General features: G+C 38.0%; 1 protein-coding gene across 3 annotated transcripts; it reads right to left on the bottom strand.

Annotated features, from left to right (window-relative positions):
- Positions 1-16951: 16951 nt before the first annotated feature.
- LOC129731862 (circadian clock-controlled protein daywake-like) lies at positions 16952-54926 on the bottom strand. 3 transcript variants are annotated; one of them, XM_055692218.1, is made up of 5 exons: positions 54777-54926; positions 46075-46280; positions 17770-18144; positions 17559-17708; positions 16952-17495 (listed from the first exon to the last, which is right to left on the bottom strand). In XM_055692218.1, the coding sequence occupies exons 2-5, from the start codon at positions 46157-46159 to the stop codon at positions 17341-17343; spliced, it is 765 nt and encodes a 254-aa protein (XP_055548193.1). In that variant the 5' UTR covers positions 46160-46280; positions 54777-54926; the 3' UTR covers positions 16952-17340. The 3 variants fall into 3 exon arrangements, with proteins under 3 accessions (XP_055548193.1, XP_055548194.1, XP_055548195.1); XM_055692219.1 differs by having other exon boundaries at positions 54715-54807; XM_055692220.1 differs by lacking the exon at positions 54777-54926 and adding an exon at positions 54393-54642.
- Between the last annotated feature and the right edge of the window lie 12148 nt (positions 54927-67074).

Below are 67074 nucleotides of genomic sequence, written 5' to 3'. Positions count from 1 at the left end.
AATCCTGTAATTAGACAGTATGAGTTTAATTCGACAACGTTTAGAACAGTAAAATAAAAGAAAGACGAAAGATCTTTTTAAACAATTGTTCGTTATTCGATTGCGTAAACATTCCGAGATATCTTACGCTTGAAATAGAAAACGAACATCAAACTGGTATAAAATTCGGAACATTATAAAGTTCATAAAATATGTGTAAATGAAAAAAAAAAATTATGAATAATGCGAAGAATCTTGGTGAACTTGTTCAAAATTTTTCTACTTAACCGAAAAAATTTTTACAAGACTATTTGGAAAATAGAGCAGAAAAATGTAAATAAAAGCAGATAATAATCAGCTAAAACAGTCTAAGGTTAATTCTTGTTTTGTAAGTCTCCCAAAGATTCAACTGATATGAGAAACAGGAGTTGTGCATATGAGTTCAGCTTAGACTGCAAGTTATAAAACACACTATTTTCAAAACCAACCTTCTCCTCTCTAATCTTGTGGATAATGCGGAAGAAACCGGCTCGAATCCAGTTACAACTGCCAGGCTAAAATTAGTTCCACTACCGAAGGTATTTGATAGTGAAAGCAGTACAAAACTATTTGTATTCCTTCAGATTTCTCCGCGTTGCGCATATGGAACAACACAAATGGCGGCGAATTTATAAATAACTCAGAGTCTTATCAAATCATGATTCGACTAGTCACTATGCATCCAGAGATAGTTCCAGAACTCAGCATCGAGAAGAGTGCACATTGTACAACCACTATCTACGTGTATTGAACGATGCAAAGATCCATTCAATCGTTTCGTGGACCATTTGAATCGAATCTGCTTGTTGTGCTCAATTGCAGAAGCGACGATCTATCCGATGCAGTTTACACAGTGAAGCGTTCGGTGGCGTCCACCAGATGGACGACAGACTGCCGGCCTACGTGGGATTTTTGCCCCTGCTTATCAGTCCAACTGACCAAAAAAACGATTAGAGTGCACTTTTTATGTTTAATGGCGTCGGACGGATGTGCCGCTAATTAATTACTTTGGTTTTATTACGACGGGTGTGCATCGAATAGAATTTTTTATTTTTTTATCGTTCAATATACGTTTTCCATAATGTATTTATAGTTAATAAGTCATGAATGATTAACTTAATTACCATTCTCCAATTTTTCGCCAAGTATGAAACGCAGGATTCTACGCTCGGCCTCCTTCATAGACCAACACTCGTAGCCGTAGAGTACCACCGGGAGGATCAGCGTCCTGTAGAGCGCAAATTTTGTGCGGACATGCATGCTGCGGGACCTCAACTGGCTACGTAAACCGTACAAGACCTGTTTGCGGCTGCTATCCGTCTCTTCACTTCGCGGCTAACATCGTTGTCGCACATCACGAGAGTACCAGGGTACACTAATTCGTCGACTACTTCATAAATGCCCCCATCTATCACAATCTCAGTTCCAAGACTCGACAAACTTCCACGCTCTCTGTCAACCACCATGTACTTTTTTTTGGCAGAGTTGATGATAAGTCCAAATCTAGCTGCTTCCCATTTAAAAGGTATGAATGCCTCTTCCACTACTCTGCGGTTAATACCGCCGATATCAATATCATCTGCAAAACCAAGGAGCATATGAGACTTCGAAATAATGGTTGCACGCTAGATCTCCGTACTGCACCCTCCAAGGCAACATTGAACAACAGATTCGAAAGCCTGTCACCTTGCTTCAGACCGTCCAACGTCACGAACGGGTTCGAGATTACGCCCGCTATCCTGACGCATGATGAAAAACCGTTAAAGGCAACACGAATAAGCTTAATCAGTTTAGTTGGGAAACGGTGTTTGAGCATAATCTGCCATAACTCGTGGCGCCTAACTGAATCGTACGCCGCCTTGAAGTCTATTAACAGATGGTGAGTCTGCAAGTTTACTTCTCTGAACTTGTCAAGGGTTTGACGCAAGGTGAGCATTTGATCCGTTGTAGATCGCCCTTCCCGCACTCGTAATCTTCAAGAAAGGCTTCCTGCAACGGCCTCAGTCTATGAAACAGGATACGGGAGAGAATCTTATACGCTGTTCCTGCAGTCGAGTCGATGGCTCTTTTAGTAGACTATCATTTGCCCATCCAACCAGTCCGCTGGTAGTTCGTCTTCAACCTTGGATTTTTGCTCTTTACAAGCTTCCCTCACCTCGTCTAAGCGTGGCAGATCCACAGCTTGTCCATCCTTCTCTAGTTCTCTCCTGTTTCTGTCGACTGCTCCATCTTCTTCGCAGTTCAATAAATTGATGCTGACATCCGCCTTCCTCATCGTTCAATAAATTGCTGCTGACATCCGCCTTCCTCATCGTCCCGGTCCTGTGTTCGGAGATGGGGACGGGGTCTTCCAGCCTGCATCATCAGGCGAGTATAACTGTATTATCGACCTTTCGGCACCTCATGCTTTCCCACGTTCCAGTGTTTTGGCGCATGGATCCGTTTCGTATTCACATCAGTTGCGGATTTACTACCAAAATGTGCGTGGGTTGCCCACCAAAATAGATTAATTCTTTTTGGCAGTCTCCGAAGGTGATTACGATATCATTGTTTTTACTGAAACATGGCTCGACGGTCACATTCTCTCAACACAATTATTTGGAAATCGCTATACTGTGTACCGGACCGACCGTTCTGATTTGAATAGCAAAAAGTCGCATGGCGGAGGTGTGCTGATAGCTGTTTCGGTGAGACTGAGCTGCCGTATTGATGCTGCACCTATTCATAATACCCTTGAGCAAGTGTGGGTAATTGTAAAAAACATCTTGCAGTGACGTCAGCGTGGGTGTTGTCTATTTGCTCCCTGACCGAAAATCGGATTCACAGCTAATTCAGCAACACATCGATTCGATAGAAATGGTTCTGTCACGTTTAAAGCCGAGCATTAGTTTTCGGCGACTATAATCAGTCTGGTTTGCGATGGTTTATTTCGCCTAATGGACTACCGTTAGTGAACACTCTGCGTTCCCACATGCCGGCCGGCTGCTGCTCTCTTCTTGATGGTTTTTGTCTACACGGGCTGACCCAAATTAACACTGCTTTAATTGATGACGAACGCATGCTAGATCTCATACTTGCAAACGACCAAGCAATGCGAAATTGTTCTGTGTCTGTTCCCCACGAGCCACTGGTAAATCTTGAAGCTGTGCATCCTGCGGTCGTTATATCAGTGAGCCTTTCTCAACCAATGGTTTTCGATCAACCCTCAGAAAGCAGGTCGTTGAATTTTCGTCGGGCTGACTATTCTGCACTTCGCGCAGCACTGTCGGAAGTAGACTGGGATGCTTTATTGGATCGGTGTTCCTGTATCGACGATGCGGTTGACTTTTTCAACAGTGCAATTGATGGCGTAATCATCTAGACAGTGCCAGCTTGTCATCCACCTCGAAAACCAGTATGGTCGAATCTTTACCTCCGTTCGCTCCAACGTTTGCGGTCTGCTGCGCTCCGGAAATACTGTTCACATCGCTCGTCATACAATAAAAATCAATTGAACATCGCTAGCCGCCAGTAGCGCAACTACAACCGATGTTTGTATAACCGTTACGTGAAACGCATTCAAAGTAATCTTCGCACACACCCAAAACAGTTCTGGTCGTTCGTGAATACTAAACGGAAAGAAGCCGGATTACCCTCTTCCATGTTTCTGGGCGATTCCGTTGCGAAATGCGATCTATTTTCCCAGCAGTTCCAGCAAGTTTTCAACGGTTTTGTCGCCTCCGCCGAACAAGTCAGTATAGCCGGCAATGCAGCTCCCCGAGACGTGTTTTCATTTCGACTGCCGCTTATTAATACAGAGGTTGTTGTCGTTGCACTGAGTAAGCTGGAAGCTTCGTATACCGCTGGACCTGATGGTATTCCTTCAGCGGTTCTCAAGCGATGTGCAGAAGTTCTCTGTTCGCCAAATGCTAAGCTATTTAATTTATCTGTGCAGCAATGTAAATTACCTGACCGTTGTAAATTCTCGTATTTGTTTCCAATTCACAAAAAAGGTGATAAACGCAACATCACTAACTATCGTGGCATCACATCCTTGTGCGCTTGCTCTAAGTTGTTTGAGATAATTATTAACGACGCTTTATTCACTAGCTGTAAACATTATATTGATACCGAGCAGCACGGTTTTTTTCCTTCTCTATCTTTATCAACGATGCTGCTCTTCTGTTGCCTCCAGGCTGCCGGCTGTTTTATACTGACGACACAAAACTGTTTAAAAAAATTAAGTGTTTGCGTGATTGCATGGAGAGACAGAACTACCTGGACACGTTTGTGAGTTGGTGTGAAACGAACTGCTTAACGCTAAGCATAGATAAATGCAACACAATCTTTTTTAATAGGAAGCGTACGCAAATCGAATTTACATATTCTTTAGAAAATCAGCATCTTCTCTGTGTGGAGTGTGTAAAAGATCACGGAGTAATTTTGGACCACGAACTGACATTTAAAACCCGTTATGACAGCATTATCGCTAAGGCAAACCGACAACTTGGGTTTATATTCAACATTGCTGATGAATTTCGTGATCCATTATGCTTCAAATTATTGTACTGTTCCCTCGTCCCTCGTGAGATCGATTCTTGAAACCAGTTCTGTGGTATGGAGTCCTTTCCATGCAAATTGGTCACATAGAATGGAAGTTTCTGAAGGGATGAGCGCGAATAGTGAGTAGCCAGGCTATTGTGGTGGTTCTCGTGAAGTTTTTGACGTGGGACACGTCTTTGTTTACTATACTGGGATTTATTCTGTAAAATTGGAAATGAAACGGGCAAATGTTGCGTCAGATTTCAAACGCTAATAACAGCATAACCACATGATGGATAACAATAACCAATATGTTGTTGGATAGATAAAATGTATAACAATTTTGTAATGTGTTAATTATCACTCTAATTTCATTGCTAAGCGGTAAAGTTGATAATAATTTCAATAACAAATTTACGCGAATAATGAACCAATTACATGCGAGCATTCCTAGCACAGACGACGTGAATGGACACCATCCGTTCCCTGTGATATTCCCTGTATCAATTTCGAAATAAAAATTGACAGAGTCTCCCCGTCCCAATAGGTCAATTTATTTTTGCTTCCATGAACTTAGACTAATATGATGTCTCGAAGGTAAAAGTTTTCCTAAAAGTTTGAAACAACACCCATCCTTGAACAATCTCTAAACCTGCGTGTTAGGAACTGTAGAACCTAATAAAAACTGATGTCTTGAAAGAAAACATGCCAGTAAAAGCAACAGTACCAGTGGAGTATAGAACCGCAGGTCTCTCGTCGTCTATGATTGCATTGGTACTCTTCTATTCGTACTGCAGCAGTACTATTCGTATTGCAGTGGTACACTTTTGTTCGTACATTTCTATTCGTATGCAATTGAGGAAAAACTACAATGCTGTTGATGGTGATTGAAAGTTTATTTCATAAATATGATTGCCATGAATTACTCAACAAGAATTGTAAGTTTTTGCAACGGATATTTTTTAAATTTTATCTTCGATATTCACTAAATAATCGTGACCGGATAGTATCGAAAGAGTAAATTCCTAAATATATACATTTATAGAAGAGTAAGAACCTGCGAATGCTTGTGATTTTTTAGTTTATTTAGTAAGATTCGTACAGAATCTCTTTTTATATTTCAAAATTGTTAGATGATATATTATTATTCTAAGCTTTACCATAATAAACGTATATTTCCTGTCTTCGTAATACAGCGAATGTAGTTGCAACAAATGAAAAAATTGTCAAGCAAAAAATAAAAAGGTAATTGTGGATTTCTACGATTTTTTGCTGGAACTTGTTAGGAATTTTGTTCAAAATATTTTCTTATGTTTTCCAATTGATAAACCTTTGTAAGGGCTTCCATATTATTTTGAAAGTAATATCCATACTATAGATTTGATTTAGTTAGAGTTAAATAAGACAAAACCATCCATTATGATAACGTAAGCATTATTGGATTTGGTTTTTGAGGATATAGAGATAATTCTGACTTTGACGCATTATGAGAAATTCTTGGTGCTTCTTCAACAAGCACGATATGCTTGTGCCTTGTTAAATACATGTTTTTTTTGCAAAAAAAAAATACTAAAGGCATAATATCGCCAAATGTAAATGATATTTCTTCGAGTGTTGTTGAATATATTCCAAAAATTGATTTCCAGGGGAGGCTGAAAATAAACACATTGATTCTGTCTGCGGACTCTGTATATTTTGTAACAAAAAATCCCCTAATTACAGTGTTTAGTCCCACGTCACCATTTCATACAACCCTAGGGCTGTATACCTTGTAGTATTTACCTGTATTTTGACTCGACACGAATTTATTAGACGATAAGCATCTTAGTCAAGCACCATTAGACACCTGAAATATGGATTTCTACTCATTGGAGAAATTGAAACACCGCATTTAGACGTTGATTACTTGGAAAAATCTGATAGTGCTACAGCGAAACAGCCATTGTCTTGATTGGATCTCATCTTCGGTTTACGTTGTGTCAAACATCTCCGCTCACGACGTGTTCATTCGTTTGATACTACTGCCACTCACGTTTAGCTCGGTTAAGTTCTCATCATGGTCAAGACCAAAACAAACTTGGCTGTGCCGTCATCTAAAGGCACTGATGGGAATGCAAGTAAACGATCACGAGAGGACTTGGACCAAACGGGTAAAACTGATGATCAAGTCGAAAGTTTACCTGATCTTCTAGCTCGAATACAGGATATGTTCGAAAACACAAACGCCAACATTGAGACATGTAAGCAGGCTCTACGTTCGGAAATTTCGACTTTGCGAAACGACGTCCAGCTGTTCAAATCGGAGTGCACTAGAGAAATCAATAAGCTGTCTTCCTCTCTTATAAAAATACGTTCTGAGGTTCAGCAAAATCACGATAGAGTTCGAGCTGTTGAAAAATGTAACGATCTGTTGTTGGTTGGTGTTCCTTATGCTGCCGATGAGAACCTGATTGAAATTTCACAGCGAGTGGCTGTTGCTCTTGGCTACAACGAGCAAAATCTTCCAATGATTCATGCCAAACGCTTAACTAGAGGACAAATCGTCATTGGAGCTACTCCTCCAATTGCGCTTCAATTTGCTTTCAAGATGGCTCGAGATGATTTCTTTCGTCGGTACTTTTCTCTACGAAATCTTTCGTTGAAGCACATTGGGTTCAGTGTTGATCGACGAATTTACCTCAACGAAAATTTAGCAGAAGAGACTCGGAAAATCAAAGGTAAAGCGATCAGCTTGCGACGTTCAGGAAAGTTACATACCGTTTTCACCAAAGATGGGAGCGTTTTCGTCAAGTTGACAGCGGATGATGATGCAGTTTTGGTGCAAACATTGGCGGATCTGTTGAAGCTGGAAAACTAAAATTCCCTTCCTTTGAAGTTCTTGTACAATCCTTCCCAAAACATCCATGGTTCCCTTTCTTTTTTTCCCATGTTTTCTTCCTTCCTGGAAGTAAGAGGGTGAGGGGTTATGAATTGCTGCTGCTGTTCCTGATGTTGTTGCTGACTGCTGTTGTTGCTACTACCTTCGTGATGGATACTCTTCATGTGAACCACTATAGTTGATAATGTATAAAATGATTGATCTATTAATAAGTTGTAGTTTGAACAGATACTCAATGCTCTATTTAATTGTTGATTCCTGTTGTTTTTGCTGTGAGACGCATTTCAGGTGGGATTCACTCGCAATGTTCTCTTGGGATGTTGGATAATAACCCTTACAATGCTCCCGCAAATACTTGTATTCCTCGAGTTGTGATGAATTGTGCCCTTAGGACAAATAATCAAAATGTTTGTCACATCTATATTCAAAGCCTTTGCGCGCGCCAAATGAGTAAGTTTGATGAGTTTAAAATGTGTTCCAATGACAGTAAAATTGATCTGATTTGTTTGAGCGAAACGTGGCTTACGGAGGATGTGCCTGATTCTCTAATAGAAATTGATGGTTACAATATTGTTAGAAATGATCGTAAGTACAGTCGCGGTGGAGGTCTATGTGTTTACTATAAAAGTTTTTTAAAATGTAAAATATTGTCCGGTTCGGAGATTTTTGCTGGTGTTGGTAACATGTGCCGCACTGAATTCATGTTTCTTGAAATTGCACATAATTCGAATAAGTTTCTTATGGGAGTTTGTTATAATCCACCACAATCTGATTGTTCTCAAATCTTATTCGAGCAATTTATCGATGAATTACCAAAACGTATTACTTTTGGGTGATTTTAACACAAACTTCAATAATTCTGATGGTAAAACTGGAAGACTTAAAAGCTGCTTTGATTTTTACGGATTAAGATGCATGAATTCAATGAACACTCATTTTTATTCTGGTGGTAGTTCGTTAATTGATTTGTTTTTAACGAACAATCCAGATTTTGTTGAAAATCTTAACCAAGTCCCTGCACCCGGATTTTCGAAACATGATATACTTTTCTCATCTATTAAAATCTGTCGTTCCAAAATTGAGCCTACCCGTTCATTCCGTGATTATCGTAACTTGGCTTTGCCGTCTCTTTTGGATGCATTTAGTAATATTGACTGGAATCTTCTCCTTGGCATAACTGATACTGATTTGGCTGTAAATGTCTTAAATGAACATTTATTGAATTTATTCAATTCTTTTGTTCCAATCAAAGAAATAAAACCACATTAAAATCCCTGGTTTACTGATCAAATTGCACACGCCATTTTGGAAAGGAACATTGCTTACCGGTTATGGATTTCAGACAGATCTCTTAATAATCACAACCAATTCAAGCGTCTTAGAAACCGGGTTACTCACTTAGTAAACACAGCAAAAACTAATTACCTCTCTAATGATCTGACTTCCACCAATTCTAACAAAGATTTGTGAAAAAAATTGAAAAATATTGATGTGGTTAAAAATCCACAACGAACTGAGAATTTCGATAATAGTAATAATGAAATCAACGAGTACTTTAGCTCCAATTTTACTACTGACACAGAATTGCCCCCAATCTTGTCAGGAAATGAACATGGTTTCAAATTCATCGAAATAAATGATAATGATATTATTATAGCTATAAATTCCACCAAATCGAACGCGGTTGGTTTAGACGAAATACCATTAAAATTTATAAAGTTATTATTTCTCGAAGTTAGTCCCGTGTTGCGTTATATTTTTAATCTAATTATTTCTACCTCCAAATTTCCTCAAGCATGGAAATACTCTAAAATAATCCCGATCCGGAAGAAAGGAAATAACAACCATTCAAATAATTTGAGGCCGATAAGCATTCTCTGTGCCTTATCTAAGATATTCGAACGATTACTGAAAAACCAAATTCAACGTCATATGGAAGATTTTAATCTTTTGCATCAATTTCAATCTGGTTTTCGCCGTGGACATAGCACAACTACTGCTTTCTTGAAAGTTCACGATGATATTCATTCGGTAGTTGATAGAAAAGGTGTTGCTTTTTTACTGCTAATCCATTTCTCGAAAGCTTTTGACAAAGTTTCTCACACCAAGCTTTTGAAAAAATTATATTCTGAATTTTTATCCTCTAGTCCAGCAGTTAACTTAATTCACTCATATTTATCAGGGCGTTCCCAAGTTGTTTTTGCAAATGGATCATATTCAAATGTAATACCAATTTTATTCGGTGTTCCTCAGGGGTCAATTTTAGGGCCCTTGTTATTCTCTTGTTTCATCAACGATCTGCCATCCGTCTTAAAGAATTGTAAAATCCACATGTTCGCTGATGATGTGCAACTTTACTTAGCTGTTGAAGGTTTAGCTGTGTCAGTAATGGCTGAAAATATAAATTCCGATTTGTGCAGAATTTATCGATGGTCTAATACTAATCTGTTACCAGTGAATGCGTCTAAAACTAAAGCCATGTTCATATCCAAGAATTTCCAAAATGACATCCTACCTGACCTATTTTTAGAAACCGAGAAATTAGAATACATTGAAACGGCGTCTAATCTGGGTTTTGTCATTCAAAATAATCTTGAATAGGATAAACATATAAATAGTCAGTGCGGAAAAATTTTTGCCGGCTTACGTCTTCTTAAGCTTACATCTAGTATGCTTCCAGTGAAACTGCAGCTTTTTAGGTCATTACTCCTTCCTCACTTCATGTATGGCGATGTTTTTCTGTTGAATGCATCAGCTTTGGCAATTAATAGGCTGCGAATCGCGTTAAATTGTTGTGTTCGTTTTGTGTATGAATTATCGAACTTTTCTAGCGTATCGCATCTTCAACATATGAGTTCATCAAATTACGATCATGTTTGACACTGTTCAAAATCATACATTTTCGCTGTCCATCATATTTGTTTCAAAAATTGACTGCTTTTCAGAGTACTCGTAATAGAAACTTCGTAATACCAAGGTACAATTCATCGCATTATGCGAACACGCTGTTTGTGAGGGGCATTGGACATTGGAATCAATTACCTAACGAAATTAAAACTATTACTAATGTGGGTGGGTTCCAGCGAGAATGCGTTAAGTGGTTTAACAGGAGTAATCAACAAAATTAGAAAACTTTTGATGTAGGTTATAAGTTAAAATATTAAATTCAATGAGCTATAACTAATGTAGCAACCAAAAAAGAAGAGGTTCTTACGCTACAATGATTTGTATCAAGAAATAAATAAATAAAAAATAAAAATGGTGCAGAAAAAATTCATCCGCTATGCTCTTCGCTTTCTTCCTTGGCGGGATCCACAGAACCTACCACCATACGAAAACCGCTGCCAACTTCTTGGTATTCAACCATTAGAACATCGACGACAAATCGCACAGGCCGTCTTTGCCGCAAAACTATTGACTGGCCGCATCGACTGCCCAAGTATTTTAACCCAGCTCAATTTATACGCTCCTGAAAGACCGCTGCGTCACAGAAACTTTCTTTATTTGGAGCCGCGCAGTCGACTTTATGGTTCCCACGATCCGATTCGCGCCCTATCTCGCCGCTTTAATGAGTTTTATGAGTTATTTGACTTCAATATGTCGATCAACGCTTTTCGTCAGCGAATTATTGATTTTTTACGAACAACCTGACTATATTTTTAATTTCATAATTCATTACGACTCATCATTGTCAGATGAATATAGATTGTGAAATAAATAAATAAATAAAAAAATAAATAAATAAATAAATAAAAAAATAAAAAAATAAATAAATGAATAAATAAATAAATAAATAAACAAATAAATAAATAAATAAATAAATAAAGCCACCAATGTCTCAATGACAATCTCTGGATGTCCAACCGTATCCTCCTCGAAGTGCTCGATTTGTATACGTTGGCCAGCCGAGCGCGAATTGTTTCTACCACGAGATGGTGGTCTGAGTCGACGTTTGAGCCTCGTAAGGACCGCACATCGATGACATCTGAGAAATGTCGACCGTCAACCAGGATGTGTTCGATTTGCGAGCAAGCTTCGCCATTAGGGTGTTGCCATGTGTGTTTCCGGATCTCCTTCTTGCGAAGTACGTGCTACATATAGCCATGTTTCTGACTGCGGCGAAGTTCACCTACCTTAGGCTATTCTCTTTACTTTACTAGTAGCATAGAGGCTGTGCTTACCAATAATAGGACGAAAGAACTGCTCCCGTCCGACCTGTGCGTTTGCATCCCCGATGACGATCTTGACATCATGCTTTGGGCACTCTCCATATGTTTTATCGAGGAGCTCATATAACTTCTCCTTCATGTGATCAGGCTGTAATTGAAGAATCTGCCCTTGATTCTCAATACGCATATCCGGCCACCGATGGGCCTCCACCTAATGATTCGCTTGACTTGTGTTCTTGTATGACGAAACCGACGCCTCGTTCACCTCTGTCGCTGCCACTGTAGTAGATGTGGTATTTGTAAGCCGTTCCCAAGATAAGATCTACCGCTCGGAACTCACGTTCAGCCGTCTTCGGCCACCGCACTTCCTGGATGGCTGCGACTCCCACCTTAACTTTTCGCAGCTCTCTGACTAGGATGCCCACACGTGCCGGTTCGAGTAGAGTTCTGACGACCCAAGTACCGAGCTACCAATCATTGTCCCTTTTTGTTCGCCTGGCTCGATACCGATTGTTCCAATTCGTAAGTATTTCTGGATTGTTCGTAGTAGAATTGTTTGGAAATGCTGCCTTACTAGGACTGCGATGCCTAGTCTCGCGACGGGGCTGCCGTCTTGGGTGTAGCTTGCGGGACACCGCATTTCATAACTCAGCCGTCCGTTTCGGATCAGACGCTGTTTGAGCCGCCTCTAACATAGAGAATAGACGCTCAGGCAAGCTGCCCTCCTAGGAGAACAGCTCCCCCTTCCCTGTCAGCATACGACTAAGTTCCCACCGGTTCACCAATCTTCCCTTGGTTGCTCGTATCCCAGTCGGTACCACGTGAAGGTTGGGATAGAAGTTGCTGGGCAGTATGCTTTGGACCACACTGGGGTCTATATTATACCAACTAGAACGGGTTGTACTACTGGTACGCTCTGTCCAGCTGTTTACCAACCACGGGTAGAATAATAATAACTTCAAAAGGTAAGCAATCAATTTTACTAGATAACACTTAAAATTTTGAAACAAAAAATTGTGGTCCAATTAAGGGTGAAAAAGTACTGTTTTCCATATTTCGACATCGTTCATTTCGAACAAAAGCTATCAGCACGCTGTCTCGCTGAATATCCAAATCTAGATAAACATTTCAAAAGGTCCTATCTGATTTCATCGTTTTTCCGGAGCGTCTTCTCATTTTGGTAATGGTTCAGCTTAAGTAACTCTCCCAAGCGTGGTTTTCGTTCAGAAGACTAGAGTGATCCCTCCGCTATCAACCTGAGCAAAGAATGTGTCATAAAAGGTTCTAAATAAGTTGTGGTGATTGCATGAAACTGAACGATTAAAAAATCGATCAAAGCAGATAGGACCTTTTTAAACGTTTCTCTAGAAACAGATTTTTGTTTACATCGAAGTAACACAGCGAATCATAGGTAGTTTTCATAGATGTGTTATGATCGGGATATTGTCAAAAATCGCTGCTAGAGTGGGAAAAACGCCGAAATTGGTGAAAAACATACTGAAGCAGCTAGGCGGGGGCCTAGCGTGGTTGGTAGCATCTCCTCCAACCACGCTCGACGCCTGGGTTCGAATACCACCGCCGACACAGGTATCGATGGTTGTGAGGTGGCGTGATCCACTCACAACCAACCAAACGGGTCTAGATTCAATCTGAGGCGAAAAATCTCCGGGATCACGCCTTCCATCGCATGAGGAAGTAAAGCCGTTGGCGCCGGTCCGTTAATCAACGGGTCGTGAGTTAGGGTCCCGCTGGTGTCGCCTCCCGGGCGTCGGTGATTGGCACAACTACAGTGGAACTAGACCGACGGAAAACAAGCGAGAATAATAAAAAAAATAATACTGAAGCAGCTGTCACTGAGTGTCTCCAAGTAATGAGAAGTGGTGTTTCGACTAGAGAAGCCTGCAGGCGCTACAATGTTACACGATAATGTTCCGTTCTGTTTCCGTTCACGAGAAGGCAAACCAGCTGCATTAACTGCCGCGGAAAACGATTCAATTGTTCGCTGGCTAACCCGGATAACGGATAACATTATAAATCCTCATCATTCAAGGTCCATACGAAATATTCAGAATGACTTTGGAGGATTGACTACGAAACAAGTGAAACATAGCCACATGGTCTATGGATGGTCCTTTGTACTTCAAAGTAATCTGCGGCATGGTGCAATTGTTAATAACTGAAATACTTGTTTCACAGTGGATTAGAAAATTATTCAAGTAGGTCTGACCCAAATTAGAAAATTGTGGTGGTCCGAATTAGAAACGGTAGCCCCTTGAATGACATTTTCACTAATTGTCACAGAGATTTAGGAAATAGAAGAAAACAAGAAGGATTTAAAGCCCGTCTCGTCAGCTCGGCCCCCAAGATAAATTTGAAACTTCATTCGAGATTGTCTCGAACTTCGCTATGTATACGGTTGCCGAAAAACTAGAGATGTCCGATTTTTTCATCTAATCGATTATTACCTAATCGATTATTTTTACGGCGGCAGGTAATCGACGTCGAATCATTGAAACAAAGTAATCGATTAATCGGATTAATCGATTGAGCGGGCGTTCCAAAATTGGAGAACTTCGGAGTATTTAGGAATTCATCGTAACACGACGTGCACTTTTAATGCACTTTTAAATACTTTCTGTCAAATTAACGTCAACGCAACGCAAACGTATCCATTGTGTTTGGGCCTTGAGTGTCATTCTGTTTCCGGCATTTGGTCATTTCGGCTGTTTTCCAGTAACCTTAAGCTTTCATCTTGGATTTAAAAACGGCGTCTGGAGTCGATTCTTGGCTGCATCATTCAGTTCATTTTAGGCTGTAGTTCGGTCAAATTGGATGAAATATCTGTTTCATTTGTAGTTTTATTTCCAATGTTGGATATTCGTTAAGTTTATAAATATATCTAAATTTTCTAAATATAAATATGAATATAAGCCTCAGGATAAGACCGAGAAAAAATAAATCAGTGATAGTAAATTTAAAAAATGTTTAATTTTAAATCAGATCAATAAGGTAAAATGCTTTTCAAACATCAAATATTTTCTGAGTGTTCTGAATCCCTGGCTTTTCTATTTAAAAACAAGTTTTCAGATAACTTCAAGATTTTCCAAGCGTTAGACGTCCTGACAATTTTTTACTTGGTTTTCACCTTGCTTCACAAATGGAGAACATTTCTTCTAGTGCTAGTTGTGAGCAAACTCAGCTCCTCATCTGTTTTTTTAAGTGTTTAGCAAGGTTCATGGAAACTTTTTACATGTGAAGTTTTCGTTTGTGGATATTAAAAGACATTCATGATTCTAGATTGTATGCTATTTTCAAAATCTATGTAGGCTTCGGAATTTTTGTGGGTTCACGTCAATTTTGTGGCTTACACGGTTTCCACGGTTTCTCTCAGTAAATTGTATTTAAGTATAGGTTGATGAAACGTTTGAGTCAATGAAATCAAAAAGTAGCATTAAAACTACCTGGTACATTCACGACTTTCGCACATGTGTCGCATGTATGTTTGTGTCGAAAAAACAAAAAGTCGTATTCAGGATTGGAATATAGTACCTGGGCTTCCTTTGTCTCTTATTGTTTTACTAGTTTTATTGCATAAATTCTTTCACCAATCGGACATTAATCGAGGTCATCTAATCGATTATCTAATAATCGGCACTTCTCATAATCGATTGAAAAAATTTCGATTATATTTGCAGATAATCGATTAACTTGATTAATTGAGATGTAATCGGACATCACTACGAAAAACTACTCAACCGATTTTCTTCATCTTTGTTTTTTAATGTTCGTTATTGATGTCATCAGTCGTTGAATGATCTGCTAACCAGCAATGGAAAAATTGCTAAACACCTTAAAAAGACCAAAATTTTTATTTTTTCCTCGAGCCAAAAAGTTTGTAAGCTCACAAGTGCTGTTCCAGAAACCGGGAGTCGCTGTCATAAAATTCAAATAGCATCTGCGGTCTCTGAGAATTATCCCGGTTCTGAAAATCTATTTGCTTTCCTTCATTATCTTGTCACTCATAATAATCATTTAAACCTGTGTTTCGATCGACAAAACTGACTTAAATATAAAATGATGCATTGTTGAAAAATTTGGAAAAAAATATCAGATCTGCTTCAAGCTCGTGCAGTTTTCGCAGGATAACCATTTTTTATTACCGCAATGCGTACGTCAAAATTTGAATTGTTAACAGGGTAGCGTTTGTCTTTTTTTTCCAACACGCAACACGAGAAAAATATCAGTAGGATGCTGGTCCTAACAATGATGAACGGTCTCATCGAACGTTTTCATTGAAGTAAAATAGATGCGTATTTTTCTACTATCTCCGTTCGAGTCAGCAAACAAAAATTCTCACCGAACACGTGCTTCTATGGAGCACTTTTAGTTTGTACAGAAATTGCTTCAATACGTTCATTAAAGCTTCTTAAGTTATCCCTTCACAACGAACGTAGGTCGAAAGTCACATCGCACAGTTTAGCAAATATCAGCCAAATTGGGTTCTTATCAGTTTCTCTGCTCTCTGGCCCGAGAGATCCGAGTCCCACGGCAATAGTCCTATCGTCGTCTTGTTGCTACGAAATATTGCATTACCATTTCATCCCGTGAAAAGGGATGTAATTTTCTACGAACACCCAAAGAATTGCTTAGGTTGCCAATTTTAAGTTCTTTAGTTGATTTCACTTCAGCAATCAAAAGGTGATTGGGGAACCATTTAACTTGCGATTATGATAACTAACGAACTTTCTTTTTTTGTACCGTCGTTAAAACTGGCCTTGGAAATGATGTAACACTTCGTGGTTATTGCGTGGACCTGCGGGCTTTCTTAGGTTTCAATAGGCGTGACAATCGCAATTTTTAGTTCGTAGTTTATTCTTTCATTATATTCTCACTATTGCGTACAACTACACGTAACAATACTTTATTCGTATTTACAATCGAACATGAACCTTACATGCTAAGCTGATTTTAAGTCACACTCGAAGATAATTTTGTACGTCTTTGCGGGTGTTTTCCTCCCGTACCTGTCAGTTTGGCTTCGTTTCCGAAGCTGCCGGGGGAGAGATTGCTTGCATCGAACATTCAAGCGGGCACCTTCCGAACAGCATTTTTTGCTTCTGCAGTACACGCTAATATATGAACTCTACGATAGCACAATAATAGCATAGCATTTCAATAAATATTAACCTGCATCAGCTCTCGGTCGATTTGAATATTTGAAATTTTGGATGGTCTGATTTGACATGAGTCTTCTAAAAAAAGAAAGATGAAGCGCAGGCATGTAGAGCTGGAAGAGTGTAACTTGAAAGAATTTGGAAAATGTTCAATGGCTTAGAGATATTTGAGGCTTACTCTTGTTTTATGAAAAATTTTGATAACATTTCGAATCGCAACTGTTTTTTTTATCTCAGTTGAAATGGTCAACTGTTATGATTGTTTTAAATGCAAAAGAGTTCAAAATTATAAGTTTTACTATAAAAATCTTCAATAGTTTGAACCTAAAGAGATGTGTTGTGGTTGAAGTTTTCTCTCTTTTAAAACTATGAACCAATGAATCTAACAGATGTATGTATAACCTCAAATACGCGCACCTCATTTCTTTTCCTAAAAAATGTATCCTAAAAACTATTTCATCTTTGCTGAAGTCAAACTAAAGTCAAATCATACAGGTTAACGTATCACTTAGCGGCTAACATAACATTATACTGCATTTACACACTCTTAACACACACTCGCAAAAGTGATCAACACTTTCTAATCTTCTAGCAGCCACAATCGCATCGGGATGTTGCTGAAGGCATCGTTTAGGAATTTACGGAACAGCTTCGCGATACTTTGGGAGGCGGCTGGTCTCATTTCCTGGATCAACTCGTTGGCATTCTGATTCAGGAACTGGTTGATGGCTTCCCCTGAAATGGACCATTCAAATGTTACCAAATTACATAGTTAAAAAATATGGTGCAATATCTCACCTAGCACACTTTGGGTGTTAACATGGTCCTTCACCTTGAAGCGGGCGTTCTTCATCGTGAAGTCCACCAGCATCTTTTCTACGCTCATAAACATTTCTCCGTCGCGTTCAGTTGGTTTTCCGAAGATTTTGGCGATGGCACTGATGTCACCTAGAAACAAAGTTACAATTAGTAACGCACACTAGTATAATCGAGTAAGCACACAACTTACTAAACTCAGTCCAGAATTCACCGTTGGAGCGAACCGGCAGCAGGAGAACATTTCCGATGATTTCGTACTTGCCCCGAGTTTCAACCCGCGGGATTCCCAGGCTCATGTCAATGCGTAGTTTCTTGACATCGCTGCGGACGTCCTTGATCGTGTAGTTTCCGGCACCATTGGCAACAATGTCGGTGAAAAGCGCTTTGATTCGCACCGCTCCGGCGTTGTTCTCCATGGCCAGCTCTTCGATCCTGAGCGGTTCCAGCGGGGGAGTCCGCAGCTCCGTCAAACCACGCGAGATGTACGGACGGATGTGGTTGAAGGAGTTTTTGATGCATTTGTTAATCTCCGGATCATTTCGTCGACAGGGCAGTACGTAAGGAGCTGTTGGAGAGATGAACCAAAAGAAGCGTGATCAGTGCGATGTTCGACATGGTGGTTGCCTAGCGAAAGGCGATAAGCTTCTACCAATGAATCTCTACTTGACCTATCATGCATAAACGGTCGCGATAGTTCTACGAATCATCAACTAACATTAGTGTTAATCGTAGATTATAGAAAAACAAGTGCCCTAGTATATGTTTCTACGTGAAACGTTGGAATTGCAACCGAAAAAAATAAAACTAAAACAAATAATAAACATTACGCAATCGTCTTCAACATTTAGCCAGTAGACAAAAATTGACCGTCACCATACAGACTGGGGCTAGCCCATTAGCACTTAGGTGAGGTACGATGTTTTGGCGTCTTGCACGCTGGGGTCGGGGCCAGCAAACATTCATGACTTTGAAAAATATTTGGAAACCTAGTATAGCTAAGCCAAGGTTAAGCTGAAGATGGCAGTGCGGCGGGTCGCTTTTGGTGTCACCGCGGGTCGCGCTGCTATGTAGAATGCATATAATTTATTAACATATGACAACGACAAGTGACCGTAACGAGCATCTAATGAGCGGAAAATTAGTGCCAACTTGAGTTCTGTTGTTTGTAAACTAACGAAGCCAAGGCTGTTTCCGTGCCACGCGCTGAATGTTTGATTCACATCAAAATGGCACTCGAAGGACTTCGGAGGATGGCTGTGATTAGAAATGCATGACAAACCTTCACAGTGTTTGCAGTCTACATAGGGTAAGAAACGGCTTAAGCAGTGGCGCCTATTTTATCAGTCGAAAAAAACAGGCCTCAAACTCCTGGATTTTGATCAATATCGACAATTTCAGTGATGGAAATGAAAACTTCGATTGTCTAGCTGTCTTACGAATATAAGAAATACCATTAAGTACAAAAAATCTGTGAACCAACAACAATCGAAACAAATCGACCTATACTACAGCCATTCGGGAGCCACTTCGTGTGCTTAAAAAAAATGCCTGCATTACAAATGGAAACTGCTTAAAATTTGGGGTGTTTGGGGTGATTGAAATAGTGTCCCTCGATTGGTAACATTAATTGATTATTGTTAAAGTTTGCTAACATAGTTTTACTATCTGGAAACAAGTTCTGACGGGGAGAAAGATAGAGAACAGATTGATATACTTCTGTTTGAATTTCACTCATCACATTTCGAGTATTTCGTCCCAATACACAGGCAGTTCCTAAAGCTGCTTAGAATATGTTCCCTACCCTAGATTATTCGACATATTGAGTTGAGTACAGCATACCTTTCGGACGGAACAAACAGATGGCTCACGTTTTTTTTTCTTTCTTTTTTTAAGGGGGGGATTTGTTAGTAGCTTAAGTATTTATGATAAATATTAGTAAATAATGAGTATGTGTGTCCAATCACAAATGGTGACTTCTCAACACTGTTAGAAATTTGTAATTTTAATTGTTAGGATTTGTTTGCTTTCGCAATTAGGACTTATCATTCGTAGGGATTTAAACCTACTTGTCAGAAAAGGGGAAGTAAACTTACAACTAACTTAATTGCTAACTTATTGGCTATAAAGAGAGCTTATCGTTTCGTTTTCGATAATGCGAATTCACATTAAAGCTGCATGATTTTGGAATTAGATTGAATAACGAAAATGTCTTAACTATAACTAAAGTAAAATACAAGTTCTTTCAAATGTATTATCATGCACAGGCATATTTTCGAGATACTACAGATTATATTATTATATCGAAAATACTGATATTCCAAAATCAATCACGACTAAATTTTTTGTACCAACACTCTATTAAAGCTATTAAAATATGAATGAATTATTTTCACAATATTTTCCATTTTAGATATATCTTTGTTCGAGGATCGAAAATTTTTTATATCACTAAAATTGTTTTAGACTGAAAGCAACTTGCAAGCGGAGACGATAATTCATTTCTTTACAATAACGTTGAAGCGCGCGAAGACAGAAGACATTGGACCAAAAACTACATTCGACACGTAGTTGACGCTGATGGTAAAATGATGACGTTAAACTCATTGAAGTTGTAGTTATGCTATCTTCTATTCTGACCGATAACTATTAAGTTACAAATTTTACATATAAAGCTATAAGTTTTTGAGTGATCCTAACATCATTTTCGCACTTAACATTCGTATATTTTGCGTGTCAAATATTACCATGTATGTAGATATTAATTTACCGAACCACGTAGTTATGAATTCACAAACACACCACAAGATCAGAGAAGGCACAGATTCCAAATTTTGCTGTAATTGGCTCCGAGACTAGGAAAATAAATGATTCCAGGAAATTTCTGTATGAATATGTAATAAAGTTTATATATCATTAAAAAATGGAAACATTTCAAACTCGAACTTAAGAATCCAGAATAACTCCGTATTCAGCTGAGAATGGAATCCAAAAAGAAAAAAAAAAAGATCTCAAATTTGGTTCAAGTTAATTAGGTAATTCTAACGAGAAGATGAAATCAGAATGAAAATGATTCAAATTCAGTCTAGAGGGCAACGCAAAAATTTATTTAAAAATTATTAGAATTCAGCTGAACGTGGAACGTGGAACGTGAAATATCTGTAGAGATTTTATTATAGATCAATATATTTTTAAAAGGGCCTATTATGAAATGTTCTATATCAGAAAAAGGTCTTCAGCAAAACTGTAAGTTAAGTTGTGATTCCAGAAGAAATTCATACGGCAAAAAAATTTTTTTTTGCTAAATTTTTCGAATTGTTACATAATATTTGGTGTCTTGAAAAGTACATTTTTAAAAAATCTATTCTGTTCAAATTTGGTTTTAGTAGAATAAGAAACAGAATTAACGGTTTGTTCGATTTATGTTATATCTTCAGCAATGTTGTAAATACTTTTTTGTCGTTCCAGAAAAAATGTACACCGTAAGAGAAATAAAATTTCTTCCTGAAAAATTGTTTTTTTTTTCTGGTAAGATTCGGATTATTGTGATTATTGTTGTTGCAGTATTTCCAGCTACTAAACTACCGTTTATTTTTGCTTTGTCAAATATACTAAAACAATGCCACAACTGTTTTTTTAAAGATTGGTATGAAGATGCTAATATAATATGTGGATTTTGATATTTGGCTTTTAAACAAAATGGCGTCGAAAAAACATTGAAAATTTTTCGATTTCTCAAGAATTCAAAATGGCGTCATTGTTGCCCCTCAAGGTGAATGAGTCTTAACTCGGGAAAATTTATTTTTGCATCAAACTACTTAAAAAAAATCATACCTAGAAGCCAGGGCAGAAAACAGTAAAATTTTGTGGCACTGTGTAATGAAAAGTATGATATCTTCACGTATTGAAATTTCCACTTTTGGAAGTATTCTTTGAACAATTTATTATTCAATTTACTCTGTTGTTTATTATAAACTCAAGAAAAAACATGTCTCATAAAACTTTAGCAATAGGTGTTTGTTATGCCAAAAATGTTAGATAACTATGTACACCGTAATTTGAATATGCAGCATTTCAAGCAAAATCTTCCTGAAATGCTGAAGTCATGAACTAACATTTTTGATTCTGATGAAACTTTGTTGATGTTTTCGACTAGAGGCTACATGACTTTTCCACACGTATTTAAACAATTTTGTACTAAGCCTTATTTAAAAAAAATACACTTATCTTTAAGAAAATGAAATTTTTTAGCAAATTGTACCTCGAAAGCCTTGTTCTACTAAAATGTTGTCTACAAACGAGTTGTGGACATAAAAATGTTGAACAATAGTTTTTTCGAAAAATTAAAAACTAATTTTTGCTCCATCTCGCGCAAAGTTTCAAAAATTTTAAAATTACATCAGCTTTAAACGGTTAACATTAAAAAAATCAGAAAGGTTGTGTGAAAAGCAACGACTGTAATGTTGACGTAGAACTGCATAATGATGTTTGTTATTTTACTTTATTGTTGAATTCGTGAGTGATCCCAAGTGATAATTTCGAAGCAAGCATCTCCTCTCCTCTTCAAATTATATTACTATCTATTATGTCAAACTATCATCTATCGATAAGCAGGCCCGGATTTGAGGGGGGGGGGGGCAAAGGGGGCAAATGCCCTGGGCCTTTTGACACGGCCTTTTATTTCCGAGGCGAAAAGGGGTAAAATTTTGAGAAGCAAAGAAATAAATTGGATATTGACTTTTTTTCACATAATTCGAACATGTCATATACATGCCGGAAGTGACATAAATGGTCACAAATATGCCAAAAGGGATGGCTCAGGTGAAATTTCAGAATGAAAATTAAAAACGAACACCAAAAAAATAAAATTCCAGATAATCGAGTCTAAAACTTCGGATAATCGAATCTCCAGATAATCCAGTCCGACCTGTATTTTGAAGGACCGAATGCTTCCCTGTGACTTGTCTGTGGATCAATACGTTGTGCTACAACAGGATGGAGTGCCATGTCATGCGTCTAATCGGACCCGACACTAGCTTATGGAAAGCTTGAAGTTTTAACCGAAAGATTTGTGGCCCTCTAGCTACCCGTACCTTAACCGGTTGGATTATTTAATATTGGCGTATGTTAAAGCAAGAGCCTGCCAGTGTGAAAACCCTAAAGTCTAACATAGCGCACTCTTGGCGGTCGATGCTGGAGGATTACGTTCGAAAGGCTTGTTCTAGCTTCCGGCTTCGTCTCGAAGACTAAATTGAAAGAGGATTAAAGTAGTAAATTTGTCGGGTAAGACTTTTTTCAGATAACTAAATTCGAAAATGTGATATTATTACCTAGAAGTACTTCAAATAATAATTGAAAAAAAAAAACACCACAAATTTGCGCATTTTTTTTGCCGCACCCTGTAGAAAGTTATATTCAAATAAAAAATAGCTACTCCTTTTTTTTCATTCGCCTATTGCGCGTGGAATCGCACTATGGCGAGGTTAGCAGCTTTTATTTTTTTTGTAGTTTTGTGAGGAAAACTGGTACGCAGGAGATTTTTTCTGTTCCTACCAAAAAACCGTGAACTAAAATTTGAAAGATAACTTGAAATAGTAGCAAAATTATACAGCTCGTGTTCTATTTTCCGTAAAACCAAGCTTGGGATAAATAAATTCCAAATTAAACAACAAAACACCAGACAGAAAAAATCTTAACAGCCAACTTTCGATCCGTTGCTGTCTATTATAACCGTATGTCCGACCCGGAAAGAAATATGTCTGATCAAATCGATCACTTCTGAACTTTTAAATTAAATGATTTCTTACAATTGATTGCACTTTATACCTTATTCCTGTGATCAGAAATAAAATCAATACGCAATTCACCTAAGGATTTACTAATAAAAGTATGATTCAATCAGCATAGTTCTCAGCATCCATGGTCCTTGATTTTTCATATGGTTTAGGTCTGCTAATTTTAAAAGTTATTCAGTGGTTAAACTTTGAAATGTTACAATTGTTCAAAAGTTTACTAAACTTCTTTACTATTATTGTTCAACTCTATTGAACTCTCTGATAAAATCTAAATTGTATAATTCACATTTTTGTTTGTGTGCGAAGATTGCGAAAGTTGTGTACAGCACTGATATCATAGTCTTGCTTCAAATCAAGATAACCAACAATCTTTCATACAACTAGATTTGTAAACCAATAGTTTTGCCTTACGAATGTGGAAAAGTCACCGGCAACACGGTCACCGAAAACTGATGAAAGTTTTCTTAGTGGGCTGCTAAATGGCAAAACATCGTTTCGCACCTGCACCTGCGAGTAATGCAAACTGATTTTCCAAACCGGTTATTGTTTATGCATGTGTGCTGAAACCTGCCAATTTCCGGTGAAATATCAGGAAGCTCACCTTCTGTTGGCTTTCGTGCCGCGCAGAAAGCGATGGTAATCGTTAGAAAAGAATTGTTCAACGCACATCAGAAAAAAGGTGAATTCTAGTGAATGGAACTTCAGCAAATTGCGTTGACCATTGAACGCGGTACGCAACACGTGTTATACAAGTCATCAGTGCGCGCATTAGACAAGCATGTATACCACGCTGCAAAGCATAACGCCAATTGATGTTCGAATAGGAAGCTTAGGATACTGCAACGAACGCTGCACCCCGCATGCACAGAAGCTGAACAAGTGGCCAAACAAAACGTTATATAGCCTTCCGGATTTTACAATAGCACTCGATCCTACCCTACATTAGTTACCACAGCACAATACCCTTGAACGGTTCGAAATTATCACACCGGCAAAAGGCAAAAAGTCACTAGAGCTTTTCGAGCAATAAAAAACTCGTATGTATAGCTAACTCTCACTTCAGCGTTCTTCGCGTTGTTTATCTTGATGCCTTCATTTTCAATCAAAACAATCGCGAAAGCAACATTAGGCCACGGTGCCACTATCCGCTTCGTGGAAGAAGCCCTCGAATGAAAATGCTGTATGAAATTTTCCACATCCGTTTGATTTCATCAAATATTTCATTCAAGTAGTAAGTAGGTAGGTACATATTTCAACGGGTGTGTGTGAGCCATCAAATCGGCGCAATTAGTGATCGTAATCAGCACCTAGGATAAGTGCTTTGCCGTGAGCACTGGCTTCGCACATGGCGCGGCACGTTACCAATCGAAGCCAAGTCGCACTGGGTTGACGTCCCCCTCGCGGTGCAAGTCGTGTTGTGTTGTTGATGCGATTCTATTTTGGTTCAAAGTAAATGAGCATTGTGCAAGTGGATTCGACAGCGACATCAAATTATGAACGTGGTGACCAGAAAAATTATAACGTAACTTTTTGGTTTGTTTTCTTCTTATCAATTTGCCAATTTTGCCTAGACCATCTTCGAGCTAAAAGAAACTGTGCTGATATGTTCGTTACCACACGGGCTTATAATTTTTATTCACCTAAAAATTGCCTCACGTATTGTTACCAATAATATTGAAGGTACAAACTTCTTTCCTAATAAACTTCAAAATATATGTTGTTTCCAGTTAACTTTACTACAAAAAAAAGATTATTTCATTTTTTTTTTTTCTAATTTTGGGGCATTGAGCAAAATCATATCTATTTCATAACCTTTCGCTACATTAGTAAACACAAAATATCACTTTAATATAAAAAATATTTTTGATTGAGAGTTAAAGCTACTGTGCGTTCTAGCATTACGCAATCCCGTCATGCATCTAGACTCGCACTATCAACTGGAAAAATACGTGACCTTAATTATACCACCAAAACATGCACATAACGATCTGTCGTACTTTCTATCACGCGTAGATCCCTTTCACCTTCAGCGAGCCAGTTTCCGCACTGAAGGCACGTTCTAAAAGGCCACCGGTTTGCGGTGTGCCACCGTTGGCACTAGAATGCTAAATTACCATACGCATTTTTTCCCACAGCTGTAGGTAGTGGAAGCTGAAAGCAATTCCACTCCAAGCAAACAGGTTATAGGTATGTTTCACCATAACCCGGCACTAGTGAGTTGAGTAGTAGCAGCAGCGAAACAAAAATCTCCTGAGATCACTTTCTGCACTGCAACTTGCGCCGACAGATCAAATACCGATCAGGAAAACCGATTTGGTCTGGTTCTAATGCTTTCTAGAAGTCTAGTCGGGGGTCGTTGGTAAAAAAATAATACAACTCGAAACTGGATTGCCAAATCAGCTGTTAGGGTTGCATGCTAGCGGGACTGGTAGAGTCGATCGAATGAAATACGGTTGACATTAGACTGCACATATGTTTGTTAGTTGAAAATACTAAGTAAAACGTGCTTACTCAAACTGTCTTGCAAAGAGCGGTAGACTCGAGAGCATACCGACTCCGCACAGAACCGACTGAGCTCGGTTAGTTAGTGTATTCGTGATGCGATCGAGAAGAGATTCAACAAGACATTTGCCCCCTTCTAGAAAAACTTGCGAAAGATTTCGATACGAATTGCAAGAACGGCGACTAGTGCACTAGGGTTGTTCAAACATCTCACTTACTTTCGTTTGTTTTATGAGCTTATTCTTGGAACATCACAAAGAACTGCGTTCAAAGATCTTGAACTTGAACTTCACCGGAAGTGACGAAGACGAGCGAAACCGTAAACTCAATTGGAAAGCACTTGAGCCACCAATGCGATTGTCGTTCATTCAAACAAACACGCTATGTCGCGAAAACCGAACCCACCCTGCAACCCGCAGCATCAACCGGTTCAACTCTCAGTAGGATCGGCACGGTCGGTGCCGGCTTGCTGGATACCAATCTATTGCTGAAACCAGATGAGAAGGTGATTGCTGAAATCAGCCAGCATATCGGTTGATGGGGTCTAATAACCGGTTTTGTAAAACTGCCGATGTCTGCTATGGGCACAGCTGAGGTGTGACTGTTTGTTTTGTCAACAAAACTATGTACCCGCGGTTGGTCGACGCACACTCACGCATTTTGGTTTAACTTCCTCCCCACCTCGAAAACAGGGGGCGGTAAAAGCCAAAGTGTCATTTGCATGGCAATATTTAAACCAATTATTTTAAATATAGACAATTTTGTTTATGACTTATCGCTACTGGTTTCGTCTGCGCTATTTATAGCATAGTTAGGGGGCGATAATTTGTGCTATTTAAATTGGTTTTGTATATAGCTGTCACCGCGAGTATCGTGCGGTTCGCATCCTGTGACCTCAAAATTCCAATCAGCCAGTTAGTGTCACCGGTTCAGATTGTATTAGCGTAATTTTGTTCGGTCAAACCGGTATTTTATCTAATCATTGTTGGGATTGGGTTGCCAATAGCTATTTCATTGATACATGGAATCTATTTTCCATTCTACGTGTTGATATTAACTATTAAGTTTTTGCGTAACGTTTTTATTAGCAATCAAATATAATTATTCGAGACATAGAAAAAATAATTCTAACATAACAATGCGATGAAAGTATCATTAGCTATCCTTTTGATTAAATACAATCAAAATCATGCGCCGGTGATTTTCACGGTAATTTGCACCATATTGCCAATTTCGAACCTAGAAATAGTTGTTTTGCCTGGAAAGCTTCACTTTATTTACATTCTCTATACTAAAGACGCTTAAGTTGTAAGTGAAATTGATTATATACAGTGCGAGCTTACTGAAAAACGCGTTTGAATACAGCTGTTTGAAGTTGTCAAAGTTATGGATTTGCTCATAGACCACTATGAGCTGAATCAGTGCTAAGAAATGCTGTGAACTGTGAATATGTTTTTAACTTGAGTAGAAGGTTTTACGGGCAAGGCTTCTGAATTACTGGCTGCAGCCTTGAATATAAGATTTGAGTGTTTTTTTAAAGATACTCCATACCTTATTATTGAGTTTATCCCCTATTTTTAGATAAAACTATTCAAAAGACATGGTAAAACAAATTCAGGTAAAAGCTGAAAACTTCACATATGATTCCGGAAATACCCATATTGGGTTTTATTAGATCATGATCGGCTGTTTTCTAGAAACCGGAAGTAACCGTCTTAAAATTCAAAATAGCGTCTCAGACAGGCAATGCAGTGGTCTAAACTCGAAAAATCGTAATCGTTTGAGATTTGACTGTGAGATATCGATTTATGTACCCAGTGTCTTCAGCAAGTTTATTCCATATAACAAGACCTTTCTTTGGCGTTTTTGGTTTTTTGATCAATCCCCATAGTAGTTAGATATAAAACTATTTTTTCTAATTTTGAAAAAAAAAACGGGTTGCTTTCTTCAGCAAAGTTGTAGGAAAATCTATAAGAAAAAGAGTTGCTGAACACTGTGATCTTCTATCTGTACGTAGGATATGACGAAATAGAGTTTCACGAGGAACACTCCTCAAAATTAGTTTTTCGTCCATAACATTTTCTGTAATCGTCGAAACAATTCAAGATGTTCTAGGATTTGGTTCATTCTGCTAATCCTCGCATTTTTGTAGAATATATTGGTTTGATATTTTTATTTGTCGAAAGATATTTCTAGTTTTTTGCTGAAAATAGCCATATTTTGAGTCCATATTTCTCCGAAGGTTGCAGATAGTAGCAAATCAGACTGTATGCATTTGATAGTTTGTCAAAAGAACTGCATTACTCAAAAGAGCTCAACTGTTTCTAGTTGTATCCAACCGAGTACTTAATGAAAGGAAAACACCCCTCAAAATTAGTTTTCTGTCCATAACTTTTTCTGTAATCATCGAAACAATTCAAGACGTTCTAAAATTTTGGTCATTCTGCTAAACCTTGCATTTTTGTAGAATATATTGGTTTGATATTTTCATTTGTTGTAAAGATATTTCTAGATTTTTGCTGAAAATTCTTGACTAGTTCCCGATTCAGTCAGCAATCTGTGTTTCATTTATATGGGAGCCCTTGCTTTTAGAGATCTACCGCAAAAATATTTGTTGCTCCCGTTAACCACCACACGTCAAATTTGGTTCTATGTGCTTGATTAGTTCTCGAGTTAAACATATATTTGCGTTTCGTTTGAATGGGAGCCCTCCCTTCTAGAGCAGGGAGGGGCATCAAAATACAAAATATTTCTCATTCACGAAACATCCACATGCCAGGATTCCATTTGCTTGATAAGTTCGAGCAGGGAGGGGCGTCAATATATAACAAAAAATACTCTTTCTCCTAAAAACCTCCTCATGCCAAATTTGGTTTAATTTTCATAATGAGTTCTCGAGTTAAGTAGGAAATTGTGTTTCATTTGTATGGGACTCTCTGGAAATCACGAAACTTTATTATCTTAGATACTACACAACCGATTTGAACAATATTGATGTAAGATGAACGGGCTAGTTAAGGGTTACCTGATGAATTATGATTGAACACGTGGTTTCAAATGTTGGCTGCCCTATACGTTCCCATTTCATTTGATTATTATTGAACTTAAGCAACCGTTATGTATTAAATTGTTAAAACAACGAAAGTCTATTATCTCAAAGATTACACGACTTATTTGAACATAACTAGTGTCATACAAACGAGTCATCTCTCAAACTTACAAATAACAAACTTCATAACAATTTGATATGCTGTTCAAAAGTTTTGGAACGAAAAGAAATTCAAAGACTATTCAAAACTATACCTGATTTGATCAATATATATGGCCTCAACATGATTTAAATGTGGTATCGCACTATCCGAGCGTTCCCGGTATCGCTCGTGATTAAATTGTTCGAAATCAAGAGTTATTTCTTTATTTAGCTATTTATAAGCACTAACATTACGTCAAATGTCATATTTTATACTTCAATTACAACATCGATATTCTAGAACCCAAAGAGTGAATTTACCTTTATTGGATTAAAGCATTCATGTAAATCTATTTTTACAAATAATAAGTTTGAATGAGAAAGGCTGAGTCTGACCGATAGGTGTATTAATGTAGGTTTTTTTTTTCAAAAAATTATAACTTTTGAACCAGTTGACCGATTCTCGATATGTTTGAATCAAATTAAATTCATCATCATCAATGTCATCAACATCAATTACTTCTAATAAAATTAAGATATTATGATGTTCGTTTTTCAAATCGTTTGTCTTAAAAAAGCCTAAGAGACGTTCAAAGACAGTTTTGATGTGTAAGTTGAAACAAAAAAGTTAGAGCAAAACAGGTGATTTTTCAATGTGAATCAGTTATTTCGAAGACTTTTGGGTCACCCTAGTTTTTTATTATTTTTGAATAAGCGCTTTATCATATATGGCAACCTTGTAGAGAAATGTTTTACTCGCAAATATTGCTATCGAGCTCTAGACGCAAATTTTCGCTGAACTCGGTTTCTGGACCATTGCACAATGCACAATGGTCCAGAAACCGAATTCAGGGGGAAATTTGGGTCTAGAGCTCTATAGCAACATTTTAGAGAAAACCTTTCTTCTACAAAGTTGTTACATATGATAAAGCGCTCATTGAAAAATTAAAACAAGTTTTTCTCTATCTATGGAAACAACCGATTTATATTGAAAAAACATATTTTACGCTCTAACTTTTTTATTTCAAGTCTCATCTCAAAACTGTTTTTGAACGACTTTTAGAGTTTTTTAAGAGAAACAATTTGCAACGCTGACATCGTAAATATCTCAATTTCACTCAAAGTTGTTATTATTTTTTATCAAAAAACATGCGTTTTTCATTTGTATGTCATTCATTTTGGGGCAAACATAAAAAATATCTCTTGGTCTCATTTTGAAGGGCATACTTGACTCTATAAATGTAGGAACTTTTAGAAATACGTTATTTTTTAAATTCAAGTAAATTCAATTTAAAAACAAGCCGACCAAGAGATATTTTTTATTGCCGCCCCAAAATGAATGACATACAAATGCAAAACGCATATTTTTTGATGAAAAATATGAATAACTTTGAGTAAAATTGAGATATCTACAAAGCTAAAAAAGTTAGATACTTGATTGCATAGAAAATGTTGATCACCCTATTTTTTGATAATTTTTCAATGAGCGCTTGATCATATGTAGCAACTTTGTAGAAGAAAGTTTTTCTCTAAAATGTAGACCCGAATTTCCCCCTAAATTCGGTTTCTGGACCATTGTGCATTGTGCACTGTCAGTACAACATTTTCTCATATGACAACATCATCAACAGTAGAAAACCGAAAAAATTGACATAAAAAATGAGTTTTTAATTTGTGACGTTGCAATAAAAGGTTTAAAATTGTAGAAGCCGCCATTTTGGAATAACAAATGGTTTCATAAGTTGGTGGTCTCCGTGGTTCTGTGGTTAGCGATGTCGGTCGGTTAACTCACTCAAACGGTTGTGATGTCGGCATGCTTGTTATTCTTCTCAGTATGTGGAAAGAGCGGAAAAAAATTCACCGCGCACTTCCCTTTCAGTACGTGACTCCGTGTAACAAATGCTTTTACCACACTGCTTCTGACTTCACTCCAAAGTGTCTCAACCAACTTACAGAGAGACAAACACAATTCCAGCTCATTCCACATCTGATAGAAACACGAGGGGTGAATCACTCTACAGAGAAAACGCAGAAGTACATCACAGAGTCAACTGGTGAGTAGTCTGGAGCAGTGCTGATAAAAGTCATTTTCCCCAGCAAAATTCTTCGAAAATTACAGCCAATCATTTTCAATTTTAACTTCCAATGATCGCATCACTCTTTCAGATACACTAAATTTTTGTCCTAGTAACTTGCTGTTATACTCAGATTAAATAGATCGCGCGCATCGTTCACGGTTACGGAATCAAATTTGACGACAAATCCAACCAAGTGACCTTCACCTCAAAGCGAAAAAGAAAAACAAACAGTCTACTCAACCAAAATGAACCTCACCGAAACACTTTTTCACTGACACTGACCGATGTCTTGACAATCTTCGTTAACTGATAAACTGATTTTGTTGTCTTTCTTCCGTCGCATGAAATATAATGAGGTGTTTTGACAGTTCACTTCCATGCAAAAAGCGGGAAAGGAGAACTCTGAGAGAATTGTAAAAAAATAACGTTTATGGATGCTTTTTTTACTTTCACTCAAGAGTGTCAACAAATATCAACCCTAGTCTGGAGAGTGAAAAAAAAACCTATCGGGCAAAAGTGTAGTCCTCGTGTAGCTACACTGCGAAAATGAATTCGACCTGAGTAAACTCGACCGGCACGAGCAACGCAGTCTATTTTTTTTCTCCCAATCTCTTTTCCTCTTTTGCCATGCTCATGAAACAAACTGTAAAAAGCACCGCAGATAGCTCTGCTGTGTAATAATTGTGCGTAAAGTTCATACGTGTGAGAAAGTGCACCATAGTTAGGGTGGTCGGTATTAGGGACTTTTCGAAAAACCGGTATTTCGGTATTCATAAAAATAAAAACCGGTAAAAAACCGGTTTTTTATTTTTTTCTGACTAATACAAACCAGGGGCGACTCGTGGTCTATAAACCTACTAGTTCAACTACAAAATTCTGAAAATCTAGTTTAGGGAAATAATGACAATCATGTCCGCGGAAAAACGCAAGTCATTCTCTCTGTACTATTTGAAAATAAAACTGAAAAATAATTAAATATATATAGAAATTTGGATTCGAAATTAATTTTTTGCCTTGCGTTTTAGGTCGCATCTATGGACGTTTCGCTGCATAGTTATGTTTTTGCATTTATGAGTACCTATGCTTCATTACGACCCAGTTTTTTTTCTGTAAAATTTGGACCACTTGTTTTGATCTCTTGTGATGTTATACGATCCAGATACAACACTGGATAAATTTAATAGTTTTTGGAAAACTTTAATGAATGAATCCAGTTATATGATAACTAAGAACATAATTTTGAAACTCATATTAGTAAAAAACATGCAGATTTTTATTTCAAATTTCTTTCACATCGCAAAACTTAGTTTCAAATTAATGAATAAATTTGAAATTCTTAGAGGAACAATTATTGAAATTGTTGAGAAAAATAAATGAATGAAGAAGAAAATGAAATGACGATCAGGCAAGAATTTACATTATACGAATCCGAAGGAATCGAAGGTAAATACTTCTCTATTCTTTTTGATGCTCTTTAAACAGTTCTTCCAAATTCAGTTGAACCTGAGAAAGCACTTTTCTCAGTTAGAATTATTGCTAATAAAATTCGCCGGTAAACCACCCTAACCATAGTTCATTGTCTCGCAAGAGAGAGATATCAGATTTCACCGCGGTGCTTTCAGGAAGCTCACCAGATAAAAATCGTCTGTCGTTCTCTTCTAGCATGTGCGTTGATTAGCTCTTTAGTGTGAGAGCAGTTGTTTTCGCAGTGCAAGATGTTCTCCTGCACTCTAGAGGGTTTCTGAGGAGAAAAGACAAGCATGGATGTCGGGTTCGATTCCCGATCAGGTCGAGGATCGTTTCGAGCTGAAAATTTTCTCGACTCAGCACTGGAGCACGGTGTATCGTTGTACTTATCCTACAACATAGAAAATGTGCCAAAAACAATATCGGTAACGAATTCGTGGACAGATTTTTAATGATCTTAAGCCCCCCTCCCTCTCCCTGGACATCTGCCCATATGAATTCTAAAAATTTTGTCTGGACCGTGGACATTTCACAGATCTCCCCGCTCTCCTCTAATCTAGTTGATCGAGACCGCATTAGCCCTTCAGGCTAGCGTGCGATATTGTTGTATATTGTTCATAAGTTGCCTTTGCGCATAATTTTGATATCGGAAACATAACATAGTTATGTTTAAAGGTAAATCTTAGGCTGTATTTTTTGAGATTTGAAGTAACTATTTTAAATTTGATAAAAGCATTTGGGGCCATTTTTGAAGCCTCTGAGCATCCTTTCGTTTCTGGAATTTGGCAGTCTAAGGTTATAATCTTGAAACCGGAAGACGGAACTTAGAACGTTTGGAATGAATTTTTGGCCTCTGGACTACTTGCCGTTTTTTTTAATATCGGTATTTTGTTGTACTTGGCCCTTTAGGTTATTTTCCAGATTCCGAAAGTCGCTGTCTTTAAATTCAAAATGGCGTCTGAGATCGATTTATGACCTCAGAGCATACTATCCGGTTCCCAAAAACACCCTCACCCACTGGTATAGTCAATTATACACATCAGAAACAAAGGAAACAATATCGATAAGATCACCTGCGTTACGGAATATCACATTTTCTTATAAGAAAAAGAACAACTAAAAATATCCCGCCGCCAGCACCTTATTGATCTTAAACTGCAATATTAAGCAGACTCGCCATTGAATATTGAAGTGAATCACAAATATAAAATATTAAACTAGTGCTAAAATCAAATAATAATTGTTGCTCTGATTGAAAACCCAAATTTTGTAAGTTGAATTAATATCTTATATCTGAAACGAATTCTAACAATATTAAAAATTTTATGCAGCTTAAAGCTTGCCACACGCAAACATAAACTGTGCCTAAAGAACCGATACATCTGAATCAGAACCCAGCTAATAGAACAAAAAGGCTTATACAGCAAAATCAACGTTTTAACAATTGACAAGACATAATTGCCTTGATTGCTGGCGTTTGATGAGTTTTATTATTTTTCCGGCTGAAATTCTGTTTAAAAGCTTTTTTTTTTCAAATTGCAGTGCTTTACTGCGTTGTTGTATTTTTTAATTCACCAGAACCAATAGTTTTAGAAAACACCAAAAAAGAAATATCCCTTCAATTGTTCTGTAACACCTTCTTCACAACTGCTATCCCTGACAGCCAGTCGGAACGGCGTGGATCGAAAGTGCTCAAAGCCAGTTACACACGTCACACGCGGCGGCTTGGCGAATGCCAATGGCTAGATTGATACGCCGAAGCTAGGTTAACCAGATATTTACACCCGGTAGCCGTCGGCGTAACATGATTGTACGAAATGGGTGCCCGCGTTGTGGAAATTATGATATCATCGTCCACGTTTTACCGCCATTCTTCATGCGTGTGATGCGCCACGGTTACCGTTCCGTGCCCCGGGGTTATGTTTACCTCTCAATAATAGCATTTCATTCCGTTACGGTCCACGTGTCGTCATTACTTTCGGTTTCAGTGGTAGCAGGCTTGCAGGGCACCACGTGTTACAGTTTCCGCTTCTTCTTAATAATCTTGTAATAACTCTGGGAGAATCCACGATTGAATGGGAAGTAAAAATATTTCCTCAACAGGTGGGAAACTCACGAGGCTCTAGTGCACAGTTGCACAGTGCATTAATCTGTGGGTCCGGCTGATATAAAAACCCAGTAAGTTTTACACCATGATTAATCACCACCGTAAACGCACACATTTCTTCATCGAGGTTTACTACCTTGAAGGCCCCGGCTAGGTGCCAAGTTTTCTGTAAAACTGCATCTCCAAAACCATGAAACCACATCGAATAGCAAGTTACATTTTTAGCTACATACCCAATAAACGTGAATGTGGACGGCCGTTGGCGGCGGCAGTGGTGTGGAACAGCGGCTGACAGACTGACCTATTTACCAGCCGGCATATGTTCGTGCAGAAAGAGTGAGAGTTGTCTTGTCTGGCCTTTCTGCACACTCTGGCTGGCACTCTAGGTGGCTCGGTAGTAGCCTTGCCAGTTAAGTTACTAGTAGGTACAGAGCGACTTATTGGTATGGCGATGATGACGGTTGGATGAAGTTTCGGAATTTTGACTCGGTTGAACGGTGGGAATAGGTAATCACCCCTAGACCCACTTTGTGTTGAAATTTGCGGTAAAGTTCACTAGTTGAAAGGGGAGCTTCGATTGGTTCTTCTCCTGATTGCGGTTGTTAGATTAGAGTGTTTCGCCTTACAATTCCGAAGTTAATTTTGTCTTTACCTGATGTTATTTCCTTTTTAAAGTAATATACAAAATTTCAACTGTTACTATCTTTTCTTCAGTAATGAAATTTTTGTACCATGTGGATTTATATTATAACTAACATTTTCTTGAAGCGTCTTGGAATTTTTTGATCAGATATCGGTTATAGGCGATTTTATAGGCGAATTTTAATACATCTGGTTATTGGCAATTTAATCATTAGCCCATGAGCCGGGGTGCACTTGCATCGATCGAAGAACAATGCTCTCCTGAGCTTAAAGTGCGCTGTCTGAAGTCGCGTGCAAACACCGCAGCAGCTAAGCTCACAATTAATTGCTAAGACTGACGAAATTTAGACTGCAGCCTATTATCATCAAGCAAGCATTCGATGCCGTTGCCGGGGGAAATCCCGGCTTAAATCGCAGTCTCGCGCCTTGCCGGGCAAAATCCGTGCCGAGAGGTCGGTAATTTGAAGGGACGCCCCAGAGCATGGTATGTATGCATGTTGATTCGTTCGTTCATTCACCGGTAATAGGGCTGACACGGAGGTTGACGCGTTCGCCGCTTCTATGACGAAATATCGGTAATTTTTTGTGACCGAGCGAGTCATAAATGCATGTCTTTGCCGCTTGACGATATCGGCCTGGCTGGTAGTCAAGCGAACGGACGGAACAATTGGTCGGCACACTGCGCGCGCTACTCTGTGACTGTCTCTGCAGTATGGTCCAGTAAGGGTATACATGTTTGTGTTGCGTTCTCTGCTGGCATTTCTAGCGGTCTTTTGGCTGTGAACTCTAGCTAGTGTTCATTAACATTATTTACATTTTCATGAGCAAATGTTGTGCAAAATTGTTGACCTACACATACTAGGAGTACAATGATCTTGCACAACGCCGCCGAAAAGGTTGGTATCGCGGTCATCCAAGAGATGTTTTTGGCCAACGCCTTGAAAGTTTTAACGATATGGTTATATACTATCGGAACAAAAATTGGGTGTATACTTCTAATTTCTTTGAACAACAATTGACTATTTAAGAAACAGTTTTTTCGGCAGATAATACAAAATTCGTGCCCAGTAAACAATTTCTCTAAAATTTTTCTAACCAAAACTTTTTCGTTTTTAACACTGTGTATTTTAGAAATGCAAAAATTTTGACTTTCATGGGTTGACTGAATTTATGGAAATATTTTGTAGACATGCATTTTTCACTTCAGAAGTTCCACTTTGGTTTGTTCAGAATCCTGCTGGTTACAGACCGATCTCATTAACTAGCTGCATATCTAAGAGAGATGCGAGAGAGATGGAGAGATAAGCCAACAGACGGCCAAACAATTCCTGGAAACTAACGGCCCTCGTCAACACGCTTTTCGATCAGGACTTGGGACGGGAGTATCCGGACGAAGACTCAAGCAGACCAAAAACGGGAGTGAGCATGCCAAGCATGCCAAAGTGAGCATGCCAATAGTATCTATTGATCTGACAACATGATACAATCGAGCCCAAAAGCCACCCAGCAGTTGGCAATCAGGGGCTTGTCAGGGAATATCCTCCACTTTATTGAAAAAAATCTAATAGTAAAAACGTTCCAAGTAATGATTGGCGATCCCTCCAGTATCGTAGGTGCATTGTACCGGATACAGGGGTTGGTCCTTTCCATTGCGTACAGACTGCAGCTTGAAACATCTACCACTCACGAACTGAAATCCGAAATGCTTAAGAATTGCAACAGTGGAGCTTCTCCTAGAAAAATATCCACACAATCACGGACCGCCAAAGCATACGAAAGGGTTGGTTTCGATATCCACGAAAGTCTCGACGATAAATTCTACCGACTTCCAGACATGACTTTGTTCTTCACAGTGAAACCAGTCGCAATCTTTACAGCAACTACGACTCCATCTAACAAGCCAATCGCCATCATCAGTGATTCACTCGGCGCGATCAAGGCACTCGAGTCTCCTTCAGCTCGTCACGCATGGATTCAGGAGACTCAAAAACACGCCAATCTGGACTGCCATTTAGGTACCAGGGCACTGCAAAATTCCCGGAAACGAGAAAGCAAACAGACTAGGCGCACGTGGTCGAAGAGGCTCGATATACACGGATAAAATCCAGTGCGCGGATGTAAAAAAAATGGCTGGATAACAGAATACGACTAAATCGAGAGGAAAAATGGAATTGTTGCAGAAACCTACGTAGATTCTAGACTTCAAACGGAACACACTAAAGTCACACATAACATCCCAAGTAACAAAACTGGTTTTATCAAAGTTTTAAAGCGCTGTTTTGGCTGCATTAAGCGCTATAAAACTTTGATAAAACCGAAATTGTTACTAGGGATAGGCAACACTGGTGCTTTTAGAAAAACCTGCTTCATATGTAATGTCACAACAACAGTGGAGCACAGATCTTGCTAAAACCGTTTACAAATCTCAACTTAGATCTGGCCAACATTGCGACCAAATTTGCATACAGCAGAAATGGTGCAAAGTCGATCATTGATGCACGTTTTCCAACCCAGGACTGATCATGAACTGGACGAGGTAGACGATAACTACACCAATAGAAACAACGAGTCGGTCCGTTATGGTGTAGACCAGAAGTTCTCAACCTGGGGTACGCGTACCCTTAGGGGTACGCGAAAACCTTCAGGGGGTACGCGAAAGAAAAATTAGTAATGGCGGGCGAAGTAATTTTGTTTTATAATACTTCAATAGTTGTTCTAACTTGCTCTTAAAACATGACTGTAGCAATCAAACAAATCATAGTTAAATTTGAAACCTAAACTAGACTACCACAACATAATCTATCACTGCTATCTCCCATTCTACGAGAACACTCCAAGCCAGGGGGTACAATTGATTTGGAAAATGTCGCCAAGGGGTACGCGGACAAAAAAAGGTTGAGAACCGCTGGTGTAGACCACAACGTGTGGCGAAAGCCATGCATTTTCATTCCACGACCCCAGTCCATGATCTGCAGTTGTCGAGACTCGCCAGGGATGGTCGGCCAATACTTGGCGACAACAGCCATGCTGAGGCTAAGATGAAGATGAGAGTTATGAATGAGAAGCTCATCATGATCACCAACTCCTTGAAGGTGAACAAGGCACTGGGATCGTAAGGAACCCTGAACCTGGCCATCAAGACGGCCATAAAAGTACTTCCCGAGCTGTTCCGGCCAGTCATGCAGAAGTGCCTGGACTACTACCACTTCCCGGAGAGGTGGAAGCGATAGAGACTTGCTCTATCGTCGAAGGCTGGGGAACTGCCATACTGGCATACAGGTCTATCTGACTGCTGAACACTGCGAGCAAGATGCTTGAGAGGATTATTATTATGTGAAGTGAACAGATGGTGAACATGGTTTGGCAAGTAAGCAGTTGGATATTCTCCGTAACCAAGACGACAGAGACTGCACACCAACATAAGAGAAGAGGCATTCGCTATTGCGCAATCGTCAGGCTTGACGTAAAGAATGTGTTCCAGCGCCAGCTGGTATTCCATAGTGCTTATCCTTAGGGAATCCACGAGCTGGTTTCATTTTTAATGTTTTTGAAAAACTACTTCCAGAATTAAGTGGGTCAGAAGTGCGTCCCAGCCACCGCAGGAGCTCCAAAAAGTTACATCCTGGACCCGGTGTTTTGGAATGTCATGTATGACGGTGTGGTATCTTTGCGAACGAAGTAGCGCTTGAGGCCTATGACGAATCGATCGAAGAGGTCGAGTTGACGGAATAACATACAATTTCATGGTTGTTAACATTCGTAAATCAGAGCAACAGGCGATGAATAGAGTCAGAGACTACACCATTACCTTAAAGCGACCTTTGAAGCTTCTGAGGGTTATGATCGACAATAAGCTTGCGTTTGGGAGTCGACTATGCCTGTAAGAGGGCCTCAACGGCTACGGCAGCATTATCTCGTACGTTTTCGAATAGCTCAGCAGGGTATGACAGCAAGCGAAAATTTCTTATTAACTAGCGTGGTTTCTTCCATACTAAGGTATGGTGGGCCAGAAGTGTGGTCCAAAGCTCTAGACCATGGTTGCTCAGGCAGTATTTACAAAGGTTTGATAACGTGGGGTCCCCGAAGTGTCCCGAGTGCGTGAATGAGAAAAGACCACCGAGTATGTCTTCTTCGTATGCCCTCGTCTAGCGCATGCGAGAAGCGACATGATGGAATTGAGACCAGGACATCTGGAGCACGCTTTATGTAGCCGTCGATTAGCTACAACGTATGTATCGGACCAACGCGCGATAGAAAACCGCCAGTTTGCAGATGCATCAAACACGAAAAGCCATTCCCTGACGTAATCCTTAAACATCGTAGGAAATAAAAACGGAAATAAAATTGACCTAGGTGAGCCAGTAGTGGATGACCAAATACCAGCTCCCGACCTCCAAGCAATCCAGCATGAGATTCAAAGGCTGAAAAACAACAAAGTTACCGCACAGTGGTACGAGAGCTCAAAAACGTGAACTAAATTCATTTGCTCTTCAAATAATGGTTTTATTGACATACTATCTTCCAAAGATATTTAGTATATAAAAAGGCTCAAAACATGACAAAAAGTTTTAGTTCGAAACTCAACCGCTAGTGGCGCTGCAAAATCTAACTTTTTAGTCTTACATTTTAGAGAAATGGTTTTTTCAGCAACGTTATAGATAAAGTTCTTACAAAAAACTTTGCCGAAGAAACTTTTCTTCTAACTCTTCTTGTTTTGGATATTGTCTTTAAAATTAGTATTTTTCAAATATACAATAGACTGTAACATTTAGAAGGTAACAATATTCGGCATATATTTGTATATCATTAAAGTACATAACTTTGTAGAAGACACAAAAGAGATAGCTTCCACACAAACCGAGTTATTGTCAAAAAATGTTAAAAAAGGATCATTTTTTGTACACACCAAGAACACAAAAAAGCAAAAACTAGCAGACCTGTATGGAATGAAATGATATCATAATCACTCTACGAAATCACTTTGAACGTTTGTACCTTCCAGTATCTTCATTGCCTAAGTTTTGTTTCAAAAACAGCCTTACTAAACTTTTTCGATGACAATACACGTCAAAACGTTGGCCAGATTACTGATCACTGCATATCTTTTTCAAATTACAAATGTTGTATCATCTGTTGCATTGTTCCAATAGTTAAATTATATTTTCATGTAATCATTTTGCTTAAATAAATGTATAAAAAATATAAAGTTGAAAAATCATCCTTATCAGAATTAGTATCATCCTGCTCATTAATATCTAGCCTGTATTTTGCATCACCGCTGAGCTCATTAGGTGGCTTTTCTCGCAAACTGCTGATAACTGGATCGGTTGATTCCAGTAAACGGTGTAGTAAATCAACATTTACAACTGTTCCAGAAAACTTTCTGGTGTGGTCTAATCTGTATCTATGAAGGTAAAAATTATTTTTCGTTTTCAAATATTTCAGCGAGTTCATCATACTTCTTGATGTCTTTGTTCCGGCTTTCCTGTGTCTCCACGAATAGCTGGCCAATAGGAACTAGGCAATGCCTACTAGATTTATAGTACTTAAAAAAAGATCGATACAGTGAGATCTATTCTTTGCGAGATTTTGTCCAATGCTATTACTAGTTGAAGTTTATGACATATTCGCCCTGTAATTGCACTATGAACTGTCTTTTTGAATTTCATATCAGGCAATGAAGATACTAAAAGGGACGAACGTTCAAATAGATTTCGTAGAGTGATTATGATATTATTTCATTCTATACAGGTTTCGTCTGCTAGTTTTTGCTTTTTTGTGTTCTTGGTGTGTACGAAAAATGATGATTTTTTAACATTTTTTGGCAATAACTCGGTGTGTATGGAAGCTATCTTTTTTGTGTCTTCCACAAAGTTGTGTGTTTCAGTGATATACAAATATATGCTAAACATTATAACCTTCTTAATGTTACAGTTTTTTGTATATTTGAAAAAAAAAACTAATTTTAAAGACAAGTCTAATATGAAAAGTTATATATCCAAAACAAGAAGAGTTAGAAGAAAAGTGTCTTCGGCAAAGTTTTTTGTAAGAACTTTATCTATAACTTTGCTGAAAAAACCATTTCTCTAAAATGCTAGACTGAAAAGTTATATTTTGCAGCGCCACTAGCGGTTAAGTTTCGAACTAAAACTTTTAGTCATGATTTGAGCCTTTTTATATATTAAATATCTTCGGAAGATAGTATGTCAATTAAACCATTATTTGGTGAGCAAATGGATTAAGTTCACGTTTTGCCTTTCTCCTAGAAAGGTATAGCAATCACTGGAAAAACCAAAGGTATAAAAGTGGTCCCAATGGCCGAATGTCATATACCACTCGACCCCTTTCGACGAACGGAGCATTTTCTGTATGTATGTATGTGTGTATGTGTGTGTGTATGTGCAACTTTTTTTTCTCACTCACTTTTCTCAGAGATTGCTGAACCAATTTTCATAAAATTAATTGCAAATGAAAGGTCTAGTTGCGCCATAGGTTGCTATTGAATTTCATTGTAATCGGATTTTTAGTTTAGAGGTTATGTATCAAAATGTAAAAATCATGAAACCTCAATATCTGAGAAACCACATAACCGATTTCAATAAAACTGGTTTCAAATCATTGGGTTGTCTTCAGAACCCTTAACTTTCAAATTTCGTTATGATTGAACATATGGTTCAAAAGTTATGTAAAGAAAAGTTATCCTGAGGTTGTTTAAACTCACTCATTTTTCTCAGAGATGGCTTAACCCATTTTCACAAAATTAGTGTCAAATGAAAGGTCTAGCTGCCCCATAGGTTGCTATTGGATTTCATTGTAATCGGATTATAACTTTGTCCGTTGTTCATAAAAATGTGAAATCACATAATGAAAGTAAACATATTGACTTTCTCCTAACGATCACTGGCTAAATAAAAGGTAGAAAAGTGATCCAAATGGCCGAGTATCATATGCTACTCGACTCAGTTCGACGAATCGAGCATTTTCTGCATATATGCATGTATAGGTGTATATGTTTGTGTATGGGTGTGTACGTGTGTATATGCACCTTTTTGCCTTTCCCCTATAAAGGTATAGCAATCACTGAAAAAACTAAAGGCATAAAAGTGCTCCAAAGGGCCGAATGTCGTATATCGCTCGACTCAGTTCGACGAGCTGAGCATTTTCTGTATGTGTGTGTATGTGTGTGGGTGTAACGCTCTCCCAATCTCACTCGATTTTCTCAGAGGTGGCTGGACCGGTTTCAATGAAATTGATTGCTAATGCAAGGTCTATTTGCCCCATAAGACCCTATTGAATTTTATTGTAATCGGATTTCTAGTTTAGAGGTTATGTATCAAAATGTAAAAATCACGAAACATCAATATCTCAAAAACTACGCAACCGATTTGGACAAAATTGATTTCAAATGAACGGCCTACCTAAAAAACCCTTAACTTTTGAATTTCATTAAGATTGAACATGTGGTTCAAAAGTTATGGAAAGAAACGTGTTCTCGAGACTATTTAATCTCACTCATGTTTCTCAGAGATGGCTGGACTGATTTTCATAAAATCGGTGTCAAATGGAAGGTCTAGTTGCCCCATAAGACCCTATTGATTTTTTTGCAATCGGACGGAGGCAAAGTAATAGCCTGTTATGTTTCAAAATGAGAAATCCAGCTATGAAAAGTAAAATATTTACAAGACTACTTAAACACACTCACTTTTCTCAAAGATGGCTGAACCGGTTTACACTAAATTAGTGTCAAATGAGAGGTCCAGCTGCCTCATTACACCCTATTGAATTTAACTGTAATCGGACTGTAACTTCGTCTGTAATGTATCGAAATGTAAAAATCACGAAACTTCATTATCTCAGAAACTACACAACCGATTTGAACAATATTGATATCAGATGAACGGGCTAGGTAAGGGTTAACTGATGAATTATTATTGAACAAGTGGTTTCATAATTCGACTGCTCTATACTTTCCCATTTTATTCGATTATAATCGAACTTAAGCAACCGTTATATATTAAATTGTTAAAACAGCGAGTCTATTATCTCAAAGATTACACGACTTATTCAACATAACTAGCGTCATACGATGAGTTATCTCTTAAACTTATGAACAACCAACTTCATAAAAACTTGATATGTGGTTCAAAAGTTATGGAGCGAAAAGAAATTCAAAGACTATTTAAAACTATACCTGCTTTGATCAATATACGTGGACTCAACATAATTTAAATGCGGTTTCGTACTATTTGAACGTTCCAAGTATCGCTCGTGATGAAATTGTTCGAAATTTAAAGTCATTTCTTTTATTTCGCTATTTCTTAAGCACTAACATTACGTCAAATTTCATATTTTATACTTCAATTACAACATCAATATTTTAGAACCCAAAGAGTGAATATACTTTTATTGGATTGAAGCGTCCATGTAAATCTATTTTTACGAATAATAAGTTTGAATGAGAAAGGCTGGGTCTGACCGCTAGGTGGATTAATTTAGGTTTTTGAGCTCTCATACCACTGTGCACCGGTAAAGACGACTGACAGGTTGAGTACCACTAAAATGATATTGTAACACTTGCTAGAATACTGTACTGGGTCATCTCTGACTTTTGGGAAGTGAAAAAAAAATATATCCGCAGAGCGATGGAGGTAGTCGTCTGTCCCATCTACGAGAAGAGTTACAAGCTGGAAACCCTCAACTATGTAATATAACGCTTGTTAACACAACTTTAAAAAACCGATGGTTCGTGGGACAGCATCAGATTGAATCTTTCCACTCCGACAGATTCTACAAAAATGTTGTGAGTAGGTAGAATGTGTTCACGCATCATATGTTCATCGATTTCAAAGCAGCGTACGATACAGTGGATCGGGACAGATGAGGCGCGAAAACGAGGGAATCTTCCAGAATAAACTAACAAATGTATAACTTCGGAGGATCTCGATATTAAGTAGGGTGCGTAGCCGAACGAAGTTGAAATTGTTAAAAGCAAAGCAAAGCCCTGATGTTACATTCCGATTCGGAGCTCGACCTTCTGTTTATTATACACAGACTTCGCAGCCAACTGTTTAGTGTACAGGACGATTGCAGGGCTAGCGCTACGATTCTACTGACACTAACGGTCTCTCACGAGCCGAGACTCGTACAACTGGCTTACCTCGAAAGTATCTGGGAGATCTGGTCTTATTGGATATGAACTCCAAATTCAAGGGGTATTTCTGTGTTAACTAAAACGATTGTATAAAATCAAAAACGAAAAAAAAACTGTCTCTTCTGTTTGGATCAAAATTTTGGCTGTGCTTTGGTTTCGTTGAATAATTAACTGGCGGTCAACTGCAACAGGTTATGAATACATTTTTTGCATCTGCAAACTTTTCGCTGTCCGTTATTCAGCTCTCATGTTCCTATACCGGAGGATATTTTAATATGTAATATTAAAATTCAGTCCTTGTCGAAAATAAGCAAAAAATATTCAGAATATCAAATCAGGGAAGTATAATTTCACAAAGTTAAATAATAATGATATATCAAATGCAAGCTATGCACTGTTATTCTACCTTGCCATCTATTTCCTAGATCTACCGTGTTGAAATAAAAAATATTCGTTTCATAAATATTTTCATCAGAATTAATATTTAGTTTTTTAACATTAACGTACAGAAACAGTTAAAACGAGTTCGATAATTTGAATTTTGAAAGCCAAAGAAGATCAGTGGGGAGTTCACAAGTGCATATGGTAGAATTGCCACAGCGCAGCGTAAAGATTAGTACCATCTTCGCACATAACCTCATCGTTAGAGTTTAGCCGGATACAGTGTTTTATGTTCTTCTGAAAACAATACATCGCGACCTATTGCGGAGTGGTGCATTGCCCAAACTAAGCACCACCAAAGGTCGGCTGGGCTCTAAAAACGTTGCGTAGCTGAGCATAGCAGCGGGAAAAGCACACACTCACACTCACTCACTTCCATGACCAAATAATTCAGCCTTCAAGACAGGCCACTCGGACGCACTCAGCAGAACCGTGTGGTGAGCGGATCGGCTGCCGATGGCCGATCGCTGCAACCTTTCAGAAAATGCCACCTCATCCATCCATCGGGGCTGATTTCGAGATAAACCGTTCTTGCGCGTTCGCTCGGGCGGATTTTTCGTTGGTTAGTCAGTCGAATTTTTATGCGCCCGGTGATAACCATTTCAAGAGCAGCGCGGTGAAGAGTTTGTCGTTTCAATGTCACCAATTGCAACATGCTGACGGTGTGACCGTCGCCGGATGCCTGTCGTGTGTCCAAATTGCTGTGTTAACTTTATTGCTTCGATGAATGAATAGTCAAATTAACGCCGGTTTATAATTAGCATTGCTCGAATAATTGATTAACACTTTCCCCTAAATTGTACAGTCAAGGGACAACACGACGTCCGGCAGCGGTTTAACCTTAACCGTTCGTAGTCCCCGAGCAGTGGTCAACGCCGTACAAACAATCAAACAAACAAACAAACATCGCCCGCGAGTTTGTTGCGAAATTTTCGCCACCAAACATAAACCGAGCAGGTGTTTGTGGTAAACAGCCATTCATTGTTATCTTTCCTTGAACCAGAACGGGTCGTTAGGCTACTTTAACACTAAATTAGCTCGCAGGGTTAAGAGTTTTCAATGACGAGTGCAATCATATTATTTGAAAATGAAATGTAACAGAGAATTTGATAATAAAGTACTCACGTCTTTCATACGCCGCCCAGGCAGTCCCCGCGAGGATGGCCAGACATCCAAACAGGCTCCATATCGTCATAGTAGGATAATGCATCGAATATTGTATTCCTTCTTTTTTTCGTCACCACCAAAGATTGTTGTTGCTGCTCTGTTCTGCCCGCGCACACACGGGAACTTCTAGTCCAAGTGGTTTCGTTTCCCTCCCTAGGTTAGGCCTGACACGGCAGCGCGAAACGGCGAATGGTTGGATGGTTGGATGGATGGAATCATGGAACAAGTGATAAATGCAGTTTAGAGGATGGTGAAATACAAGAGGCCAAAACGAAACGGCAGCCGTACGAACACGTTTGACGCAATCTTGTGCAGAAATGACAGCGTGACTGCGGACGGCATGTGGTACGACCGTGCCGTGTTGTCCACATGGGGACTTAGCTAGCGGTCCGGTCTCAGAACAGGGGTGGGCTCGCCGCCGTTGTAGCAGATGGCTTCGATTGGCAATCGGCAAAGGGTGCTTGGGTGATTGGGTTTTCTAGGGTGCTAAATGGTTGGCTCGAGAGTTGACTACTGCTCACGGAGAGAAGGGCTGTGGATGTTTGACATTGTTGGGAGATGATTGTTTCCGTTGTGAAATTTATGTTCAACGATTGGTTTATCGTTAGGAACAAAGATATAGCAATATTGCAATATCAAAACCACCAAAAGATTAGCAAACCTAATTCTAGTTACCCAATGTTGCCCTGATCTCAAATACTGCTTTATGCTTCTGTTCTGTGAAAACATTATTATAATTTGGCATCAATTTTTCCCTAATTTTTCTCCAGTTTTCTACAGAATTTTGTCTTGTTTTATTGCAATTGCTCAGCTTTCAACCTCAAACCTTAATAGTGGGAATCAAAAAAGAATATTCGTGGCTAGTAATGGCTTGTTGGAAGTTTGAATTCAATATCTATACAAATAGAAACCAGCTTCTGATTGGCATTCTTCTCTTCCCTAAGTTTAAACTTAGTTTAACTTCGTTGGTAAGTTTTCAATATTGTTAGCCAACATGTTTGCTACTGTTATTTCATTCAAACTGCAACGTTTATCAAGATCATTTTGAGAGGTCCTGTTTTTTTTTGCTTGGCCTTGACTGATAGCCTAGTGAGTTTTAGACAAAAGGAATGTGAAGCTTGCAATCGATCTGTATTGCGAAATAAGTCAAGCACCGTCTGCTGATGTGTAAAAAGTCAACAACAAAACTTTCGAGACCAACCAGTTTAGCTTAGTTCACATCATTTTTACGTATTTTTTGTTTATTTCAATGATGTTTAGAAAATATTGAGATAACCGAAGTAATTTGAGAAAACTATTAAAATCTTCCCAAAACCCGAAACGGCGATAAAGGGAATAAATTAATTAAATAAATTGGCCGAGACTAAGCTTCATAATAATTGGTACAAATTCAAAACGAAATTGTGTCATAAATTAGCACGAAAAAAAATTAAAGTTGAGGAGAAAATTAAGTCAAAATAATTGCGGTAACACAAAAAAAAACTGAATGTACATTTATATTGAAACACGGCTAAAAATTCATGAAAAACCAATATGGGTTTTGACGATATCAGCACAAAACTAAACTACACAAAAACGACTGGTATTAGTTAAACGGATGGGATTGATTTGGTCTTCTCAGTCTTTTTTGAAGATATTTTACGACAATCTGTGAGAATTGCCCAACGTGTCGGCCGTTTTTGGCAGTCTTTTTCAAGGGCAGTTATTTCGTATTTACTGTACCAAGAAGAACTATAAATGCGAATGAGTCAGAGTCATGTTTAACGTGTTCTTCTCGAAAATGATAACACAATTCTGTGATTCGCTAGCAATCTGAAGTTTGCAAAAAACTTCCTAAATAAAAATTTTTCAAAAGGGTGCAACAACTTTTTTTGCCTTGGCTTCCATGTATGATTTTTTTCATGTACTTTGACACAAAAGCAAATTTTCCCGAGTTTGAACACATTTCACCATAAGGGGCAACAGTCGCGCCATTTTGAATTTTTAGGAAATCGGAAATTTTCGATGCTTTTTCGAAGCCATTTCGTAGAATCACTTGCGTAGCGTGGGGGGGGGGCGGTTAGGGGGTGACACCCGTGAGGAAAATTTTCATACGTATCGCCCTCAAAAAAAAAAAAAGATTAGAGTAGATTTACTTATTTTTCAAATCGGGTAAATAAAATCCGCGCTATTGCAAAAAAATCCCGTGAAAATACGTATCAAAAAAAAAAAACCCGCGTAAGAAAGAGTGTGTATAATCCCAACCATTTTTTAAAAAATGGGTAGATTAAGTGCAATTGAAAACGAACGAAAATGATTTCACTGCAACCTGGTGGGGGTGACACCCAGGGGGAGAAGGGGTGACACCCAAATTTCCCGCCCCGGGTGTCACCCGGTCACGCTACGCCACTGCGTAGAATCATCGTTTTCAGCTCATTTCTTTTCCGAATTAGGATCTGTTTTTTAAAGATAGGTAAGAGAATGCTAATATGTGGAAAAACTCTTAGAATTTTGACATTTTGCTTTAAAACAAAATGGTGCCGAAAAAACATCGAAAATTCCCGATTTCTCGAAAATTTAAAATAGCGCCATTGTTATTCTTTGAAGAGAAACGTGTTCAAACTCGGCAAAATTTATTTTTGCTTCAAAATACATGAAAAAATCATATATAGAAGCCAAGGCAGAAGAAAAAGTAAATTTTTGTTGCACTGTGTTGCACCGTTCTGCAAAGTAATACGAGAGCTCATAATTGTAAACTTTGCTCTACAAAATCTTTTTTATTGGCATATCATCTTCCGGAGATATTTGGTACATAAAGTGTCTCAAAGAATGACAACAAGTTCTAGTTTGTATCTCGGCCGCTAGTGGCACTGCAATATCCAACTTTTCTTAGACTTTAGAGAAATAGTGTCTTCAGAAAAGTTGTTGATAATGTTGTCACAAAAACCTTTGCTGAAGGCTTTTTTCTGCTAACTTCTCTTGTTGCGTATCGAACCAGTCCTAAAATTTCGATTTTTTTGAATATCCAAAAAACTGTGCAATTTAGAAGGCAACAATGTTCAGCGTATATTTTCACATCGTCAAAACACACAACTTTGTAGAAGACACAAAGATGTAGCTTCTATAAGGACCAAGTTAATTCTAAAAACTATTGGAAATATATTATAGTTTGTACCCCCTCAGATTAAATTTAAACAAAAACTAGCAAACGGAACTCAAAGATGAATCACTATCATAAGCACTCTACAAAATTAATTCAAACGTTTGTCACTTCCAATATCTTTATTGCTTATTTTGCAAATTTAGAAAGACATATATTTAATATTTTTTGGCAATAACTTAACCTGTGTAGAAGCTATCTTTTTTGTGTTTTCTACAAAGTTGTGTGTTTGGATGATATACAAATAAATGCCTAAACATGTCGCCTTTTTAATACTACCGATATTTAAATACTCATAAAAATCTAATTTTAAGGAATAGTCTAATAAAAAAGTTATATCTCTAGAACATGAAAAGCTAAAAGAAAAGTGTCTTCAACAAAGTTATTTATAATAAAATTATCTACAACTTTTTTTCCTGTATAGACTTCCTCACTGCGACTAGAATCGTTGATCTATTGTGAGCTATGCCCGGGTGTCTGCTGTATCTCGCACTTCTATCATTAGCAATACCGCTATTGAGAAGTGGCATGCTTATTATTATTATTTTTGATCAGTGCTTGTGTGTAATGTGCTACCCTTCCTTTAACACGCTTACTGTTCTCCTATACCGAGCCTCCTTCCTCCTGCCAAATATCGCCTATTATAAATCGCTGGAGAAGTTTCGTCGTGCGTCCTTCTGGCCAGTTTTATTGATAAGAGGGACTTATTTTTGTTAAGAGGAAGCCACGCAAAGGTATTGTAGATTTCAGCGTAAATGAAGAGTAACTGGTGGGGAGCCTGAGAATAAACCTTTTTTTTTGTAAGATTTGGACCACTACGACCATTATTTTGATCTTTTGTGGTAAGAATGCCCATGCTTGCAGATGCAGATAAGGGCAGCTGCGTAGCCACGTAGCCGCTTCGTCGAGCGGATGGTCGTGGGTTCGAATCTTAATAGAATAAGGCCATTCGAAGTCAAAAAGGACTTTCAAGCAAACAGAATAAACCCATGCTTAAAAGTCCTTTTTGACATCGAATGGCCTGATTCTACTAAGATTCGAACCCACGACCATCCGTTCGACAAAGCGGACTCTGTAATCTTGTGGCTACGCTGCTGCGATTATCTTCAACTTTGCTGAAGACAATATTTTTCTAAAGGCAAAATAAAAGTTAGATTTTGCAGTGCCAAACTTGTTGTCATTGTTTGAGTTTTTTTTATATACTAAATATTCTCTGAAGTAAGTATGACAATAAAACTAGTATTTGATGAGCAAATAAAAAAACAAAATACGTTTTTGATCTCATTTTTGGCTAAAACTCGGTCTGTGTAGAAGCTTTTTTTTCTGTCTTCTACAAAGTTGTGTATTTCAATGATATACAAATTTAGATGAAAAAAAAGATATACAAATATATGCTGAACATTTTTGCCTTCTAAATACTACAGATACTAAGATACTCAAAAAAATGTAATTCTAAGGAACAGTCTAACATAAAACGTTATATCTTCAAAACATGAAGTTTTAGAAGAAAAGTGTCTTGGACAAAGTTTTTTGGAATAAATTTATATGCAACTTTGCTAAAGGCAATATTTTTCTGAATGCAAAACTGATAGTTAAATTTTGCATTGCTCCGAACTAAAACTTGTTATCATTCTTTGTGGCTGTTTATATACTAAATATCTTCTGAAGATAGTATATCAATAAAACCATTATTTAAGCAAGAGCATTGAGCATTGACAACCGTACATATCGTAATACATCAATAAAACCAATATTTGGAGAGCCAAAAAACGCGAGCCAAAAAAAAGGATTTTTTGTTCAAAATCTCTTTTCTATTTTTCTTACAATTCATAGACGATGTCTGGAAAATACTGATAGATGATTTTTGTAGAAAATAAACCACGGGATCCAGAAAAAAAAACTTTTGACCGGAAGTGTTGCCAGATAAATCCTTTTTGTATTTGAAAACTAAATTTACATTTTTCGGCAAATGCAGCCATTTTTATTTTAAATTAAAAAATTTCATCGTGTTCCTTGGAAAATTTCACATAAAAAACAACTATCATCCCAAGGTAATAAGAGCTAATCTCGAGATATAACATTTTTACGAAAAAAGTTGTAAACTTCGAAATAAGTTTTTTCACAATTTATAGACGTAAGACACTCGAAAAATAGTACTTGGTGAGTTTTGAAGAATATAAACCAAGGAATCCATAAAACATATTGTTCGATCGGAAGTGTTGCCAGATAGATTATTTTTGTGTTTTAAAACTAAATTTGCATTTTTCGGCAAATAAATTTGATGGTTTTAAATTTCGTAATTATTTTTTGTAAAAATGTTATATCTCGAGATTGGCTTATATTACCACGGGGTGAAAAGTGTTTCTTACGTAAAATTTTTCGAGAAATACGATGAAACCCTTAAATTTGAATTGAAAAACTGCATTTGCCGAAAATTACAAATTTAGTTTTAAAACACAAAAATATATATCTGGCAACACTTCCGGTCAAAAACAATATTTTTTCTGGATTCCTTCGGGTGTCTTGCGTCCATAAATTAGAAAATAAATTATTTGCGAAATTCACAACTATTTTCGTAAAAATGTTATATCTTGAGATTGGCTCATATTACCTCGGGATGATAGTTGTTTCTTACGTGAAAATGTAAATTTAGTTTGCAAATACAAAAATAATTTATCTGGCAACATTTCCGGATGAAAGTTATATTTTTTCTGGATTCCTTGGTTTATTTTCTTCAAAAATCGTCTATCAGTATTCTTTCAACATCTTACTTCTATGAATTGTAAGAAAAAAAGAGATTTTTAACAAAAATGGCGTGACTTTGCAATAAAGAGGACCCCCCTCGGGGGATATTCCATTCGACACCAAAATTGGGATTTTTCCAGAGAGACAGTAGAAGAATAATTCTCCCAACTTTGAGCAAAATCTGTGATGGTCGTGTCCAAGTGGCATGTACACTTCGTATGGAATGACCCATATTTATTTTGTTGTTTTTTATTGTCATTCATTGAGTTTTCTATATAGTAAGTATCTTTTGAAGTTTGGCAATGAATAGAATATTTGGAAAGTACTTAAATGAAAAAAAAAAAATCACTATTTTAAGCTCTCGTACCGGTTTGTTTTATTGGCATAATGTCTTCATTAAAGTTGTAGATAGTAGTTTTGTCCTATTAAAAAAAAATTCGTCGCAGGGCAGAAAAAGAATAGAAAAAATCACACAAATATTATTAGTTATTAAATATCTTAAAAACTTACTTTTATAAATTTAATTTTTCTGTCTAGCAAGGTTACACAGTGTTGAATAAGCATTGATAAATTGATTGAACTTTGAAAAATGAAAAAAGGATGTAGAAATGTATAGAAAAAAAAATTGTAGGGTTTTTTTAAGGGCAAAATTATTATCTACAGCTTTGCTAAAGGTTAGGGATTTACCCTTTTTTGTACAGTGTATATTTTTTCATGGTGCATTTTTGATTCCCTACAACTCATTCTCAGACAGTTTTTCTATACAACCAACGGTTTCTGGGTTTTAATGCTTCGAATCCTATGCCAAAAGGCATACGCCTTTTTAGAATGTAACTCATGGGTGTAAAAAATCTCTCCATCTGTGAAAAATGCTCAGTTTGCTAAGCCAAATACGTGTGCAAAGTTTCATTCAAATCAAAAATGGTCGATTAAATTTTCGCGTATTTCCAGGTCATTTGAAATGGTTTTGCTCCTATGCAAGGTTTCAGCCAGAAAAACGGTCGATGAAAATGGTTGCCTGTTTGTTGCGAAGTTGCACTACTATGAAGTAAAACAATATACAAGAAAAGCCTCTAAAATCTTTTCAGTATCTGTCATATTAACGCTTCTGTAAGACAACACATCATTTCAGTGGTAAAAAATCGCTTATTCCCTGTTTTCAATGCAAGAAAACTTGTGGCATCGTAACAGCAATACTTGTAATAAAGAACAAAATTGCCCAAGTTTGATTCGAACGAAATTCACTGAATAGCAAATGAATAGAAGTCGAAAGTGCACAGGACTGAAACAAATTTGACATTTTATCACATATTAAAAAGTGATATAGTGATTATTTGATACCATCATTAGTCAATTATTAAACAACTCGTCCAATTCATGTCAAAAAAATATCGTGTGAACAGAAAAAATCGCCCAACTCACATACGAGTTTATCACAACAACTAACTCAATTTTATCACACGTTTTCGAAATTCAATCTGTTTTATTACCAGTTTCACACAAGCAATTCGGTTTCAGTGAAACTATTTTGAGAAATTTCTTTAAACTAAAAAATATATTTGCAGCTGAAACCGCTATTTTAAAATTTTGTGAAAGCAACAGATTAGACTATAACATAGATTGTTGCATATTTTCTTCACTAAATTTTTTCTCCAACGTTTTTCACTCAACAGTTATTTCACTGAAAATAGCAAGCGAATAAGGAAATTTAAATTAGTCCATAAACCATCCTATATTGTTGATGGCACTTTTCAAATTGTATAATTCTCTTACTGCTGATGTTAGTTATCAACTATAGTAATTGATAGATTGCCCAGCAACAAGAACGAAAAACATCAATAGAATTTTTAGGCGACGAACCCCATCCCTTTTCACCCCACTAATCAGTCGAATATTGATTTCACCAGGACAATGATTCAAGCCAATTTAACGAATTAGTAATAAACTAGACGCGCGCCGAATTTCGATTCGAACAGTTATTGCTAAATTTTCATAATTGCCTTTTCCGTCCCCTCTGAAGAAAAAGGTAATAAACCGGCACGTCTCTAACCCAATCAACCATAGCTGAAGTCTTGCGATAGCGCCGCCTGTCCCCGGACAAGATCACTCAAACTATTGTTTCGTCGGCACTAAGATAATGTGTTCAATTCATGACGTTGTGATTGTTCCAACATCAGATGGTTCACCGAAGAAGAAGTAGAAGAAGTGTTTGATTTTGTTTTTTCAATTTTCATTTTAACACTTCATTTACTACTGCGGTAACCGACTTTTCAGATCGGCTAATCTGTTTGACCGGAGTGCCGCTCTTAGCACTCCGACCAATTCTCCGAAGCACCGTTTCCTTCGCGGAGATCCTTCTTATTGCTGTGTATTCTTCACCCGAATGGCTTACTTCACTTCGCACACTTTCAATTTCGTTTCAATGTTATGTGCCAATGTTGATGATGTTTCCAAATATGTTGTTTCTCTTTATATAGCACAAGCGCTTTGTTCGTTCCTCTCCGCACGGTTGTGATGAAACAGCAACCGATAAGATGCCCCAATTAGTCGATTAATTCGAGGCGGTCCATCCGAATCTATTAACGCACGCGTGTTCACAAACTTCGATTTTTCTTTTTTGTTTTAAATCCGGTACACAGCGGACAATTTTCGGATTCCTTTCTAATCCTTGAACGGTCGAAGCAGTTCTCATCAAGCACAGTGAAAAGAAAAACCTTGAATCTTCAGCGTCTCAGCAATGAACCACACAGAAGAAGAAATAAACAACAAAACTCACTCGCAGCAACAGCACTCGGCAGCACCTTTGGACAACAAATAAAGAAGAAATTATGAACGCCGTAAACTTTTATATAGATTTTCTCGGCCACAAATACCAGCTTGCACACGCAGGCTACCGAGCGCCAAAACGAAAAAAAATCGAAAAGCTCCACGAGCGTGAACAAAAAAGCTCTCTCATCTACTGAGCGCCCACCGACAGTCGACTACTAAGAGCAGCAGCTGACCGGCCAGGCCCAGAGAACGCTTAAGGCCTTTTGTCTCCTGCACACTACGAACGGGTGGATTAGTAAACGCGCACGCCGCTTTGCTACACGTGTGCAACATTCTTTCTCTCGGGGGTACCCCAAAATGCGCGACGGTGCACTAGGTGCAGGGGAATTTTTTTTGTTGCTTTGAAAATTTTGAATGCTTGAACTATCTTGATTTTACCAGCTCGTGATTTGGATGCAGGAAGTCATTACCATACATGGCTTTAAATCTTTTTCTATTTCCTCAGATTGTTCGATATATATGCGATATATACGGCACTGCTCGAGAGGAAACAATATATGCAAATAACTTTTCAACTCATACTCCGCCGTACCCGTTGAAGTGGAAAATACCAAACATCACAGCAGAAGAAAAGATAAAGTTTCCTGATTCCGTTTATACCCCTGTCAGCGTACGAACAATCGTAACCGTCCATGTACGGTCGAAGCTGAGTTTCATCCTGTCAACGTCAAACTGGATTCCGGCAAGGTCTTACAGATGGCACACCTTCCGCTTGGTATTGCCTGCACGCGTTCATTATCCGATGCAAATTGTGAGCAAATTGTGAGCAAATTGAGCAACTGACATTTTCTGCGCCAAATATTCACCGTTTGCATCAACAATGGAGTAGGAGCACAACCGGTTCCGTGCAGCAGCATCGTTCCTGTGAGCTATTTCGATCTTCAATCTTTTATAGTTGTCGCTTGGTTTAAAAGTGCAGCAGATCAATGCACTGCACCGGTAGAACATTCGATATTAACTCCTAGAAAAAGAGGCAGAATTAAAAAAAAACAAATGGAATAAATGAGAGCCGTGTTCGAGCCTTCTCGGGAATGGGGGAAATGTTGTACAGTTGTATCGACCTCGGGTGGCCTTGTAAAAGATAAACTTCCGCTCTACGGTGATTGTGTTGAGTTGAGATTTAAAACAAAAAAGTAACAGAAACTGTAAAAACTTGCCACTAGATGCGGAGTACTCAGAATCTTATGACTAGTATTAACCACTAAGAGGTTGTTATCAAAACGAGCCCACTTGGTTTCATTGATGCTCGAATTATAACACTGCTTTTTTGCTGAAAAATTGAATGCATAAGGAAACTGCAAAATATTTGGATATACGTAATGGTGACCGGATACATTAAGGAACCAAGCACTATCAAGTCCATTTAAAGCATTGGGCTTGGTCTAGTGTAGGCATCACTTTACATTGTCATTAAGTTAACTAAACTAATCCACAGATCCAACCGAACGAACACAATTCATGCGATAAACAACAAAGGAACTGAACAATGTTGGTTAAACATGTTCCAGCAACATCATCAATAAAGTGCCATCAGAGATGGCTTAATGTGTAGAATTACAATGCACTCGGCGTGTTTAGCAATCATGCCCATATTACTGGGCCGTGATTACGGCTGGAAATTAATCACCCGGTTTAGCGAAGGTTATCTTCGTAGCGCTGTGCATCCGCGACTCGAAGCGAAAAACCGTACCGGTGGCACCTGAACAGTAGTGGCTCAGCACAGGGCCTGTGGCCCTCCGATCCATCGGCGAACGACGACAATCAAGAACGGCACCTCGCACTCTAGATTGGTGACGGAACTCTTCGCTTGATTCTAACGTTTGCCTCGCGCTTTTCAATCATAATGTTGCGCCACTAATAAATAGCTCTTCCGCACAGCGACGCTAGTAATGTATTCTAAATAACTGTTGGCGGGGCCGAATTATGCTAATAATATATTAGCGATATTCTACAACGACGCAAATCAATGCAAGACGCCACGCGAATCCTATAATTGATGGGTGTGTCGCGTTAAATTCAGTAAACATGCGACCTTGAACTGACTGGTAGGGTGACGCTTCTTCTGCTTAAACAATGCGAAAATGTCGATTTCACATTAAAGTACAGTGTAGAAAACCTCACCGTAAACAGGATTGGAAACATAGACGAAAAATATTGGTGTTATACACGGGTATCACGTTGAATAGATTATTATGTAGCATTTATGCAGATGAATCGAAAATAAAAAGCGATATTTATTATTATTGGTTTATGAATCCAGAGGTGCTAATTATAGTTTGTGCTTCGTTCTCGAAACAGGAACTGTTGATAAGAACGATTTAGTTAACGATTTGTTGTGTACAGAACAATTGTAACTGTTTATAAACCATGATTCACCAATTAGCTACAGTACTTTTGAGTATTAGTTGCATGGAGTGAAGAGTTTCAATTTATTGTATATTGATAAAAAATTTGTGAATAGCACAAAATAAGTTCTGTATAAAAAATACCCCCAAAGTGGTATAAATATTTCTAGCAATAAGAGTAAACCCTCACTCGAATGTAAATAAATGAAAATAAACAAAATTTGAAACGTCTTAGACAGCAAACCACAAACTAATATATTAGTGTTCGAATTCAAAAAAATAATATGTTTTCTCATCCAGCATTTTTTTAATATTTTGTTATAGCTAAATTTGAAATATGCACTTGAAAAATTTGTCACTAAAAGCGTTAATAATTTCAAACAACCAGTGGTATGTATCAATAATAATCTTGGTTTATTAAATTACTTGATGGTTGTTGACAAACTGCAGAAAAAAATTCTAGTCGGGGCAAAAGCCGTCCCAAAAATATTTTACGAAATACACATTTGTTCGGGTGCCACTCGATTTTTACGATATCAATACAGGTGGATCATATAAGCTGTAAAAAGTTGAAAATATTTTTTGAAGTTTATTTCTTAAATTTAATACACCACCAATCAAGCACACTCCGTTCCTGTTAACTTAGTTCCTTTTAACTATCGATTCATGACAACTGTCAGATGACGCTATGAACAAATAAACAAATATAAATAAACATAAACTACTTTTCCTCTGAACAACAGCGTTGGGGTTCACCAGCCAACGTGAAATTACTTGATATACAGTAATCACCCGATTATATCACTCCCCGTTTTTATCGGCCCCCGATTTTATCTTCTAAACATATAAAAATGCGGCTCTGTCTGTCTGTCTGTCTGATTCATATAGGCTTGGAAACTACCGAACCGATCGGCGTGAAATTTTGTATATAGGGGTTTTAGGGGCCGGGAAAGGTGACTAAGATAGTTCGACATCCTTCCCTCTTCTGGAAGGGAGGGGTCCAATACAAATGAAACACAAACTTCTGCACATCTCGAAAACTAACCTAGTAAATGGAACCAATTTTGGCAAGTGGATGTTTTCAGGAGTAACAAATATGTCCATGTTGGTTCGACACCCTTCCCTTTTCTGGAAGAGAGGGGTCCCATACAAATGAAACACAAATTTCTGCACATCTCGAGAACTAACCAAGTAAATAGAACCAAATTTGGTAGGTAGTTGTTTTTAGGGGTAACAAATATATCCATAAAGGTTTGACACCCCTCCCTCTTCTACAAGGGAGGGGTCCCGTATAAATGAAATACGAATTTCGCACAACTCGAGAACCAATCAACCAAATACAACCAAATTTGGTATGTGAATGTTTTTAGAGGTAACAAGTATGTCCATAGTGGTTCGACTCCCCTTCCTCTTCTGTGAGGAAGGAGTTCATAACAAATGAAACACAAATTTCTGCTTATCTCGAGAACTAACCAACTAAATGGAACCAAATTTGGCAGGTGATTGTTTTTAGGGGTAACAAATATAATGGTTTGACACCCCTCTCTCTTCTATAAGGGAGGGGTCCCATACAAATGAAACTCAAATTACGCACAGCTCGAGAACCAATCAAGCAAATATAACCAAATTTAGCAGGTGAATGTTTTTAGGTTAACAAACATGTCCATAATGTTTCGACACCCTTCCTTCTTCTGGCATGTCTCCAAATACCATTTCGAAATCCAAGATGGTGACTTCCCGTTCTGAAAAATAGCGGCAAACGACCTTATACCACCAAACATGGGTATTTCCGGAATTGTTATGGTGCACTGAAGCCACAAATCGACCTCAGAACACATTTCGAATTGTAAGATGGCGACTTCCGGTGTCTGGAAAACAGCCGAAAATGACCAAATACCACCTAATATAAATGTTTCTTCAACTAGATTGACGCTCAGAGGCCAAAAATTGTCTCCTAATGCCATTCTGAAATCCAAGATGGCGACTTCCGGTTTCTGAAAATCAGCGGCAAATGACCAAATACCACCTAATATGGGTATTTCCGGAATTGTTATGACGCACTGAAGCCACAAATCGACCTCAGGCAACATTTTGAATTGTAAGATGGCAACTTCCGGTGTCTGGAAAACAGCCGAAAATGATCAAATACCACTTAATATGAGCGTTTCTTTAATCAGATTGACGCACAGAGGCCAGAAATTGTTCCCAAATGCCATTTTGAAATCCAAGATGGCGACTTCCGGTTCACGAAAAACAGCGGCAAATGAACAAATACCACCCAATATGGGTATTTCCGGGATTGCTATGATGCACTGAAGCCACAAATCGACCACTGAAGCCAAAAATCGACCTCAGACAATATTTTGAATTGTAAGATGGCGACTTCCGGTGTCTGGAAAACAGCCTAAAATGATCAAATACCACTCAATATGAGCGTTTCTTTAACCAGATTGACGCACGGAGGGCCGAAATTGTTTTGAAATCCAAGATGGCGACTTCCGGTGTCCGTAAAACAGCCTAAAGTGACCAAATACCACCCAATATGAGTATCTCTGGAAAGAGAATTAAGCTGAAAATTGACCTCAGACACCATTATGAATTGTCAGATGGCAATGTGCATGAACTGAATTTTTTATTTATATTGAATATTTTAGTACTTTTGCACAACTCTGTGTAGAATAACATCATTCTGGAAATTGTTTACATTAAAAACTCAACCATTGCACAGTGTTTTATTTTGGCGTTTTCGTTCGATTAATTAAATCGTAATTCAAATGTTAACTATAGCCACAACGTATGTATGTTCATAGAATTTTTAAGCAATTAAATAACGCATCTTTTCATATAGAAAAATGGGTGATCAATCCACCTAAAAGTTAGAAAATTAACATTTTCATTAGATTGAGATAGATGCATAGTATCAGTAAAGTTTCATGTGATCTCGAAACAAGAAACTTTGCCGAGGAACTCATGTTTCTATCTCTTACATATTACGAGCCATATGATTCTTTTTTTTCAAAAGGCACTGATAATCCCATTTTTCGTTTTAATTTTATCCCACATTTTTCCGAATTTTAAAAGCTTCTGTAAAGTTATCAGCCATTCAAAAATGTAATTTTTGCAAAAATTATTATGTTTTATCTATTAGAATAAACCAGCTGTTTGGCATATTTTAATATTTCCAGGGGTAATTGCACGTCAACCATCTTAAACTTACGTGCAAACTGTCTTTTTAAGTCTGTAGACAGCATCCTCGATTAATTTTTTTAAAACAAGTACTAGATGCACAAGAATGCATCTACATTAGCTAATAATAATGAAGGAAAATGTAAAAAAAAGTCTAAATTTCCATGTAACTTGAAATGTATTGGAGAGTAATTTTGGGAAAGGGAAATCCGTAAACTACGTATACACATTTAGAGTAATTTCTGGTCCCTCTGCCGTTACATTAGAAAATAGCTGAAAATCATGAGAAATTATTTTTTTATGTTGCTTGAGAAACGCATGACGCTAACAGCACAACTTCATAGCTTAATGCAAACACAAGTAGCTAACCCACGAGCTAATAGTGAAATTTCATTTATATGAGAGCCCTCCCTTCCGGATGACGGAAAGGTGTCAAGTTACCACTGACATATCTTTTACATCCAAAAACCTCACCATGTCAAATTTGGTTCCATTTGCTTGATTAGGTTACGCAAAATTTTGAGTTATATTTGTATGGGAGCCCTCCCTTAAAGAAGAGGTCTATAAATCGCTGATTTTACGTAAATTATTGGTTTACTATCTTCCATAACAAAATATTAATAAAAAAAATTCCCGATTTTTTTATCATCGGCTCAAGAGTAACTTCCACGGTGCCCCCACAGACCGTTGTTATAAAAAAAATTACCAAAGAATCTGAGTACACCATTCGATTCGCTATGACGTCCAGAATCTCTGATCAAAATTTCAAAATCATCGTAAGGTACATTTTTGAAGGTCGTAAAGTACAGAAAAGTGATATAAAAACAACGAAATACTTATTATGAAGCACGTTTTTCAACCACCATTTTATGAAATAACTTCCAAAATAGTTTCTATAGATTCCAAGTATTATATTTCAATACATTAGTAATTAGTGAAAAGATTTATTTGAAAATCTCACAGTGCACAGTGGTCTAAATTCGAAAAATGATCGTTTTAGATTTGACTGTGAAAAATTGATTTCATATGCTCACTGTCTTCAGCAAGTTTGTTTAATAGAACGTGGCCTTACTTTTGGCGTTTTCGATTTTTCGATAAATCCACCTAAAAGTTGGGGAAAAAAATATTTTTTCTAATTTTCAATATACCAGATTGCTTCCTTTAGCAAAGTTGTGGAAAAATTTAAAAAAAAAACAATTACTTAGTACTACGATGTTCATCTCTACGTTGGACACGACAAAATAGAGTTTTTTGTGGAACACCCCTCCTTAAAATAAAAAAAGCACAATAAATAGGGTAGGGAACAGATTTTCAGCAGCTTTAGGGGCTGCCTGTGTATTGAGACGAAATACTTGAAATCTGTAAGGTAAAATACAAACATAAGTATATCAATTTGTTCTCTTTTTTTCTCTGTCAGCACTTGTTTTCAGCTTCTAAAAACGATTTAGCAAACTTTAACAATAATCAATTCAAGTTTCCTATCGAGGGACACTATTCCAATCACCTCGAACCTTCACCACCCAAATAGCGCCAGAATAGCTGCAGCTTTGTTCGTTTGATGTTTTTTCAAAGATTTTTCTGTGTTGAACGTAATTTTATGCATTCATAGAACAGCATTTTTGTTCTCATATTTGGAATTGTCGATATTGATCGAAATTCAGGAGATTGAGGCTCGTTTATTGCGACTGATTAAAATAGGCACCACTCCTCAAGTAGTTTCTTACCCTATGCTCAAAAAATATTACACCAATCATTATTCCCGGGTGACTTTGATCACTTCATTGTTTTGATGAATTCAGTGTGAAACCTCGCTACCTTAGGCAGCATTCATAAATTACGTAACGCTCATAGGGGGAGGGAAGGTATCGTTGAGCGTTACGACTTGTTAGCTAAGGAGGGGAAGGTAAGATTAGTGTTACGTAAAACAAAAACTCTGGAGAGACTCTCAAAAAACTAGCACTTTTATCAAGAAAATTTTCCTACAGCGTTACGTAAATTTTATGGGGGTAGGTGTTGGTGTTACGTTTCGTTACATAGTGGGGTGGGTGCTGGTCCAAAAAATGGATTTTTTGCGAAAGTCGTAATAATAATATTTATTCTAATCTTTAAACTAACCTGGGATCACACTGAAAATATTTTACGTATCATAGATAGTGGTTTTGTATTTGTTTGAACCGATTTTTAGTATGAAAACACTACAATCGACATGAAAAGCATTAATAGTAGCAATGTAGACATGTAGACGGTCTCTCATGCTCATTCCTCTTCTGCCATCGCTTTAGTCTCCCCTCATGCTAGGCTTCACCCAGATAAATCAGCTAGTTGTTTACGTTCGGCCCATTGCAGGACCGAAATCAAAACGTTTGAATATGTTTTAAACACTGAAATTTTTAAAGGTCAGATCGAACAAGCTCTGTACCGTGGTCAATGGCCTGTGATTGAGCTTGTTTCAAGTTCTTTACTCGGAAATATCATGTATACATTCTCACGACAGATGTAGAGATCGACGATTTGTCCGTAGAGTGCCTCTTAAAAGATGCTGTTGACTGTTCCAGAAACATCAGCCTTCCTGAGGTAAAAATATTGGATTGCAAGTAATTGCGGCCTGTGTCACTCGTAGATGGCAAGAAAACCTACACCCCGTTGGACTCGTATCAAATAACATTCGCCAGAACTGCATTGCCAGGCCACGACTCGCTCCACCGGTTTCGGCTGCCTGTGCGGCACACACAGCGGCCTACTGTTGCAATAAACACGATGCGGTAAGTGCGGGGAGAATCATGATGATTCGTGCAGTAGAAATACTGAAAAGTATATACACTAAAGTCGCTTTTTACGCGGGGGATACGTGCCGCGTAAAAAAAACGCGTAAAAAAACGCGTAAAAAACACGCGTGAATTCCGGAATCAGCGTAAAAAAACCGCGTAAATTCCGGAATCCGCGTAAAAAAAACAGCGTAAATTCTGGAATCCACGTAAAAAAAACCGCGTAAACTCCGGAATCCGCGTAAAAAAAAACGCGTAAATTCCGGAATCCGCGAAAAAAAAAAGCCGCGTAAATAAAACCCGCGTGAAAAAAACCGCGTTAAAAGCGATCTTAGTGTATACTGCGAAGAGTCTCAGCATGATCTTCCAACATGCTCGATGTACATACAGCGCAGGGGTAAGTTGAAGCGGTCTCTGAAGGAGCGTTCCAAGCGTTCTTGCACTGAAATCCTGTAAAAGACCACGACCACTTCTACGTTTACATTGAACCCCTTCGATCAACTGTTCTCTGATGAAACCGATTCTGACGATTCGCAGGCAGAAACGTCCTATGCCAATCCTGGGCTGTCCAGAAGGAGAAAAATCTTTCTTCTCCTAAACTCCCCAGAAAATGTTCTAGGGTTTCTCAAAGTTAAATGAAAAAAGGGCTGCGGAAAAGCCGAAGTAAATTTCTGCTGGGCTTGGATTTAAAGTCCCAGAAGAAGTTGCCTGCACTTCCTGGGATATGTAAAACATCAGATGTACCTTTTGCACATCCAATTGATGGAACAAATGTTGGATTGGTAAAACTTTCTGACGTTATGGACTGTATTTCAAAATGTCAATGTACATCAATGTACCCGATCCAATCAATTTTTTAAAGTATTTCTCTCATCAGTTAGATCATTTTTGAAGCACTTGACTGCACAATGGCCCCTTCTTGCAGTGATAGTGGATGGCTAATACTTCTGCTGAGGTGAGGGATTCATTCTCTGTCATTCCTCCGTTATCAAATTATCAGTATAAAAATTAGTTCGACTTTCGGTCACGCGCAGCGACAATCTTGTCCGCTACATACTGCACTAGTACTAGTTTGTACTAGTCATCTTTGCTGAAACATTTTTCGCCATTCGGTGGTTTTCTGTGAAAAACTGAGACAAACCAGAAGGAAATGATAGAATAATTTTTGCTTGCCGTGTAATTTCAAATTATTTGCTTCAATTACTTATCAAAAATATTTGCTGTCTTATTCTGTAAACGAAAAATTAAGGAAATATTTGCTTTTTCTAATGTCGTTCTTTGCTTTCTTTGCAGTGAACTGCTGCACTGAAATTGCTTGAATTTTTTCTTTGTTCATTAATAAAAAATTTCGAAACCAGTAAATCGAAATCGCTGCACAATACTTTGTTGACATCAGTTTTGCGTTTTGAATGAGTATTTAATATAGTTAATATAGTAAATCTTGCAAAATTTTTCGAGGGACTCGGGAATCCCGGAATCCCGGGATCCCGAGAATAAATATTTCTGTTCCCGGGATCCGGGAATCCTGGGAAAAGGAATTTCCCGAGAAACCGTCCTCGAGAAAGCAAACACTATCCATGATGGAAGAAATTTGTGGAATTCCGGATCATTTACGCGTGCAGTAGACCTCTAAAATATTTTTAATAAATATCTAAACATCTACAGTGCAGTGCCAAATTTTTTTCAATTACGGATTCTTTTTTGAAGAGTCCAGTGGATTCAGTTTCAATAACAATTCAACTCTCACAAGCTCGATAATCCTACTTCTGAATTGGCTGCAATTAAGTGTACCCTAGAGTTTATCAAAAAAATTCCCACGGACCATTATTTTATTTTCACGGACAGTCTGAGATGAAGCATGTTAAGCAGAAAGAACATTGCTTACTATAAACCTAATGTAATACTGCAGGCCGTGGCATCGCATCGATAAAGATTACACTGGTCGACAAAAGCGAAAAAAGTGCTGCCCCAAAGCTCAAAATAGCTACTCTAGAAAGGTTTTAGCTTTTTAACCATTCCTGTAAATTTTGGTGCCCCTAGCCATTACCAAAACGCGTCAACTTACGTGAGAGTTCACATAGTAATTGTGCGCCGGGTTCCTCGCTTAAACGTTATGTTTACAAAAAAACTCATTTAACTCTCAGAAAAAATGTTAGTGGCTGGGGGCACCAAAATTCATAGGAATGGCTGAAGACTCATAATCTGTTATTTTTTTCTAGTTTGAGTTTTAGGGCCACAACTGTGTTGACCAGTGTAATTGGTGCCATAAAAACTAAAGAATAATTAGCCGTGTCAAATAAATGCACTGATTCAAAAATCTATGCTTTTTCTAGGCTGTCAATTGAAAATGCTCGCTAATATTTCCTATATTTCAAGTGCTGGTAACAGTCAGTATCGATACAGGGCAATTTACCAACTTTGGGAGGTGAAATAAAAATATTCCAGTTCTACGCTTTAGTGCTTTTGATCTTGAAGATTTTTTGACATTCTTATACTGCCGCTATTTGTATAACAGTCCTACGTAAAATTTGGATGTTTTCTTGTTTTTTTTTTTTGCGAGAATGTTTTCATTTTGGCATGCTCTTTAAGAGTAACCATTGAAAAAGTATGGTTTTATTCCCACAGCTTCGATTTTAATGGCTATTCTTGAAGAGCATGCCAAAATGGACTCATTCCCGCAAAAGACAAGAAAACACAAAATTTTACATAGGATTGTTAGACTGACAGCGGCAGTATGAGTGTTTTCAACTATAAACCTGACCCTCTGCTTTTTGAAAGAATCCATGACATTATGGAATGCTGTTTGAAAGTAGAAATCAGAAAAAAAATACCAGATGATTCCCTGTTTAACCCCGCCCTCCTGCGTTATATTTTGACAGACTCTCCTGTCCCTCTTTTAATGACTACGTGGTTTGAGAACGTTCACTTAGTGCGAACAGTTTGTATTATCTGGTATTATTTTGAAGATTTAGAATCGGTGCCAGTACGGATGTACGATCTTCTTAGTCACCTCAGGTAATAGGTAATTTATAGTATTCGAATATGACATGCAATTAATGCTCTCAACTCTCTGACCTGACGATCAGTTGCTATCACATAAATTAACATTTTCATTCCGGCATTGTTTCGAGTATCGATTAAAAATACTCACATAACGACTGCCATATCCACAATAATCACCACAACGCACCAAAACTGTGATTGACCAGTCAACAACAACTCGGTGCGTTCTATTGTACTGCCGACAAGTGTTCTCTGGAACTTCAGCAAGAAAAAAAAAAGCCGGCCATAAATCTGCCATATTTTCTGTCTACCTTCTTGCCCTCTCCTGCCATATTAACCCGTCCGATAATAGCTCGAGTTCCCGTCCCAGTGCTGACATCACTGCGTTGGTTTATTATTATCGCATCGCGGCTCGTTTTGCGGAACAGCGTCGATTTTTATTCAATTGCAGCAACGACGACTGCGGCGGTGGCGAACTGATCGATGGATGAGCTCGTACTCGAGGAGCGCAACACGAGGCGGCGACGCGCTTTCTGCGCCGAAAGCCACACGGACAACCGGCCAACGGTCAAGAGTAAAACTTAGCACAAACATTTACGGGCACCTGCCAAAGGTAAACGTTTTGACCATCAAAGTTGTTGAATTACGACAAACAAAAAACCCGTTGTATAACATAACAAATATGTGTTTTGATGTTTACAAAGTTTTGTGAATATAGTCTCTGTCAAAATTTGAATGCTCACGAAAACCGCTAAGCTTGTGGGAAGAATTTTCCCGCAGTGTTGAATTACAGATTGACGGGTAGCGCTGATTACACTGCAGCTCAGCTAAACAAGGTCGATTCGATTAACTGAATCCGACCTCCCTTGTTAACGTGGTTATGTTAACTCGCTCCGTGACCCTTGAAAGGATGAAACACCCGTCACTGTCCTGCTGACAGGTCGAT

This window comes from Wyeomyia smithii, chromosome 3, assembly GCF_029784165.1.
Source record: "Wyeomyia smithii strain HCP4-BCI-WySm-NY-G18 chromosome 3, ASM2978416v1, whole genome shotgun sequence".
Classification (NCBI taxonomy): domain Eukaryota; kingdom Metazoa; phylum Arthropoda; class Insecta; order Diptera; family Culicidae; genus Wyeomyia; species Wyeomyia smithii.
This window is presented reverse-complemented; position numbering and strand designations above follow the sequence as displayed.

Coding starts and splice junctions, on each gene's coding strand:
- LOC129731862 (XM_055692218.1), bottom strand. CDS start 46,159: ATGCATTATCCTACTATGACGATATGGAGCCTGTTTGGATGTCTGGCC. Junction 18,145..46,074: donor CTGGGCGGCGTATGAAAGAC/GTGAGTACTTTA, acceptor TCTCTCCAACAG/CTCCTTACGTACTGCCCTGT. Junction 17,496..17,558: donor TAACACCCAAAGTGTGCTAG/GTGAGATATTGC, acceptor GGTCCATTTCAG/GGGAAGCCATCAACCAGTTC.